The sequence below is a fragment of the Symphalangus syndactylus genome, chromosome 13 (assembly GCF_028878055.3).
Source record: "Symphalangus syndactylus isolate Jambi chromosome 13, NHGRI_mSymSyn1-v2.1_pri, whole genome shotgun sequence".
Classification (NCBI taxonomy): domain Eukaryota; kingdom Metazoa; phylum Chordata; class Mammalia; order Primates; family Hylobatidae; genus Symphalangus; species Symphalangus syndactylus.
In genome coordinates, this window is record NC_072435.2 from 27,383,092 (window position 1) to 27,442,936 (window position 59,845).

A 59,845-nucleotide genomic window follows, 5' to 3' on the forward strand; every position below is an offset into this window, starting at 1 on the left:
TGCGGCAGCATGATCCCGACTCACTGCAACCTGCGCCTCCCGGGTTCAAGCGATTCTCCTCCCTCAGCAACACTCCCCACCCCAGTAGCTGGGATTACAGATGCTCACCACCTGTAATTTTTTTGTATTTTTAGTACAGACGGGGTTACACCATGTTGGCCAGGCTGGTCTCGAACTCCTGACCTCAAGCAATCTGCCCACCTCGGCCTCCCAAAGTGCTGGGATTACAGGTGTGAGCCACCGCGCCCGGCCCTTTGCATATTATTGATCTCACTCTTCCTCCTAATCCCCACAATCCCGCTGCCTGAGCGACCTCGTCCCACCGCTTGGCCTTGCAGCCAACCCCCCAGAGCCCGGGCCTCTCTTCCCCCATGCCTTGGGCTGAGTGCCCCAGGGATGGCATCTATCCTGTAGGAAAAAGGGAAGGGGGGCAATAGACACAGACTGGTTCAATCCTACCTGTTTCCTATTCTGTAAAATGATGCTACTTTAGAAGACTGCCTTGAGCACTAAAGGAGAGAATGCGCACGAAGGCAAAGACAAGAACACAGAGGCCGGCACAGAATAAACATGTGGAAATCGCTGTTTCTGTGATTGTAATGAACGTCATTAGTTACTGTTCTGCAGTTGGCTGCCTGCACAGGTGTGGCGAGGGCTGTTGATCCCACTGAATGAAGCTCTTGCTGCTCAAAGCTGAAGCAACATGCCCTGGGAGCGTATTAAAAACACAATCCCACTCCAGACCAACTGAACCAGAAGCGGCATTTCCATAAGATCCCCCGGTGTTTCGTGCGCACGTTCAAGTGCCCCACCCTGCAAGCCTCCCGGGAGGGAAGAAATTGTAAACCCAAGTTAGCGGAATCCACCATCTGCTCTATCGCGCCACCTGGAGGCCTTTGAAAGAACTGAGCTGGGACATGGGAAAGTTGTGGGAGGGGCATGAAATTCGGAGTCCAGGGCCGGGCGCGGTGGCTCACGCCTGTAATCCCAGCACTTTGGGAGGCCGAGGCCGGTGGATCACTTGAGGTCAGGAGTTCAAGACCAGCCTGGCCAACATGGCGAAACCACGTCTCTATTAAAAATACAAAAAATTAGCCGGGCGTGGTGGCGGGCGCCTGTAATCCCAGTTACCTGTGAGGCTGAGGCAGGAGAATCGCTTGAACCTGGCAGACAGCGGTTGCAGTGAGCCAGGATCGTGCTGCTGCACTCCAGCCTGGGTGACAGAGCGAGACTCCGTCTCAAAAAAAAAAAAAAGAAAAGAAAAAGAAATTTGGAGTCCTACAATCCTGCAAGCCATTCCCAGCCGTCTAGTTTTGGGCAAGGTCCTTGACCTCTCTGAGCCATAGTGTATAGGTCTCACTCTTCACCTGTAACACCAAGATGACGATTCCACCTCATGCACAGTGCCTGCCCCAGAGTTGGCACAGACCAATCTGGTTTCGCTTTTTTTTTTTTTTTTTTCAGACAGAGTTTCGCTTTTGTCACCCAGGTTGGAGTGCAGTGGCACGATCTCGGCGCACTGCGACCTGCACCTCCTGGGTTCAAGCGATTCTTCCGCCTCAGCCTCCCAAGAAACTGGGATTACAGGTGTGTGCTACCATGCCCAGTGAAGTTTTTTTGTATTTTTGGTAGAGACGGGGTTTCACCGTGTTGGCCAGGCTGATCTCAAACTCCTGACCTCAGGTGATCCACCTGCCTCGGCCTCCCAAAATGCTGGGATTACAGGTGTGAGCCACCGTACCCAGCCTGGTTCCACTTTTATGTAACAAAGTTGTGAGTTGTTTTTCAGTTGCCATGGTATTTCAGGTCATATAACCTGAGTACACCCAGATGAACCATGCGTGCAACCACAGGGGGAACCAAAGTGCTTGGATGGAGGAGCAGGGACTGAATTAAGAAGTGGACACTGCATGGCAGGATCCAGGATCCAATAAGATTTGATCCAATCAGATCACACCTCCTTACTCCATGCTTATAAAACCTGCTCCAGCCCCCAGCTCAGGCAGACAGATTCAGGTGTTTCCTCCTGTGTCCTTTTGCTGGTCAACGTGCAACTAAGTTTTTCTTTTCTCAAAAGCCAGTGCCATGGTATTGGCCTCTATGCACATGGTGCTGTGAGCCCACTGGTTGCATGGTAACACTACTACTTTTGGGATGCATCACTGATGCATCTGAGATGTAGCCTCGAGCCTGGCCATTATTTAAAGGGCAGGCTACTGAATCCATAATGTTATAGGTTGAAGCGTTTCCCCTGCAAAAAGATATGTTGAAGTTTTTTCTTTTTTTTTTTTTGAGATGGAGTTTTACTCTTGTCGCCCAGGCTAGAGTGCAATGGTGCAATCTCGGCTCACTGCAAACTCCACCTCCCACGTTCAAGCAATTCTCCTGCCTCAGCCTCCCAAGTAGCTGGGATTACAGGCATCCACCACCACGCCTGGCTAATTTTTGTATTTTTTTTTTTAGTAGAGATGGGGTTTCACCATGTTGGCCAGACTGGTCTTGAACTCCTGACCTCAGGTGATCCACCCGCCTCGGCCTCCCAAAGTGCTGGGATTCCAGATGTGAGCCACCGTGCCCAGCTGATATGTTGAGGTTCTAATCCCCAGGACCTCAGAATGTGATCTTAGTTTGAAATACAGTCATTTCAGGTATAAATAGTTGAAGTCTTACCAGAGTGTGGTGGACTCTTAATCCAGTATGACTGGTGTCCTTATAAAAAGAGGGAAGAAAATATGAAGACAGACACAAAGGGAGAAGGCCATGTGAAGAGACAGGCAGAGATTGGAGTATTGCAGCTGCCAGCCCGGGAAGGTCAGTGGTCGGCAGCCATCAACAGAAGCCAGGAAAGACTCTACGCAGAGCCTGAGGACGTGTAGCCCTGCCGACACCGTGGGGACCTTGATTTCAGACTTATATTCTCCAGAGCTCTGAGAGAATACATTTCTTTTGTTTAAAGCCACCCAGTTTGTGGTACTTTGTTGCAGCAGCCCCACGGAACTGATACACATGAACGGGTCAGCTCTCGGTATACACAGGTCCACTTGACAACAGCAGACATAAAAAGGGCCATGAAGCACACGAAACAATGCTCAACTTCTTTCGTCATGAGAGGAAATCCAATTCAAACCACAATTAGATGCTACCACCCACCCATCAAATCGGTTTTAAAAAGTTAAAATAGGCTTTGCAGACACTGCCGCCAAGAGCCCTGTACTATCAGCCATGGTCAACCCCACCGTATTCTTTGACATCGCCGTTGACGGAGAGCGCTTAGGCCGCATCTCCTTCGAGCTGTTCGCAGACAAGTTTCCAAAGTCAGCAGAAAAGTTTCGTGCTCTGAGAACTGGGGAGAAAGGATTTGGTTATAAGGGTTCCTGCTTTCACAGAATTATTCCAGGGTTTATGTGTCAGGGTGGTGACTTCACATGCCATAAAGGCACCAGTGGCAAGTCCCTCTACGGGGAGAAATTTGATGATGAGAACTTCATCCTAAAGCATACAGGTCCTGGCATCTTGTCCATGGCAAATGCTGGCCCCAACACGAATGGTTCCCAGTGTTTCATCTGCACTGCCAAGACGGAGTGGTTGGATGGGAAGCAGGTGGGGCTCGGTGAAAGAAGGCATGAATATTGTGGAGACCATGGAGTGCTTTGGGTCCAGGAATGGCAAGACCAGCAAGAAGGTCACCATTGCTGACTGTGAACAACTCTAATAAACTTTGACTTGTATTTTATCTTAACAACCAGACCATTCCTTCTGTAGCTCGGGAGAGCACCCTCCACCCCACTTGCTTGCAGTATCCTAGAATCTTAGTGCTCTCGCTGCAGTTCCCTTTGGGTTGCGTGTTTTCCTTGTTCCCTTCCATGCCTAGCTGGATTGCAGAGTTGAGTTAAGTTTATGATTATGAAATAAAAACTAAATAACAAAAAACTACAATAAATTCAATAAATAAATAAATAAGATGAAAACTCCAAGATGTTGCACACTTGGTGGGGCACCTCGAACTCTCATACCTGGTTGAAGGGAGTGTAAAATGGTACACCACTTCGGGAAAAAGTCTAGCAGTTTCTGATGATGTTAAACACGATCTACTCTATGGCCCACTCCCAGGCATTTTTCCAATGGAAAAAAAATGGCATGTCCACACAAACACTTGTTACAAATGTTTACAGCAGCTTTGTTTGCCGCAGCCCCAAACTGGATGCAACCCAGGTGTCCACCAACAGGAAGACAGAGAAACAAATTGCGGTGTAGTCAAATAATAGTATCTGCCTCAGTCATTGCCAGTAATTTTACTGCTGCTAAATGAAAAACATGAGTGAATGTCCAGGTGAAAGAAGCCTTACACCAAGAGAGTACATACTCATCTTTCCATTTATATAGAGCTCCAGAACAAGCAGAACTAACCTACGGTAAACAGAAATCAGAATGCTGCTTGCCTCTTGCAGCAGGGGTGGGGATTGACTGGGAACTGGTATGAAGGTGATGGTCGGTGTTCTGCATGGTAACAGAGGTCTGGGTTACACGGATGTAAGTATTTGTCAAAATTCTTTGAAAAGTGCAACTTAGGCCAGGCGCGGCGGCTCATGCCTATAATCCCAGTACTTTGGGAGGCCGAAGCGGGCAGATCGCCTGAGTTCACGTGTTCGAGATCAGCCTAGCCAACAAAAATTAGCCAGGTGTGGTGGCCGGTGCCTGTAATCCCAGCTACTTGGGAGGCTGAGGCTGGAGAATTGCTTGAACTCAGGAGGCGGAACTTGCAATGAGCCGAGATTGCACCATTGCCCTCCAGCCTGGGTGACAGAGTGAGACTCCGTCAGAAAGAAAGAAAGAGAGAAAGAGAGAAAGAGAAATAAATAAAGGAAAGAGAGAAAGAAAGAAGGAAAGAAAGAAAGAAAGAAAGAAAGAAAGAGAGAGGAAAGAGAGAAAGAGAGAGAGAAAGAGAGAAAGAGAAATAAATAAATAAAGGAAAGAGAAAGAAAGAAAGAAAGAAAGAAAGAAAGGAAGAAAGAAAGAAAGAAAGAAAGAAAGGAGCAATTTAAGTTTGGTGCATTTCATGATATGTGGCTTTTATATCAAAAAATGAAGTTTGAATTATAATACATGATATAAGTTTAAGAGTTTAATGTAATGTGTACATATGTCTGTGACTCACATTAAAATGCATCAAAAATAAAACAGACAGATGGACAAATGGATGGATGACGGATGATGGAAGAGTAACTATGACGAAGCAAGTACAGTGAAATGCTAGGGGTAGAATCCAGGTATATGGGTGTTCACTGTACGTTTCTTTCACTTTGCTGTATATTTGAAAATGTTCACAATCAAATGTTGAAGGAAAAAGTCGGACATGTGTCTGATTGCGTCGCAGTGGCTGAGTTCTGCCTACCTTTATTTCCACCACGTTAGACCAAGTGCGGTGACTCACTCCTGTTATCCCAGCACTTTGGGAGGCTGAGGGAGACGGATGGCTTGAGAGCAGGAGTTTGAGACCAGCGTGGACAACGTGGTGAAGCCCCATCTCTACTAAAAATACAAAAATTAGCCGGGTGAGGTGGTGTGCGCCTGTAATCCCAGCTACGCGGGAGCTTGAGAATCGCTTGAACCCGGAAGGCAGAGGTTACAGTGAGCTGAGATTGCACCACTGCGTTCTGGCCTTGGCAATAGAGCAAGACCGTCTCAATAAATAAATAAATATTTCCACCACCTTAGCCCAAGCCACTATCCTCTCTCCCCTGGACATTCATTTATTCACACCTTCATTTAACAAATACTTATAGGGCACCTACTATGTGCCAGGCACACTAGCTCCCCTGACCACAACACGGAACAAGTCAAGTGAGAAAGAGAAAGTCCTTTTTTCATATAGGGTTTTTTTTTTTTTGTAGTGGAGGAAAAAGACAATAAACACCTATAAATATGTTATCTCTCAACAGTGGTGTTAAATGCCATGAAGGCAAATAAAGCAGGAAACGTGGACAGAGAATGCCTGGAAGGGGTTTTGTTTTACATCCGCTGGTCAGGAGAGGCCAGGTGGGGAGGTCAATCAGATCACAGACTGCAGACATCAAGGGAGAAGGTTAGGCAGGTAATAGAGGGAAGGGCACAGAGGGAACAGCAAACGCAGACAGGCTGGACAGTTGCAAGACCTCTCCCCTTGCCCCTGCACCGGTCTCTATTTCCTCCTGCCTTACTCTGTCCCTCAGCTGTTCCCTACACAGCAAACAGGGGAGGGTGAGTACTGCTCTTGGGGAAGGAGGCGCCTTGTGCTGTGACTGTCAACAGCAGGGGGTGTTTGGCTCAGTAGGGCTTGCAGTGGGGATGGGGTTGGAAAAGGCTGGATCACTCCGCTTAATAATGAGAAGAGCTGCAAATTTCTTGGGGGCTTTCACAGAGGGCAGGGTGGAGGAGGAAAAGAGGGAAGCGGGAGAGGAGAGAAGAGGCGGCACTAGGGCTGAAAGGGAGGACTCTACCTATGGACTGTCTTTCGAGAACCAGAATGCTGAGAGGTCAAATAAAGTCCCGACTTCAAAGTCAACCGTTTTTGGCAAACACCACCCCCTGCCACCTCCGTCCACCTGCATTTGAGACTTCCTGGAGGTGCATTTCGTTTGGAACTCAGAAAGGATGTTCCTTTGGTGACAGCAGGATTTTGAAGGGCTCTAGGTGGCCAGGGGTGGGAGGCTTGGATTTCAATCTCATGTGGATTAGGGGAAGGGTTGAAGGAAGTCCCTTTTCTGCTTCAAAGCTCTTGATGGCTTTCCACTACTTTTAAGATAAAGCCCAAACTGAACACCGCAGTCTTCAGGGGCTGACGTGGTCTGGGCCCTGTTAGCATCTCACTTCTCCAGCTGTCTGAGTCGGCTCAGGTAGCCATGGCAAAATACCACAATCTGGGTGGCTTGTAAACAATAGAAATTTGTTTTTCATGGTTCTGGAATTTGGAAAGTCCGACATCAAGGTGCCAGAAAATTCAGTGTCTGGTGAGGGCCACTTTCTGGTCCACAGATGACACCTTCTCACTGTGTTCCTGTGTTCTCACATGGTAGACAGGAGAGAGCTGTCTGGGGTCTTTTTTTTTTTTTTTGAGATGGAGTCTCCCTCTGTTGCCCAGGTTGGAGTGCAGTGGCGTAATCTCAGCTTACTGCAACCTCCACCTCCTAGGTTCAAGTAATTATCCTGTCTCAGCCTCCTGAGTGGCTGGGATTACAGGCGCACACCACCACGCACAGCTAATTTTTGTATTTTTGGTAGACAGGGTTTCACCATGTTGGCCAGGCTGGTCTTGAACTCCTGGACTTCAGGCGGTCCGCCTGCCTCAGCCTACCAAAGTGCTGGGATAACAGGCATGAGCCACCACACCCAGCCTCTGGGACCTATTTTCTAAGGGCACTAATCCCATCATGGGGGCCCCACCCTCATAACCAGTCACCTCCCAAAGGTCCCATCTTTAACACCATCACCTTGGGGGTTAGGTTTCTACATGTGAATTTTCACGTCTCTGCTACTACATAATATTGCCCAGTTTTCCATTGTAATCTAACAGATGTAAAGTAATATTCTGCTGTATTGAACTCGCATTTCTCTGATTGTTCAGGATTTTGAGGCTCTTTTCACTTTTAAGTAGCTAAAAACTAGCTTAAAAACATAGCTTTTAACTTTCAGAAAATATAATATATTGTAAAACCACCACTTTAAAAACTGTAGAATAAGATACCATGAAAAAGCTCATTGGACAGATGAGTAAACTGAGGCACAAGCAGTTAAGTCCTTATCTAAAGTGAGCATGCTGACAAAGTTTTCATAATCACCATCATTAGTAGTAGTAATAGTATTTTTTGAGACAGAGTCTTGCTCTGTCGCCCAGGCTGGAGTGCAGTGATGCGATCTCAGCTTACCGCAACCTCCACCTCTCAGGTTCAAGCAATTCTGCCTCAGCCTCCCTGACTAGGATTACAAGCACCCACCACCACGCCTGGCTCATTTTTGTATTTTTAGTAGAGATGGGGTTTTGCCATGTTGGCCAGGCTGGTCTTGAACTCCTGGCCTCAAGTGATCTACCCATCTCGGCCTCCCAAAGTGCTAGGATTACAGAGGTGAGCCGTGCCAGGCCCCATCATTATTGATCATTCACATTTCATAGATGATAATAATAAACCTACGCTCACCAGGGAGCTTCAAACAAATAAACGATCCAGGAATTGATTTTGTGATGGCAAGACATTGAATATAAATACATCCAGCTTAACCAAGATCTTCATCCCGTTTGGTGAAATGGTTTTATTGTTGCCGTTGTTTCTCTTTGAATCTTAACAACTGGTTTGAATGTATTTTTCCACCATCTACCTTATCTTTTCAACAAAGGAGGACACCCACGCTCCATATTCCCAAGGCGCTTAGTCAACCTTTTCCCTCCTAAACTTCCTCATTAGTCCCATCCTAGCATGTGGCCTGAGGTTTTCTTTCATTGCAGCTAAGCCTGGATTAAAACAGCAGTTGGATCTTATAGTGTTATATTTCCTTGGGACCAAAATAAAATAGAAAGTTCAGCCCAGGGGTCATCCAGGAACCTCTGGAAATAGTACAGAAGAAAGAGGCAGGTTGATTCTGATCTTGGCCCCGAAAGCTGTGGGTCTTCATGGCGAGTTAGTGTGAATGTGTGTATGTGGATATGAGTGTGAGGTCATGTCTGAGTGTGCTGTGAGAGTATGAGTGTGTGCTTGTAGGCGCGTGTTTTATGTAGGTCTGTGATTTTGTGTGTGAGCGTGAGACGTGCATGAGTGAGCATGAGAGAGTATGTGAGTGTGTGTTTGTGTGTGTGTCTGTGAGCTTGTGTCATGAAGCCCCACACTCGGCACCATGGTCAGAAACTGAATTCTAGCCTGGACAGGGGCCTCCCCTTTACGGGGTAGCTGACCACCCCTCCCGCTTCCCTCTACACGTAAAAGGTGGGTTTAAATTCCATGAAAGCATTTCTGATCATAAAAACCCCAGCCTGGGCCGGGTGCAGTGGCTCATGCCTGTAATGCCAGCACTTTGGGAGGCCAAGGTGGGCGGATCACTTGAGGCCAGGAGTTCGAGACCAGCCTGGCCAACATGGTGAAACCCTGTCTCTACCAAAAATGCAAAAATTAGCCAGGTATGGTGGCGGGAGACTGTAATTCCAGCTACTGGGGAGGCTGAGGCAGAACAATCGCTTGAACCCCGGAGGTGAAGGTTGCAGTGAGCTGAGATCACGTCACTGCACTCCAGCCTGAGCGAAAGAGCAAGACTCCGTCTCAAAAAACAAAAATGAAAAAACACCCCATGATCTCACCAACCAGAGGAAACCAATGTTGACATTTGTGCGTGTGCGTGTGTGTGTGTGTGCTGGACAGAGACAGGATAGCAGAGGAGCTAAGCATACAGTCTTCCAAGCCAAAATGCAAGAATAATAGTACAACCTCACAGAGTTGTTTCAAGGATAATGGATTACTCGGCAAAGCTTTGGATTAGGATTTGGGTTTCAAGAAAAACTGTGGAGAAACCACTCTACCAAAACACCCCTGCAAGGCAGTAGACCAAGATGAGTGAAATTGTTCATCTTCACAATTAGGAGCTTGTCCTGAGTTTTTGTAGCTTTTTAAAACAGTGCACCTTAAGAAATAAGCCAGGGCTGCATCATTTATCTCCACTGATAACAATTAAGGGAGTCATCACTAGTTTTCACACTTAGTCACTGTTGTATAACTTACGCAACTGACTAAATGATGTTTCACAAAGTTTGTAACCAACTCAAAGGTGGTCCTTTGTTTTGTTTTGTTTTGCTTTTGTAGATAAAGTTTTATTGGAACACAGCCGTGCTCATTCATTTATGTATTGAGTATGAGTTGTTCACTGAAGCAGAGTTGACTGGTTGATAACAGAAATCATATAGTCCACAGAACTTAAAATATCTTTAAAATTGTAATTTAAAAATAGTTCCCATATTTTATTTTATTTATTTATTTATTTATTTTTGAGATGGAGTCTTGCTCTGTTGGCCAGGCTGAAGTACAGTGGCATGATCTCAGCTCACTGCAAAATCCACCTCCCAGATTCAAGTGATTCTCCTGCCTCAGCCTCCCCAGTAGCTGGGATTACAGGTGCGTGCCACCACGCCCGGCTAATTTTTGTATTTTTAGTAGAGACAGGGTTTCACCATGTTGGCCAGGCTGGTCTCGAACTCCTGACCTCAGATGATCTGCTCACCTCGGCCTCCCAAAGTGCTGGGATTACAGGCATGAGCTACCACACCTGGCCTTATTCATGTTTAAGTGTATACTTCAGTATTGTCAAGTGTATTCACATTGTTATGCAACCAATCTCCAGGACCTTTTCATCTTGCGAAACTGAAAATCTGTATTCACTCAGCAACTCCCCATTTCCTTCTCCCAGCAGCCCCTGGCAACCACCATTCTACTTTCTGTCTCTATGAACTTGATTATTTTAGGTACCTCATATAATTCTCGTGCTTCAACCTCCCAGGTAGCCGAGATTACAGGTGCGTGCCACCACACCCGGCTATTTTTTGTATTTTTAGTAGAGATGGGATTTCACCATGCTGGCCAGGCTGGTCTTGAACCCCTGACCTCAAGTGATCCACCCACCTCAGCCTCCCAAAGTGCTGGGATTACAGGCATGAGCCACCACGCCCAGACTGAAAATTTCTTTATGGTGATGAAATAGTTCTGTATCCCAACTGTGGTGATGGTTACCTTTATCCATAGAGCTATAAGAACTATATACATGAAAAGAGAGACAGAGAGAAACAGAGACAAACAGACGGTGAGGATGGGGTGGAGAGAGAGACAGAGAGAGAGAGAGATGTAAAAAAAGATGAAATCCAAATAAGGTCTCCATGTGAGTTAACAGCATGGTATCAACGTCGTTTTCCTAGTTTTGACAGTGTGCTATCCTTATAAAAAGTGTTACCATTGGGAGAATCTGGATGAAGGGTACATGGGCATTCTCTGCACTATTTTGCAACTTTTTGTGAGTTTTGAACTATTTCAAAATAAAATGTCATAATAAAAATGTGTCTGGCGGCCGGGCGCGGTGGCTCACGCTTGTAATCCCAGCACTTTGGGAGGCCGAGGCGGGCGGATCACGAGGTCAGGAGATCGAGACCACGGTGAAACCCCGTCTCTACTAAAAATACAAAAAATTAGCCGGGCGTGGTGGCGGGCGCCTGTAGTCCCAGCTACTCGGAGAGGCTGAGGCAGGAGAATGGCATGAACCCGGGAGGCGGAGTTTGCAGTGAGCCGAGATTGTGCCACTGCACTCCAGCCTGGGTGACAGAGCAAGACTCCGCCTCAAAAAAAAAAAAAAAAAAAAAAAAAAAAAAAAAAATGTGTCTGGCATATCGGAAGTGCTCAGTAAAAAAGTTGTCACCCCCCTAGATCTCTCTGACTGCATTTTCCCTTCGATTTTATTTGCTTTATTGCCAGTGTCTATTTTCTGGCCAGCTCTAACCATTGCAGAATGAGCAATGAGATCCCTTTAGAAAAAAAAAAAAGGTTTCTCCCACTGAGTTCTCCCAGGCTGAAAGACTCTCTAGCAGAAAGCTTGACAGCCATATGTGTAATTATGAATCATCTGTAATTTTCACACCAGCTATTGTTTTATAACTTGTGTAATTATCCAAACAGTGTTTCACAAACCTTGACACTAACCAGGCATTACAGGTCTTCAATGCTCATAACAGGAAAGAGAATTCACCAAGTGGTCTAAGCTCCGGGAGACCCTCTCTTGGTGTGGAACCCAGCCTGGTGGCTAAACCAAGAGAAAAAAATAATAAAAACACATCTTTGTATGCATTTGTTCATGTGCCACAAAACCCTGGAAGATGACCCAAAAAAACATATTCTAGTTTTTGTGTTTTGCAGAGGGATGGAGACAGGACAGGGTGGGGAACAAAGTTAGGTGGAGGTTTATCACTGTGTATTTTTTATAAACATATTTTGTTTTTTTGCCATGTAAAAATAGTTTCTTTTTTTTTTTCTCTGAGATGGAGTCTCACTTTGTCACCCAGGCTGGAGTCCAGTGGTGCGATCTCAGCTCACTGCAACCTCCGCCTTGCAGGTTCAAGCGATTCTCCTGCCTCAGTCTCCCAAGTAGGTGGGATTACAGGCACGTGCCACCATGTCTAGCTAACTTTTGCATTTTTAGTAGAGACAGGGTTTCGCCATGTTGGCCAGGCTGGTTTTGAACTCCTGGCCTCAAGTGATCCACCCACCTTGGCCTCCCAAAGTTCTGGGATTACAGGCATGAGCCACCGTGCCTGGCCAAAAATATTTTCTACTCAAAAAACTAAATAGAAATGATGTTACACACACACACACACACACACACACATACACACTTGTGCCAGAGTCCCTGGGTCCAAACCTGGCTGCTCCTTACTGTGTGACCTTAGAAAATGACTTAAAAATTTTTTTTAATAGAGAAGGGGTCTCGCTATATTGCCCAGGCTGGCCTCAAACTCCTGGACTAAAGCAATCCTCCCTCCTCGCCTCCCAGGATTAAAGGTGGGATTAAAGGTGTGAACCACGGCACCTTGACTTAGAAAATGACTTTAATCTCCCTTTGCCTCAGTTTCTCCCTATTTATAGTGGCGATAGAAACAGTAGCAACTTCGTAGGGTGGCTGGGAATATAAACAAGTTAATTCCTGCAAATCCCTTAAAACTGTTTTACAGAGCACACACTTAGCTTGTGTTACCAATTAGTGGCAGTGTTCTCCCCCTTGAGTAAGTGTGGAACCAAAGAAAGATTTGCTTTCTTCTCACCTTTCCCCAATCTAACAAATCTAGCCAGTGAGAATTTTGCTGAGAAAAGCTGATTTCCTTTTCAAATGGGGAAAGAAATCAATTCAGAAATTGATTGTTTGCAGACAACAGAGTGGCAGGTGAGAGCGCTGGGATCTGCACTTTTTTTTTTTTTTTTTTTTTGAGATGGCGTTTCACTCTTGTTGCCCAGGCTGGAGTGCAATGGCGCCATCTTAGCTCGCCGCAACCTCTGCCTCCCGGGTTCAAGCGATTCTTCTGCCTCAGCCTCCCGAGTAGCTGGGATTACAGGCATGCAGCACCACGCCCGGATAATTTTGTATTTTTAGTAGAGACAGGGTTTCTCCATGTTGGTCAGGCTGGTCTCGAACTCCCAACCTCAGGTGATTCCCCAACCTCAGGTGATCCGCCCACCTCGGCCTCCCAAAGTGCTGGGATTACAGGTGTGAGCCACCGCGCCCGGCCCTGCACCTTTTTTTTTTTTTTTTTTAAGACAGGCTTACGATTTTATCCTATGAGATTAAGTACAGTAACTCAAGTTAAAGAATCTGCTGGGTGCGGTGACTCACCTGTAATCCCAGGACTTGGGAGGCCAAGCTGGGAGGACTGTTTGAGGCCTGGAGTTCAAGACCAGCCTGGGCAATGTAGTCAGACCCTGTCTCTATTTTTAAAAAATGACTATAGCCACTCAATATATGTGAGAAGTTAATTATTATTATCTGCATGGTTGTTATTTGAGTATATGGGTGCACAGACGAGCAGGAGATGGCGAAGGACAACCAAGGTCACCACGTGACTTCATTGTATTCACAGCAATAATTGGAGATACCATTTGCTGGGCTCTTGTGTGTCCAACGTGTTGTGTGCACGTCCCCATTGAAACTTCACATAAACCCATGCGACGTCGCTATCCTCAGCTGAGGAAGGCGGACCCTGAGGCCAGACACACTCAGCCCTTGCCTGATGTCACGCTTGCACCCCTCCCTTTAGATCTGAGACACCCAAAGTCAGGACCAGGACTTGGTGTCCCCAGATGGAAAGCTCTGGTGGCGGCCAGTCCTGCTTCCTGCCACCTCTGCTCCCGTTTCTGGAGCCAGAGCCGGATGCTGCGGCTCAGGGTGACTGGCTCAAGAGAACCCTGGGCCCACAACCTTTAGTCCTCTCCCAGTATGTCTCTCCGGCTCCACTAGGTGGCAGTATTGCACAGTGGTAGGCGCACTTGCTCCGAGCTTGGGACGTGCAGACCCCAGCGCTCTCACCTGCCCGCTGCTTTCTGCAAACAACCCGGGAGCTTCTCTGTGACTCTTTGTTTAAATCTATAAAGTGGGGGTGATAATAGTTCCTACCTCATAGGATGTTGAGGAGATTAAATGAGTTCACATTTATAAAGTGCTCAGAATAATGCCTGGCACAAGATAAAGGACGTTACAAGAGTAGCTATGAGGACGATGATGTTGGTGGTCAGGAAGGTTGATGACTCCTTTTGTTGTGTTGTTTCCTTATTTGTGACTTTCTTTCCCTCTGATCTCTTTATATCCATGTCTCTGTGTGTCCATGCTTTTTTCTCCACCGAGGTCACAAACTCAGCCACCTCCTGGGGCCAGGCAGGAAGTATAAATGAGGGAAGTTGACTGTGTGTGGGCCAAGGAAAACCGCAGGGTGCCCCCAGGGTGGCCACTCAGCACCTGCTGATGCTGGATTATGGCCACGTGGGAATGCAGGTGTGATATTGACAGATACCGTGGCCTTTTCAAGAGAAACTTGCAATCTCTTGACCTTTTAATGCTCGTGATCCATTCAAACAAACAAACAAGCAAACAAAAAAGTCCAGACTCTACGAGACAGGCCAGATGTGTCTGCAGCCTGCACGTTGTTCGAGAGCCCTCTATGGGTGGCCGGGTAGAGATCCTAAGAAATTGCAATGAATTTCACTCCATAACCAGAGAAGCCAGGAAGCAGTTCGTGAAAGTTTCCTTTTATGAAACAGAAATGATAAGGCTCTCTCCTCTCCTTTCAGAAAGAAACCACGGCTTTCCTCTTTAAGAAGGAAATCTGCTTTTAATCAGCAATTTGGCAGCTGAATTTGTCGAGCTAAGAGAATGAAATCCAGACTCAGTTTTGAAATGAGTTTATGAAAGAAAAATAAATCTTGGGGCCCCCAAAATTACTAAGCTAAAGGGAAAAGTCCAGCAAGGCACTGCTTAGAGCCCACCAGACCCCCATTCTATTCAAACCCACCCTCTACGCACTGAGATAAATGCATATCTGGCCAGGGCACGGTGGCTCATGCCTGTAATCCCAGCACTTTGGGAGGCTGAGGCAGGTGGATCACGAGGTCAGGAGATTGAAACCATCCTGGCTAACATGGTGAAACCCTGTCTCTATTAAAAATACAAAAAAATTAGCCAGGCTAAGTGGTGGGCACCTGTAATCCCAGCTACTCGGGAGGCTGAGGCAGGAGAATCGCTTGAAACCGGGAGGTGGAGGTTGCAGTGAGCCAAGATCACGCCACTGCCCTCCAGCCTGGGTGACAGAGCAAGCCTCCGTCTCAAATAATAATAAAAATAATAAATAAATGCATATCTGATTGCCTGCTTTGGAGAGGCTAATCAGAAACTCAAAAGAATGCAAGTGTTTGTCTCTTATCTATCTTTGACCTGGAAGCTCCCTCCCTGCTCGAGTTGTCCCACATTTCCAGACCAAACCAATGTTCATTTTACATATGTTGATTGATGTCTCATGTCTTCCTAAAACGTACGAAACCAAACTGTGCTCTGCTGACCTTGGGCACACGTCGTCAGGACCTCCTGAGGCTGTGTCATGGGCGCACATCATCAACCTTGGCAAAATAAACTTTCTAAAAAATCTGAGACCTGTCTCAGATTTTCAGGATTCACAACTTCTACGGACTGTATTCTCTCGCTCCTTGAGTTCATGGTGAGCTCAAGGTGGAGACAATAAGAATCTTCCAAAGTGTTGCTGAGATTTTTAATCTATTTGGAACTACAAACAAATCCCCTATGCTTGGGTTTGCATCATGTTTTGTTAAATATCATTTCAGATATTTGCAGGATAATATTAATAATGACAATGAAAGCTAACGCTTATGAAGCACTTCCTTTGCGCCTGGCAGAGTTCTAACTGCCTTGTATGTACTAATTCATTTAATCCTTCTAACATTCTATGAGACAAGTACTGTAACTATCCCCATTTCACGGATGAGGAATCGAGGCACAGAGACAGTACGATTTGCCTAAGGTTGCCCGGCTAGTGAGTGGCAGAGCAGAGATTTGAACTATGAGAGTGTGCATTCCAGAATCTGTCTCTTAGTGTAAAACGCAATGCCAATTTCAAAACAATTTCTGTTACTGTAAATCACTTGTTCCTAAGAGCATGAATTTTTCTGTCCTTGGAACATTTGTCCTCAGTGAATGGTTTTGTTTGGTTTTGTTTTGTTTTTTGAGACAGTCTCGCTCTGTCGCCCGGGCTGGAATGCAGTGGCACGATCTCGGCTCACTGCAAGCTCTGCCTCCCAGAGGAGCTGGGACTACAGGCGCCCGCCACCACGCCTGGCTAATTTTTTGTATTTTTAATAGAGACGGGGTTTCACTGTGTCAGCCAGGCTGGTCTCGATCTCCTGACCTCGTGATCTGCCCACTTTGGCCTCCCAAAGTGCTGGGATTACAGGCATGAGCACCGCACCCAGCCAGTCCTCAGTGAATGTTTACTGATCAACTACTATGTGCCAGGCATCGTCCTTGGCACTGGGGATACAATGGTGACCCTGACAGGGTCACGTTTTGTTCCTCATGGAGCTTATAGTCTAGCAGAGGCAGGCACAATAAACGAGCAAATCACTGAATATGCCGCGATTTTTGAGTACACAGAATAATGCCCCCCTCCAAAGATGTCCATGTCCCAATCCCCAGAACCTGTGCATATGTGACCTCATGTGGCGGAACAGACTTTGCAGATGTCATTAAGTGGACGATCTGGGGATGGGAAGATGATCCTGGATTACCTGAGGGGGCTCCAGGTGACCACAAAGATCACCTTGATCACCCATAAGAGGGAGACAGAAGAGTCAGTCAGAGAAGGAGGGTGAGTACATGAAGCGGAGGTCAGGATGATGCAGGCGACTGTTGGCTTTGAAGATGGAGGATGCGGCCACCAGCCAAGGTATGCAGGTGACATCTTAAAGCTGGAAACAAGGGGGAAACAGCCTCCTCTGAAGCCTCCAGAAGGAATCAGAATCTACTGACACTTTGACTTTAGCCCACTTTAGACACTTTGGACTTATGACCTCTGGAACTGTAAGAGAATGCATCTCTTTTGTTTTAAGCCACTAAGTGTGTGGTAATTACTACAACAGCAATGGGAAATGAAATGAATACAGTCTTATATACTTGGTAACAATAAAATCAGGGTAAAGAGGTGGAGCCATTCTAGACAGGTGGTCAGGAGGGAACATTTAAGAAGAAACCTGGACCAGGTGGAGTGCCTGATGCCTGTAATCCCAACACTTTGGGAGGCTGAGGCAGGCACATCACTTGAGCCCAGGAGTTCAAGACCAACCTAAGCAACTAGTGAGACCCTGTTTCTACAAAAATAAAAAATATATAATAAATAAAAAAAATTAAAAAGGAAAAAGAAACAGGTAAAATTAATCTTAGTAACATATTAAACTTGATATATCCAAACTTGTCATTTCCACATGTAACCAATGTAAAAAAAATCAGTAAGAGAATTTACATTCATTATTCCACACCAGTTCTTCGAAATCCAGTGTATATATTTACACTCACAGCACATCGCAATTTGGATGCCAAGTTTTTTTCAGAAATATTTGATCTGCATTCAGAGCCCAGAAAGTTTAGAGTTGAAAAAGATGATTCATGCACCCAGGTTGTTCCAAACGTACTTAATTAAGACTCTCCCAATAACTGAATCAAGTGTCGGTGTTTACATTTAAATTAATTAAAACTAAACAAGGCCGGGCGCGGGGGCTCACACCTGTAATCCCAGCACTTTGGGAGGCCAAGGTGGGCAGATCACTTGAGGTCAGGAGTTCGAGACCAGCCTGGGTAAGAGGGCGAAACCCCATCTCTACTAAAAGTACAAAAAAAATTAGCCGGGCATGGTTGCGTGTGCCTGTATTACCAGCTACTCGGGAGGCTGAGGCAGGAGAATCACTTGAACCCAGAAGGTGGAGGTTGCAGTGAGCTGAGATCACACCACCGTACTCCAGCCTGGGTGACAGAGCAAGACTCCATCAAAAAAGAAAAGGAAAAAAAAAAAAAACTAAATAAAATTTAAAAGCCAGTCCCTTGATCACACCTGCCCACTATGGCCTGCACAATTAGATCTTAATTGATTTCAGTCTGCTCCAGGCCCACTGCCCCTGTCCCCATCTGCCTGGCAAGAAATGTCACAGCCACTTTGGGGTCCCACCCATCCTCCATCCTCTGTAGAGTGATGTCTGATGACTCAGCTTGGTTGGTGCTAGAAAAATGGGGGATGCCCAGGCCCTTGGTTAATGAGGCCACCATCATAACTTCTGCTCCTTTGGTATTTTTGGGGTTTGGGGGTGATTTTTTGTGTGTGTGTGTGAGTGTGTGTGTGAGACAGAGTCTCACTCTGTCGCCAGGCTGGAGTGCAGTGGCGCGATCTCGGCTCACTGCAATCTCCACCTCCCGGGTTCAAGTGATTCTCGTGCCTCAGCCTCCCAAGTAGCTGAGATTACAGGCAGGCGCCACCAAGCCCGGCTAATTTTTTGTATTTTTAATAGAGACAAGATTTCGACATGTTGGCCAGGCTGGTCTCGAACTCCTGACCTCAGGTGATCCACCTGCCTCGGCCTCCCAAAGTGCTAGGATTACAGGCGTGAGCCACCATGCCCGGCCTTGTTTGTTTTTGCTGTCACAGGCTGGAGTGCAGTGGTGTGATCTTGGCTCACTGCAGCCTTGAACTCCTGGACCCAAGCGATCCTCCTCCTGCCTTGGCCTCCCGAGTAGCCGGGATGACAGATGTGCACCACTATGCCTGGCTACTTTTTTTAATTTTTAGTAGTGACGGGGTCTTGCTATGTTGCCTAGGCTGGCCTCGAACTCCTGAGCTCAAGTGATCCGTCTGCCTCAACCTCCCAAAGTGCCGGGATTACAGGCATGAGCCACTGTGCCCAGCTCTCCTTTATTATTTACTGGGGTTCTTCTACTTGCTGCGCAGAGGGTCTAGGAGATCCTCCCCGGAGTGGTCCCCCCAGCCCACAGCCATCCTCCCATCTTGCCAGCAAACGGGCCGTGTTCCCTCTGCCTCCCCGCACCTCCCTCATGCTGGAGTGAGCTCCATCTCTCCTTCTCCCGAAGTCCTTCTCTCCATCCTCCCCACTTCTGGAGGAGATCCCAGGATTGCACCACTCAGTCCCAGCCTCTCTCTTCTGAGACAGGAGCAGGAAAAGGAGCCACTCACACCAGGACTTCTGAGTTTTCTTCCTACTGAATACCCCATTGTCCATACTAAGGAAGGAAAAGACTTTTCTTGTGTAATATAATCTGCCCCAAGGTAGCCTTACATTACTGAATAAAAGGCAAGGATGGGCCGGTGTGGTGGCGTGTGCCTGTAATCCCCATTATTCGGGAGGCTGAGGCAGGGGAATTGCTTGAACCTGGGAGGAGTAGGTTGCAGTGAACCGAGATCCCACCACTGCACTCCAGCCTGGGCGACAGAGAGAGAGACTCCATCACAAAAAAAAAAAAAAAAAAAGCAAGAGTGATGCCTTCTTCCACCCTTGAGCTTTGTTCAAATCCAGCCTACGGGAGTTCCCTGAGATTACCGAGGAAAACTCAGGGGTCAGTTCCCTAAGGGCTGTACTGGGCACCGCAGCAGAGACGGCCAGGGCTGCCTTGGGGCCTTAGTGCAGCAACACCACTGCATCCAGAGATCCATGCCTCTTCCGGCTCAGCCAGCCCCCAGGGGGATAGGAGGTAGAAGGGGCTTGTTCTTCCAGTTATACAGTAAGAGCGGGCTCTCTGGGTGGGCGGGTGGCCCCATCTGTGGCCACATTCCCTCCCCTCCCCAGCAATCCTCCCTGGCTTCTCTGGCTGAGGCTGCATCTCATCCGCAGGTGGGTGTGAACTCAGATGACTCAGGTGACGGATAGTGGGCCAGGGTGGGCCCCCATGACCTGTGTATCTTCAGGAAGGCCCACCTGTCCTTTGGCTTCAGCTTCTGTTTCCTGACTTGTAGAGAGAGATGGCATAACAGCTCAAGATATGGGCTCTGGGGTCAGGCAGCCCAGGTGCATGGCTGCTTTGCTGTGTGACCTTCAATAAGTAGCTTGACCTCTCTGTGCCTTCATTTCCTCTTTCATCACATTGGAAACAATGACGAGTACCTCAGGGAGTTAAGAAAATTAAAACTAGTTAACTTGTATAAAACCGTTACCATGACAACTAGAAGAGAGGTGATATATAAATGTTAGATATTTTATCATTATTATTATTATTTGTTTGTTTTCTGAGACAGAGTTTCACTCTTGTTGCCTAGGCTGGAGTGCAATGGCGTGATCTCGGCTCACTGCAAGCTCTGCCTCCCGGGTTCAAGTAATTCTCCTGCCTCAGCCTCCCAAGTAGCTGGGATTACAGTGGCCTGCCACCACACCCAGGTAATTTTTGTATTTTTAGTAGAGACGGGGTTTTGCCATGTTGGCCAGGCTGGTCTCAAACTCCTGACCTCAGGTGACCCACCCACCTCAGCCTCCCAAAGTGCTGGGATTGCAGGCATGAGCCACCACGCCCGGCCCAATATTTTATTATTTTTAAAATGATGATTATTCCTAGTTCCTGAGACATGTCTCTCTTTCAGTGTGTTCCTATCTTTTTGGCCACATCTCTCAGTGTGTTCCCAGCTCTCTCCTACTCTCCATCTACCCACCTCTGTCTGTTCTTCTCTTTTGGCCTCAGTCTTTCTGTGACCTTGGTAAACTACTTACCCGCTCTATGCCTTAGTTTCTTCATCTGTCCAACAAAGTTCATAGCGGCATCTACTTCTTATATTTTTTGAGGAATACATGTGTTATTGCATTTAAAATACTTAAAAGAGGGCCAGACATATAGTAAGTTCTTGACTTCCTTACAATTAATTTAACATATTCTAAAGGTTAATTAATAGTAAGCTACTATTATTGTCTGTTGTTATTTTCTCTCTCTGTCAGCCTTCATCTCTCCCTCTCCTGTCTGTCTCTCTCTATCTTTGTATCTCCCTTTATCCATCCACTCAACACATCTGCAGTGAATAGTTTTTATCAGTGAACATAACAGACACCAGCCCTGTCCCCAAGGGGCTCCCACGCTAATGAAAGAAACAGCTGCTAGAAAAATAAACAACAAGCCGGGCGCGGTGGCTCTTGCCTGTAATCCCAGCACTTTGGGAGGCGGAGGCGGGCGGATCACCTGAAGTCAGGAGTTTGAGACCAGCCTGGCCAACATGGTGAAACCCTGTCTCTACTAAAAATACAAAAATTAGCCAGACTTGGTGGCGGGCACCTATAATCCCAGTTACTCAGGAGGCTGAGGCAGGAGAATCGCTTGAACCCGGGGGGTGGAGGTTGCAGTGAGCAGAGACCGCACCATTGCACTCCAGCCTGGGTAACACAGTGAGACTCCATCTCAAAGAAACAAACAAACAAAAAAGAAAAAGAAACACACAACAATACGTGTATACATTGTACCAAATGCTCTAAAGGAGCACATAGGATGCTATAAGATGAAAAAATAAATAGGGGAGTGAAGACCCAGAATCAGACTGGGGGAGGGCTCAGGGAAGGGCTCTGAAGAAGTAACATTTGAGTTGAGACAGAATGAAGAGAGCGAAGGGAGGAGTGTTGGAAGCGCATGGAAAACAAAGACAGAGCGACATGAGAGAAGACAGGAGGAAAGCGGAGACAGAGAAAGATGGACAGAGACACAGGTGCGGAGCCACAGACAGAGAGACAGAGACAGAGATGGGAGGAGAGAGAGAGACAGAGAAAGATGGACAGAGACACAGGTGCGGAGCCACAGACAGAGAGACAGAGACAGAGATGGGGGGAGAGAGAGACAGAGAAAGATGGAGAGAGACACAGGTGCAGAGCCACAGACAGAGAGACAGAGACAAGATGGGGGGAGAGAGAGACAGAGAAAGATGAACAGAGACACAGGTGCGGAGCCACAGACAGAGAGACAGAGACAAGATGGGGGGAGAGAGAGAGACACAGAGAAAGAGGGATAGAGACACAGGTGTGGAGCCACAGACAGAGAGAGAAGGCAAAGTGAGACAGAGACAGGAGGAAAGAGAGACACACAGGGACAGAGAGAGACGGACAGAGATCAGAGGGTCACAAACAGAGGTCAGAGGGAGAGCGAGAGAGACGGGGTCAGAGAGAGGGAAAGGGACAGGGATGGGGAAAAGAGAGACAGAGACCTGCCAGGGCTTCCTGTTCTGTGGTCCCAGCCTATGTCCCGTCCTGTCCAGAGTTATCTGGGGGCGCACGGGCCCAGGACAGAGTTGGGGGAGGGTCTCACTTGGGAGGCTTCCAGTCTGGCAGGTGAGAGAAACAGAGATAAGGGGGAGAGAGAGAGACAGAGACGGGACCAGAGAGGCAGAGGAACAGAGAGCCAGAGAGAAAGCGAGACAGACACAAGGGGTGGGGTGTGGGGGCAAGAAGTAAGGAAGGAGAAAGAAAGAATGTTAGAGACCCAGGAGAGACAGAGAGACACAGAGACATTCCTGCCTCGTCGCGGTCATCTGCAGGCACCGCCCCCCACCCGTGCCGGCTCCGCGGTCTACACCCACCCACTCCTTGGGTGATCTCACCCGGCCTCGTGGCTGTAAACACCACCTCTCCCCTGATGAGTCCCCACTGTTTCTCGGCAGTCCTGACCTCGGCCTGCCCCTCCGTGCACCCTCCGCGGTCTACCGCACCCTCCCATCCCACACCCCGCTTCCCGCACCAATGCGTCTCCACAAGATCCGCAGAGCGCAAGCCAACGGACCAAGCCTCCACGTCATCCTTGGCCCCTCTGCTCCTGGCACCCCACTTTCCATCCATCGGGCAGTAACTTGGCTCCACATGCAGAGGGGACCCCCTGTCCATTCACCTCTCGCCTCCCTTGACCCGGTCACCTCCCACCTGGGCTGTTGCCACCGCCCACCGCCCCGCCCCCACCATCACTCTCCACACTGGAAGTTTTTAAAAAGTAAATAAGATTATGTCACTCCATCCTCGTGCTTAAAATCCATTGCACTTAAGTAAAACCCAAGCTCCTTAATCCTGGTACGTAAACTCCTGCAGGCCTGCCCGGTTCCGGGTCTGCCCTCCTGCCCGCCCTGCCCTCCTCTGGCTGGATCCAAGTTCTCCCCTGCACCCTGCAACCTCCCCTGCTGCGGGGACCCTCCTCCTCCTCTTCCCTGGGCTCTCAGCTTAAATATTCCCCTTCTCTGAGTCTCCCCAACCACCACCTTATATGCTGGTCCCTCCAGTTTTCCTTTATGGTCTGTGCCCCCCGGTAGGACGCGATCCCCAGTGACGAGGACTTTGCTAGTTCCTCCTGTGGCCCCAGCACCTGCCGCAGAGCTCGGAGTGTGGTAGGCGCTCAGCTGCTTTTCACTGAGAGAAGACTTTTTAGTTCTCCCGCTCACCAGGAGCCTATGATGTGCCTGGCACCGTGTGCCTTTCCCTAAATTACCTCTTTGAATCCACTTGGGAAATGGGGCATAATGGTCACTCCAATTTTACAGTTGGAAAAACAGGCTCACAGTGGTGCAGTCACTTGCCCAAGGTTCCAAAAATAGTGCATGATGTAGGCTGGATTAGAACCCGGGGAAATTTGCTGGAGAAGCACAGAAAGAGAAGGATGAAGGGGGGGGGGGGGGAGAGAGAGAGAGATTTAATTTAAAAAGAGAAAGAACAGGAGAGAGAACAGGAGAGAATGAGAGGAAATGAAAGAAAATATGAGAGAAAGAATGAGAGAAAGAAAGAAGAGAAAGAAAATGAGAGATACAGGCACAAGAGAGGTATCTCATGAGAGAGAATAAGAACATGAAAAGAGATAGAATGAGACAGAGAGAAAGAAAAGGGAGAATGGAGTCTAGGATCTGGGCAGGGGTCTCCCCCCTGGGTCCCTGGACCCTGCTGCCGGCCCCATCTGGGCCCCCAACCACTGCCTGGTCAGAGTTGAGGCAGCCTGAGAGAGTTGAGCTGGAAGCTTGCAGCACCTGACCCCTGGAACGCATCCCCTGGGGGCAGGCCAGCCCAGGCTGAGGACGCTTATAAGCCCCAAGGAGGCCCCTGCGGGAGGCAGCAGGCTGGAGCTCAGCCCAGCAGCGGAATCCAGGAGCCCAGAGGTGGCCGGGTAAGAGGCCTGGTAGTCCCCCACTAAAAGCCTGCAGTCTTCATGATCCGACTCTCCCTACAGCTCCATGTCGCTGGATTCTCAGCCTCTGTGCCTTCTATCTCCACATCTCTCTAGACAGATATCTCACTGTCTCTAGTTAGGAGTCTCTCTCTCTCTCTGTCTCCGTCTCCCTTAGCCTCTCTGTCTCTCTGTATCTATATCTCCATGTCTAACTCTCAGACTGTCTCTGAGGGTATCTCTCAAACACTCTGTCTCTCTGGCTCTGATTCTCTGTGTGTCTTCCCTCCGTGCTTGTTCATGGGTGGCTAGACACCATCTCTCCCCACTCATAGATGGCTGGATGCTTTCTCTAAACTTTCCTTTCTACCTAGTTTTCTCTCTTTTCCCATCTCTCTCTCTCTCTTTCTCTCTCAGTCTCTAAATCTGTCTCTCTAGGTTCTGGGTCCATGGATGGGAGTGGGGGTAGATGGTCTAGACTCTTTTCTACCTAATAACACCCCAGAGGGAAGAAAGGGACAAAGAGAGGGATGGAGAGACTTGGACTGAAGATCCCCAGACACAGCTAAGTCTCAGTCCTCATCCCCAGGTGCTGACGTGATGGCCACAGCAGGAAACCCCTGGGGCTGGTTCCTGGGGTACCTCATCCTTGGTGTCACAGGTATCTGAGTATGCGTGTGTGTGTCTGTCTGTGCTTGGGGGCACAGTGTTTGTTGATGTTCAGGCATGACTCAGTGTCCTCTTGCTTGTGACTGCAAAGCTGCCTGTGAGACGGTACCATGTTATCTGTCCCCCATGGCTGTCCCCCTGCAACTCCTCGTATCCCGGTAATTTGTGTGTAGCAGTGTGCCTGGGTGTGTGGTTGTACCTGTGAGACTCTGACAATTTGTGCCTCTGAATATCTGGTGGAGTGACAACAGTGTAATGATGATGTGGGGACAGGGGAAGCCGAGGGTGCAGGAGATTGTGCTTCCTGGGGAGTGATCCATTGCTGGGAATCTGTGCCTGCTTCCTGGGTCAGTCCTGAGATCCCCCTCTCCCATCCCCAAGGAACTCACCTCACAGGACTATAAAATGGTGTTTTGGTGTGAACGGGCTTGTGGCTGGGTGTGACTGTGGGCAAGGATGGGAGAAGATAGGAGTGACTTGGCACAGGACCGACTCTTTGAGCATCAGTCCGTGCAGACAAGTGACCCGAACCATGCGCCCAGCAACAACTCCACCCCCTGAGCTTTAATTCACCCCAGAGGACCCGATCCTACCGCTATGAGCTTAGACTCCTCTGTTGAACCCCTCCTGACCGTGGCTTTGCACTGCGATGGCACCAGTCTCACCTCCAGAGCCCTGACTCCGCCCCAGGAGCCCTGGTCCCACCTTCTGAGACTGCCCCTAGCCATAACCCAGCTCTTGAAGCCTTGATGGAGCCCCTGCGCTGTAACCCCAACCCTAGGAGCACTGATCCCGCCTTCTCAGCCCACCCCCATGCCCTGACTCTCCTCCCAGGAGCCCCGACTACCCTGAATCCCTGACCAGGCTCCTGCACCGTGATCACCACCCCGGGACCCCTAGGCCTGTATCCTGGACCAGCCCCTGAAGCTCTGATCATGCCCCCTGCACCATAACCCCACCCCCAGGAGCCCTGGGTCCGCCCCCTGGGCCAGCCCCCAGCCCTGACTCGGCACCCAAGAGTGCTGCCTGCTCCTGAAGCCCTGACCACGCCCCTTCTCGGTAACCCCTCCCGCAAGAGCCCTGGGCCCGCCTCCTGAGCCCGTTCCCAGCCCTGACTCCGCCCCGAGGAGCCCTGACTGCTCCTGAACCTCTGACCACGCCCCTGCTCGGTAAGCCCACCCCCAGGAACCCTGGGCCTGCCTCCTGGTCCGGATCCCAGCCCTGACTCCGCCCTCAGGATCGCTAGTCTCTGGTAGCGGCAGCCAAATCATAAACGGTGAGGACTGCAGCCCGCACTCGCAGCCCTGGCAGGTGGCACTGGTCATGGAAGACGAATTGTTCTGCTCGGGCGTCCTGGTGCATCCGCAGTGGGTGCTGTCAGCCGCACACTGTTTCCAGAAGTGAGTGCAGAGGTAGGGGAGTGGGCAGGGCCTGGGTCCGGGGGCGGGGCCTGGATGTTACCGTGGCTGAAGGCAGGGACCTAATATCAGGCTCATCCTGGGGTGCTCAGGGGGAAACAGCGGTGAAGGCTCTGGGAGGAGGACGGAATGAGCCTGGATCCGGGGAGCCCAGAGGGAAGGGCTGGGAGGGGAGAACCTTGCTTCGGAAAGAGTGAGAGCCCTGAGTTGAAAACTCAGGCCAGTGCTGAGTCTCTAGTGAACTAAGGCAAGTTCCTGTCCCTGAATTTTTGTGAATGAGGATTTGAAACCATGGTTAAGTAGCTCTTAGGGTGTTTAGCGAAGAAGGCGGGGTTGGGGTTAGGAGAAGGAGATGGGGATGGGAATGGGGTTGAAGATGAGAATGCAGATAAGGATGTAGTTGCCACAAAACCGACCTGCCCTCCGTGACCCTCAGCTCCTACACCATCGGGCTGGGCCTGCACAGTCTTGAGGCCGACCAAGAGCCAGGGAGCCGGATGGTGGAGGCCAGCCACTCCGTACAGCACCCAGAGTACAACAGACCCTTGCTCGCCAACGACCTCATGCTCATCAAGTTGGACGAATCCGTGTCCGAGTCTGACACCATCCGGAACATCAGCATTGCTTCGCAGTGCCCTACCGCGGGGAACTCTTGCCTGGTTTCTGGCTGGGGTCTGCTGGCAAACGGTGAGCTCACGGGTGTGTGTCTGCCCTCTTCAAGGGGGTCCTCTGCTCAGTCGCGGGGGCTGACCCAGAGCTCTGCGTCCCAGGCAGAATGCCCACCGTGCTGCAGTGCGTGAACGTGTCGGTGGTGTCTGAGGAGGTCTGCAGTGAGCTCTATGACCCGCTGTACCACCCCAGCATGTTCTGCGCCGGCGGAGGGCAAGACCAGAAGGACTCCTGCAACGTGAGAAACGGGAAGGGGAGGGCAGGCGACTCAGGGAAGGGTGGAGAAGGGGGAGACAGAGACACACAAGGCCGCATGGCGAGATGCAGAGATGGCGAGACACACAGGGAGACAGTGACAACTAGAGAGAGAAATTGAGAGACACAGAGAAATAAACATAGGAATGAAGAGAAGCAAAGGAAGAGAGAAACAGAAATAGAGACGTGGGGAGGCAGAAACACACCCACAGAGAAATGTGCTTGACCTTCCAAGGGCACGGGGCCTGGGGGCGGTGACCTCCACCCAACAGAAAATCCTCATATGATTTTTGACTCCTCAAAAACTAGAAATAGGCTACGGTTGATGGAGAGCCTTACCAATAACATAAATAGTCGATTTATGCATATGTTTTATGCATTCATGATATACCTTTGTTGGAATTTTTTGATATTTCTATGCTACAAAGAAGGAGAGACAGACAAACAGAAACAGACAGACAATAAGCCCAAGAGAAGCAGCCAGCATTCAGGACATAGGACATCGGGAAGCAGGATTAGATGAGGTCAGGGATATGGAATGGGACTTCCAACAGACATGCTGCTGGGCTATGTTGTTATTGATGATGGTTCTGTCTTTGTTTCTCAGTCTCATTTAGTTCCTTTCTGATCCCACATCCATTTCCACCTCTCTGTGTTTCGGATTCTGACTCTCCCTCTCTTCACGACAGGGTGACTCTGGGGGGCCACTGATCTGCAACGGGTACTTGCAGGGCCTTGTGTCTTTCGGAAAAGCCCCGTGTGGCCAAGTTGGCGTGCCAGGTGTCTACACCAACCTCTGCAAATTCACTGAGTGGATAGAGAAAACTGTCCAGGCCAGTTAACTATGGGGACTGGGAACCCATGAAATTGACCCCCAAATACATCCTGCGGAAGGAATTCAGGAATCTCTGTGCCCAGCCCCTCCTCCGTCAGGCTCAGAAGTCCAGGCCCCCAGCCCCTCCTCCCTCAGACCCAGGGTCCAGGCCCCCAGCCCCTCCTCCCTCAGACCCAGGAATCCAGGCCCCCAACCCCTCCTCCCTCAGACCCAGGAATCCAGGCCCCCAGCCCCTCCTTCCTCAGACCCAGGGTCCAGGCCCCCAGCCCTTCCTCCCTCAGACCCAGGAGTCCAGGCCCCCAGCCCCTCCTCCCTCAGACCCAGGAGTCCAGGCCCCCAGCCCCTCCTCCCTCAGACCCAGGAGTCCAGGCCCCCAGCCCCTCCTTCCTCAGACCCAGGGTCCAGGCCCCCAGCCCTTCCTCCCTCAGACCCAGGAGTCCAGGCCCCCAGCCCCTCCTCCCTCAGACCCAGGAGTCCAGGCCCCCAGCCCCTCCTCCCTCAGACCCAGGAGTCCAGGTCGCCATCGCCTCCTCCCTCAGACCCAGTGGTCCAATGCCACCTAGACTCTCCCTGTGCACAGCGCCCCCTTGTAGCACGTTGACCCAACCTTACCAGTGTTAAAGTTGGTTTTTCATTTTTTGTCCCTTTCCCCCAGATCCAGAAATAAAGTCTAAGAGAAGCGCAGTTTCTGTTTGTAGTGTCCTCCTTGCTTCCCCTTCCATTCAAGAGATTCCAGCAAATGGCTTTCCCTTCATGGGTCTCAGTTTCCCTATCTGGGAAATGGGAGCTTTGACCCGGAGGGCCACAGGGTTTCAGAGGGAGGGGCCATTCCCTGGGTAGTTAAGAGAAACCAGTGCCATGGATGTTGTCCAGTTTCTGAAAAGTCAAGTCAGCAAACGGTAACTGTAGAGATTTTCTCGCTTAGTTTAACTATTCAGCTTTAGTTGATCTATATTCATTTTTGTCTTCTTAACTGCATTTCAAGAATTTTTAATTTGCATCTGTCTCAGGACTTGGCTGCTGCAGCTGGCGTCTGGCGGAGAGAATTGTGGAGAGGGCTACTATGAGTGACAGCTACAGAGACCAAGGAGTAGAAAGAGAGAAGTTTGAGGGGCAGAATGGGGCAACTGAGGGGCAAGGAGATGGGAGATTGAATAAGTGTATAGATAATTTGAACAATACGATTAACATACTCTATTTAATGGTCATATATGGAATGTTGCACCCAGTACCTGAAAAATATAGAATCATTTCAAAAGACATACAGCTACCAGAATGGCTAAAACTGAAAAGAATAACAGCATCAAGTCTCGGTTATATCTACAGCGGCTGTAATTCTCCTACATTGCTGGGGGTAGGGGGTAAAATGGTACAACCATTTTGGAAAACAGCTTGGCAGATTCTTAGAAAGACAGGCATACATCCACATGATGGCTAGCAATTCCACTCATAGGTGTTTATGTAACAGCCATAGAAAAGACTTCCCTAAGAATGTTTATAGTAGCTTTATGCATAATAATGAAATTGGAAATGAAGCAAATGTCTATCAGTAAGTGAGTGGATAAGCAAACTGTGATATATCCATACAATGGATTGCTACTCTGCACCAGAAAGAAATAAACTATTGATATAAGCAACAACATACATGCATCTCAAAATCATTATGCTGAGTGAAAGAAGCCAGACACAAAATATGATACACTATATGATCACATTTACATGAAATTCTAGAACAGGCAAAATTATTCAATGTTGCCTGGTTGCTGGGATGGGAGAGGGGAATAGGTATAGAAACAGATTGGGGTCAGGTGCGGTGGCTCACCTGTAATCCCAGCACTTTGGGAGGACAAGGTGGGCAGATCGCTTGAGGTCAGGAGTTCAAGACCAGCCTGGCCAACATGGTGAAACCCTGTCTCTACTAAAAATACAAAAATTAGCCAGGCATGGTCACAGGTGCCTGTAATCCCAGCTACTCAGGAGGCTGAGGCAGGAGAATCACTTGAACCCAGGAGGTGGAGGTTGCAGTGAGCCAAGATCGCGCCACTGCACTCCAGCCAGGGCGGCAGAGCAAGACTCTATCTCAAAAAAAAAAAAAAAAAAAAATTAGATGGGTGTGTTGGTGGGCACCTGTAATTCCAGCTACTCTGGAGGCTGAGGTAGGAGACTTGCTTGAACCCAGGAGGCAGAGGTTGCAGTGAGCCGAGATCACACCACTGCACAGCAGTCTGAGCGAAAGAGTGAGACTCCATCTCAAAAACAAAAGTAAAAAAAAAAACAGATTGGGGAGAAGCATAAAAGAACATTCTCAGGTGATGGGAATTTTCCATAACTTTATAGGAGTGAGGATTACATGAGTGTGTGCATTTGCCAAAACTCATTGAACTGTAATGCCACACTGTGCATACCTCAATAAAACCTTTACCTCAATTTAAAAACCACACATAGCATTTACAAAAGTGAACCTGTTACTGAGGTACGAAGCAAGTCTCAACAAATTTCCAAGTTGGAATATATAGAGTATGTTGTCTGACCACAATGTAATTAAGCTAGAAATCATGATAACCAGAAAATCCTCATGTGTTTTCAAAATGGTCTTAGGGAGTGCAAGTGCAGTTTTATTTATTTATTTATCTATTTTGAGGCGGAGTCTCACTCTGTCGCCCAGGCTGGAGTGCAGTGGCGCGATCTCGGCTCACTGCAGGCTCTGCCTCCCGGGTTCACGCCATTCTCCTGCCTCAGCCTCCCAAGTAGCTGGGACTACAGGCTCCTGCCACCTCGCCCGGCTAATTTTTTGTATTTTTAGTAGAGACGGGGTTTCACCATGTTAGCCAGGATAGTCTCGATCTCCTGACCTCGTGATCCACCTGCCTCTGCCTCCCAAAGTGCTGGGATTACAGGCGTGAGCCACCGCGCCCGGCCCGCAAGTGCAGGTTTCTTACAGGGATATGTTGTGTGGTGGTGAACTCTGGGCTTTTTACTGTACCCATCACCCAAGTAGTGTGCACTGTGCCCAACAGGTCATTTTTCCTCCTTCGCCTCACCCCCCTCTCATGCTTCCACCTTTTGGAGTCTCCAGTGTCTATTATTTCACTCTATGCCTGTCTGTACCCACTATTTAGCTCCCATTTATAAGACAGAACATGTGGTATTTGACTGGCTATTTCAGAATTATCTCATCTAGGACTGTGTGTTTCGATTTTAAAGGAACATCCCCCTAAAGAACGCACAGTTCAAACAAGAAATATAATGGAAATTAGAAAATATTTGGAATTAAATGCTAAGGAAAATACAAGATGTATACACATGTATTGTATGTGCCTACTGCAGTGCCCAGAGAGAAACATGTAGCCATAAACACATAATTATAAAAGAAAAAGAGCTGGCCGGGCGCAGTGGCTCACACCTGTAATCCCAGCCGTTTGGGAGGCCGAGGTGGGCAGATCATGAGATCAGGAGTTTGAGACCAGCTTGACCAACATGGTGAAACCCCATTTCTACTAAAAATACAAAAATTAGCTGGGCGTGGTGGTGCATGCCTGTAATCCCAGCTACTCTAGAGGCTGAGGCAGGAGAATCACATGAACCTGGGAGGCGGAGGTTGCAGTGAGCCAAGATCACACCATTGCACTCCAGCCTGGGCAACAGAGCAAGACTGTCTCAAAAAAATATATATATATATATTTTAGTTGACATGATTGTGAATGCAGAAAGCCCCAAATAATCAATAAATAATTATAGAAATAATCATATAATTTAGCAAGATTGTTGGAAGCAAATCAATAAAAAATCAACTGCATTTCTATGTAACTGCCATGAAATTTTAAAAAATCAAAAAATGTAAAATCCATGAAGACCCTAAAAATAAGGCTTCAAAGATATCCAATACCATAGAGAGATATTAAAGAAGACCAAAGGCCGGGTGCGGCCTCACGCCTGTTATCCCAGCTACTCGGGAGGCTGAGAAAGGAGAATCCCTTGAACCCGGGAGGCGACAGTTGTAGTGAGCTGAGATGGCACCACTGCACTCCAGCCTGGGCAACAGAGCAAGACTCCAGCTCGAAAGAAGAGAAGGGAAGGGGAGGGGAGGGGAGGGGAGGGGAGGGGAGGGGAGGGGAGGGGAGGGGAGGGGAGGGGAAGAGTGGGGAGGGGAGGGGAGAAAGAAGAGAAAGACCAAAATAAATGGAGAGATATGTTGTTCCATGTGCATGCAGGAGAAAATGTTGTGAAGAGGATAATTATCTCCAAATTTATTTTAAAATTCAATGTATTCCAAACCAAAATCTCAGCAGGATTTTTCTTGAGCCTGACAGACTGTTTCTAAAATTTATGAAAAAGAACAAAGAGCAAGGACAAAGGTCCGCCAGCACACTTCCAAAGAAAAGCAAGGCGGGTAGCCTTTTCTACCTGTAACTTATTATAAGAAGTGTGATATTAGCACAGGCATAGACAAACGTACCAATAGAATAGAACCCAGAGCCAGAAGCAGACCTATGCATTTATAGGCACTTTATATGAAACAGAAATGACACTGCAAAGCAGTGGAGAAAATGTCTTTTCAGTAAGTATTGCTGGGAAAATCGGGTATCCGTATGGAAAAAAATGGCATTGAACTCCTGCCTTACACCACACACGGAAATCATTTCCATGCAGATTAGACCTGATTAAGGCAAAACAATGTAACTTTTAGGACATAATTTAGGAGGATATTTCCATGACCTCAAGTAGAAACGGTAAAGATGCATATCTTTTTTTTTTTTTTTTGAGATGGAATTTTGCTCTTGTTGCCCAGGCTGGAGTGCAGTTGCACCGTCTCGGCTCACTGCAGCCTCTGCCTCCCCGGTTCAAGTGATTCTCGTGCCTCAGCCTCCTGAGTAGCTGGGATTACAGGCATCTGCCACCACGCCCGGCTAATTTTTTGTATTTTTAATAGAGACAGGGTTTCACCATGTTGGCCAGACTGGCCTTGAACTCCTGATCTCAGGTGATTTGCTCGCCTCGGCCTCCCAAAGTGCTAGGATTATAGGCATGAGCCACCGCACCTGGCCAAGATGTGCATATCTAATGCCCAGAAATTTCACTCCCAAGTATATGCACTAAAGAAACTTATGCATATCTGCAATATATATAATATATATATATATAATGATTTAGACTCTATATATGTGCGCCTATATATATGTTCATGGAAATTTTTTTTTATAACAGCATGTAACTGGAAACAATTAATCCAACAGGTAAAACTAGTAAATTGGATAAGTAATTTGTGGCATAGTCATACAATGAATATTCAGTCACAAAAAGGAATGAAATACTAAACATGGATGAACTTTGAAAACATGATGCTAAGTGAAATAATTCAGCCACAAAAGGCTGAATTATTCCATTCAATCTTTTGTGGCTGAATTATGCTTCCATGTATATGAAATATAGAATAGGCAAATCCATAGAGACAGAAAGCAGATTAGTAATTGCCAGGAGCTGGGGGCTGGGGGGAGTGGGCAGTGATTGCTAATGTGTACAAGGCTTCCTTTTGGGGTAATAAAAATGTTCTGGATTAATACTGGTAGTGGTTGTACATCGTGAATGTACTAAATGACACTAATTGTAAATTTTATATTTTGTGTACTTTACCACAATAAAAAAGAATGAGGATATAAATTTTCATAACACTATTAACCTATTTGTACAATTTCTACATATAGAAATCTAAACCTAGCCCATTTTGGGACGTCGAGGTGGGCAGATCACCTGAGGTCAGGAGTTCGAGACCAGTCTGGCCAACACGGCAAAATCCTCTCTCTATTAAAAAAAAAAAAAAATTAGCCAGGCCTGGTGGCATGTGCCTGTAATCCCAGCTACTAGAGAGGCTGAGGCAGGAGAATACTTGAACCCAGGAAGTGGAGGTTGCAGTGAGCCAAGATGGCGCCACTGCACTCCAGCCTGGGCAACAGAGTAAGACTTCGTCTCAAAAAAAAAAAAAAAAAAAAAAATTCACGGGCACCAGGTATTGCAGCACTTTGGAGGCTGAGGCAAGAGGATTGCTTGAAGCCAGGAGTTTGAGACCAGCCTGGGCAATATAGCAAGGCTTCATCTGTACAATTTTTTTTTTTTAATTAGCTGGGTGTGGTGGTGTGCACCTATAGCCTCAGCTACTCAGCTACCACAGTCTCAGCTACCATTCAACGAAGACTGCTGTCTCACACCACCAGCACCCTTGAATCCTCTCCTGGGTGAAGCCAAGAACCCTCCTGGGCTAAACCCCAATTTCAGGGCTAAACTGTCCTGCAATGAAGTGACAGTCTCTTGTGATCTACATACAAAAATCTTAACTCCAAAATGAAGACCTCAGTCACCAAATTCAGATTCTAGACTTTGAGCTTCATCTTCCTGGAGACCAGACTGGTGGTCCAAGCTCTAGATATCAGACCAGTCTTTGGACTCTAGAACCAAGACTTCCATTTCTGGATTCCATTTTCCAGGTTCCAGTTTAATCAGAAGTAAACAAATTATGCCTGCAGGCCAAATCCAGCTGCTGTGTGTTTTTGTAAATAACATTTTGTTGGAACATACATTAATTCCTTCATGTGTTGTCTATGACTGCTCTTATGCTGGGACAGCAGAAATGAGCAATTACAGCACAGACTGTCTGGCCCACAAAGCCTAACATAATTACTTCCTGGACTTTTACAGAAATAGTTTGCTGATGTCTCATCTAGATTCCAGATGCTTCACTCCAAACCCCAAAATCCCAGAATTCAGATTCCAAGCTCTAGATTCCACAGCACAAACTGGAGATTTTGAAGGTTCACTCCAGACTTCAGACCCAGGCTCCAAACTCCATTCCTCTGCTCTAGATTCCCAACCCCAGACCCCTGACAAGACCTCAACCACCCTCCAGAGACTCAGAGATCTCTCCAGTGAGAGATCTACTGAAAGAGACAGGAAAGAGTGATGGAGAGAGTGTCAGCCACAGAGAGACAGATATAAACAAAGAGAGAGAATGTGTGTGTGTTAGTTGTCTGTCTCAAAGACAGACAGAAACAGCCAGACAGGCAGTACCCTGACCGAGAAGTTCAACTGAGAAATATAGTGATAGAAAGAGTTTGTGGCCATCCATTCATTCTCATTTATTCAGTAAGTACTTATCAGGTACCTACTATGTACTAGGCACTGTTTTAGGGGCTTTGGATAGACCAGTGAACAAAACTGGCAAAGATTCTTGTCCTTGTTGTAGCTGAGAGATACAAACAATAGAAAATAAATCCAGTAAAATAAATAATGAATTAGATATATATTTATATGTGTCAGTATAATATTTTAAATTCATACAAATCATACACAATAAGTTAAATAATAAGGAAGATTGAGGAGAGGGAAGTTTGCAGTGTTCAAGCAGTGACAGATGTTCCATAAACTGGTGAGTGGACAAATAAACTGTGGTGCATCCATACAATGGAATCCTATTCAGCAGTAAAAATGGACTAAACCGCCAATGGCTGTGTGACCTTCAGCAAGTTACTGAACCTCTCTGTTTCTTAACTCTGTGAAATGGGGCTAATAATCCAATCTTCCAGGTAAGGTTCCTATGAAAGTGAATTACTGCATGTCAAGTGCTTAGAACAACGCCTGGGCACAGAGGCTGTACGCTGTGTCTGCTGTCAACACCTGTATTTCCGTCTCCGTACCTTTCGGACTCACTTACCCTGAGAACTCTTTGTGCCTGTGTTTCCATCTTCCCCATCCTAGCTTTCTGACTGTCTCCCCCAGCCTCCATCTTGGTGTCTCTGTATCAGTGTCTCTGTGTCTCTATACCTATCTAACTTTCTCTGTCTCTGTCACTGACTTTCTTTGCCTTTCTCGCACTCTGAGTTCCCATCTCTCCAGCTCCCCATCACTCCCTCTCATTCCAGATGTTGCTAACACTGACTTCTCCCAGAGACCACAGGACAGTGGGACATTTTTGGTTGCTATGACTTGGCAAGGAGGGTGCTACTGGCATCTAGTGGGCAGAGGGCAGGGATGCTGCGTAATATCCTACAGCACACAGGGCAGTGCCCACAACAAAGAATGATTCAATCCGAAGTGTCAGTAGCGGCCAGGTTGAGAAACTCTGCCCTAGGTTATGGTTTCAGGGTCTCACCGCCTTAGGTGGAGAGGATCCCTTATGGCTGCTGCTGCCCAGAGATTCCGTGGGAGGGTGGGGAAGGGAGACGGCTAAAGAATCCCAGAATCCCCTCCCCACCAGGTGCCAACCCGATGATCACAGCAGAAACGCCTGCACCAGGCTCCTGGGATACGTCGTGCGCAATGTCACAGGTGTGTGTTGTGTGTGTGTGTGGTGGGAGAGGCGTGTAAGTGTGTGTGTCTTAGTCTGCCCTGGCTCCCATAACAACGTATCACAGACAGGTGGCTTCCACAATGGAAATTTATTTCTCACCATTCTGGAGGCTGGGAAGTCCAAGTCTGAGGTTTAGCAGGTATCAATTCTCTCTCCCTCTTTTCCTCTTCACATTAGGGCACTTAATTTCACCATGAAGGCCCCGCCCTCACAGCCTCAGCTAACCCTCCTCACCTCCCAAGGGTCCCAGCTCCAAATGCCACTATCTTGGGGCTTAGCACTTTAACATAAAAGTCTGGAGAGGGAGGGACACAATTTGGTCCATGGCTCTGCGTGTGTGATGTGTATGTCCCAAAGTGTCACCGTCTTCAAGCAGACAGGGTTGCTTCTAAGTTTGCATGCCCGTATGACGTGTGTATGGGGGTGCTTGTGTGGCTGTACTTGTGTGATTTTTGTGTATTAGGGTGAACAGGCATTTCCATTCATCCAAGGCTGTTTCTGGATTATGATATCACTATAATTTACCATGTGACGGAATCTTTGTGGTTGTACCTATCTGGTTCAGTGTCATGTGCTGTGTGTGTCATGGTGTGACCACATTGTATGAGTCACCCTGCAGCTTTGCAAGAGTGTGTGTAGCTGAGTGTGATGTCACATGGGAGGTTGTGCCCTGTGCCTGTCACCTGGTCCTGTGTCCCTGAGCCTGACTCCAGTGTAGCTGCATGTTTAGTCTTGCCCTGCCCACTGGGGCCTTGAGAGGCCCTATGGGACAGTGGTTAAGGAAATAGGCTGTGGAGCTGCCCTGCCTGGGTTCAAAGCCCTGCCCTGTCATTTATTAGCTGGGAGACCCTGTAATCCCAGCACTTTGGGAGGCCAAGGTGGGTAGATCGTGAGGTCAGGAGAGCAAGACGATCCTGGCTAACACAGTGAAACTCTGTCTCTACTAAAAATACAAAAAATTAGCTGGGCATGGTGGCACACACCTGTAGTCCCAGCTACTCAGGAGGCTGAGGCAGGAGAATCGCTTGAACCCAGGAGGGAAGTGCAGTGAGCCAGGATTGCACCACTGCACTCCAGCCTGGGTGACAGAGCGAGACTCCATTTCAAAAAAAAAAAAAAAAAAAAAAACAAGAAAAGAAAGAAAAGAAATTGTGTGTCTGAGGATGGTGTAGGAGGAGGTGTCGGAGGGACAGACCAGGGGCCTGGGGTTTAGAACTGACATGTCCTGGCTGGGCACGGTGGCTCAAGCCTATAATCCTAGCACTTTGGGAGGCTGAGGTGGGTGGATCACGAGGTCAGGAGATCGAGACCATCCTGGCTAACATGGTGAAACCCCGTCTCTACTAAAGATACAAAAAAAAAAATTAGCTGGGCGTGGTGGCGGGCGCCTGTAGTCCCAGCTATTCGGGAGGCTGAGGCAGGAGAATGGTGTGAACCCGGGAGGCAGAGCTTGCAGTGAGCCGAGATCGTGCCACTGCACTCCAGGCTGGGTGACAGAGTGAGACTCCATCTCAAAATAAAATAAAATAAAATAAAGTAATGTGTCCCTTAATGCAGATTTGTTTAGTGCTCGGTACAGTAAATATAGTATGTTCCTCCAAAGCAGGTCTGTTTGTGATCAGGATAACAAAGAATGTGTCTCCCTCTCGGACAAATATTAATAGTCCCCTCATAAGATTCAGGATTTCTAAGCTCAGGTTTCTCAGCTGTAGGTCAAAGCACCACGTGCACAGGATCCTCCTAAACTTCTCTGATCATTCCTGTGGGACTTAGGGTCAAGGTGAACTGATGTGAACACAAAGCTCCTGCTGCCTTCTGTGCTGTGAGTAATAAAGTCCTTTGCCTTTGATCCAGAATCCAGTGTGTTCTGCCAGTATCCATAAAACTGTGGCAGCCTAACTTATTTGTTTGCCAGATGGCAAAATATCAGCCCCTTCAGAATTTTTGACAAACAATTGGGGCACTAAGGCTGCACCTGTCCAGCTGGAGATGGAAGGGTGGGAGGTAGGAGGGGCCTCAACTGGGCACAGCCGCATGACAGAAGAGGGACCAAGGCTAGGTTGAACTTTTCTGAGGGCAGTGTAAGCCAAGCTGAAGCTGAATCTTCTTGGCCCTTGGAGTTAGGAGGGGGCCCCAGCTGGGCACAGCCAAATGACAGAAGAGGGAACAAGGCTGAGTTGAACTTTTCTGGGGGCAGTGTAAGCCAAGCTGAAGCTGAACCTTCTTGGCTCTACCTGGATCCTTCCAGACACAAATTCATCCCACCTTTGGCATAATAAATTTCCTTTCGCCATTTGTCTCTCCTCCTCCCCAACATGCTCTTCCTCTTGGGGTCTCCCTCTTGGGAGAGTTCACTGCTTCCTCAGGCACCAGGATAGATGCCAAGTGCCCCACATCCTGCCAGACACTGGCCACATTCTATCTGCCCCCTGGATCTTCATTTTTAAGCCTCAGGCCACATCCTCTAACTAGACCCTTTCCCCAGCCTCCTGACCATAATCAGTCTTCCCGTATGTCTTCATTCCAACTTTTGGGATCCCTACCCTTTCAATTATGCCTTCACTTTAATGGCAGACAGCATGTATGCTGAGGATTTAATTAGCACTGTAATTTAGCCACTCACACAATAAGATTCTAGGTTTAATTTTCAGAAATCTCAGCTCTGTGGCTACAGGAGATAAAGGTTTCTTTCAACATAGTCATAGACATAGCAACTTTAGATTATTTCTTCAGTCTGAGATCTGGAAATTTAAAGTCCTGTGCTCATTCTTTTCTTTTTCCACTTTTGCCAACACAACTAGAAGCAATCATCCCATTTCATTATGCTTGTTACTTTAAAAAATATTCTGAAGTATCATATACATGATCACCCTGGCCATTGCTCCTTTATTTGATTAGGAATATCCAGTGGTGATATTTTGCATATCTCTATTGCCACATCACACCATGGACTTTTATTTCTCTTTGTATTACTGAAAATAGAGTTATTGGTGCCTTTAAATCTATTCGCTTTACAGAACCAATTCCAAAAACTAGAAATGCCAGAACTAATTCAGAAAGCTCATCCTTAAGACTTCCTTCCTCTAGAAGAACTAGTAAAGTTTGTCTAAGACAGGATTTTTTTTAGAGAAACAGAAAAAAAATAAGATGCACACACACAAATATACGCATGCAAAGAGACAGATGGAGATGGAGACAGAAAGACGAGGACAAGAAGATGGAATCTGAGCTAATGGCAGAGACATGGAACCAGCAGAGAAGAGACCCACTGTCTTCAAAGAGTGCTGACCAAGAAGGGGAGAAGCCTCAGGGACTGGATCAGGTATCTGTCCCTAGGTTCCCATTCCTGACTCCTCTCCTGCCACCCTTATCTGGGTATAGCATCAGATTAGGTAGTTTGGCTGAAAAAACTGCTAACTTGGGAAAATGTCCCCTGTCCATAGGGGCAGGACATCCCAGACTCAAGAAGCTCATAAACCCACAAGCGCTCTATCCTTTACCTCCCCACCACAGCCTCCTAGACAATAACCCAAGTCACCCCACATACTTTGCTCCCAACCCAATGCCTGCTCCAGACAATGTCTCATGTCTCCTACCCTAATCCCTGGGGTTTGCCCTGCTCTCAGAGCAAAGTCTCCCCACCAGGAACAGCCAAACAGCCACCAACCCATGACCCCAAGGAATGGTCCAGAATCTCAGGCCCTTCTGTGTCCCTGGATCCCCAGCCCCAGTCCTCTGCCTCCATGTCCCTTCAAACCCACAGCCCAGCTCCCTCTCTTAGCCCAGTCCCTGGCCTCTCCTGCCAAGCCTGCCCTCCCTGACCCAGCACTCCCTCTGCAGATGCTGTGATTGCCATCCAGTCCCAGAATGTGGGAGGCCGGGGGTGTGAGAAGCATTCCCAACCCTAGCAGGGTTGTACCATTTCAGCAACTTCCAATGCAGGGACGTCCTGGTGCACCCTCACTGGGTGCTCACTACTGCTCACTGCATCACTGGGTGAGTGGGGACCTGGGGTCTGGGGAGGGGTGCCTGTGCCCCACAGGAATAACAGTTGGGCATTTCCCCTCAGATGAGGCTGGGGACAGAGGGAGACAGGGAAGGTTCTGGTTTAGGTTGCATGAACAGGCAGTGGGGACCATCTTCCTCGGGGCTGCCTCGGTCTCTCGCCATATCTCTGTCCATCTGGTCTCTCTGTGTCTCTTGGTATATGGCTCTGCTGTATCTCTGTGTGGCTCTGTTTTGGTCTTGATCTCCCGCTGTCTCCTCTGTTGCCTTGTCTCTGTGTCTCCTTGTCTCTGTGTCTCCCTGTCTCTGTTTTTCTCTGCATCTCCCTTGGCCGTATCTGTCACTGTGTGTCTCAGTCCCCATCTCTCTGCCTCTCTCTCTCTCTCTCTGTGTGTGTGTGTGTGTCTTTTGAGTCTCTGTCTCACCCCTCCCCACACCTCCCCATGGCCATCCTGAGCATCTGTGGGAGGAAATAGAGGATCCCTGAGAACAGAGACTTTTTCCTATATGGCCACCCTTCCCAGTGCCCTACAGTACCTACATATGTGAAAACCATTCACATATGCTTTCCCCACAATTTCTCCAGAAGTCTCTGGCTTTTTGGGGGTTATTTTTCTTTGCTTTTTTGTTTTGTTTTGTTTTGTTTTTGAGATGGAGTCTTGCTCTGTCACCCAGGCTGGAGTGCAGTGGCGCGATCTTGGCTCACTACAACCTCTGCCTCCCAGGTTCAAGCGATCCTCCTGCCTCAGCCTCCCGAGTAGCTGGGACTACAGGTGCATGCCACCACACCCAGCTAATGTTTTGTATTTTTTTTTTTTTTTTTAGTACAGACCGGGTTTCACCATGTTAGCCAGGATGGTCTCGATCTCCTGACCTCGTGATCTGCCTGCCTCGGCCTCCCAAAATCGCGGGATTACAGGAGTGAGCCATTGTGCCCAGCCTCTCTTATTTTTAAAGCACTCTCTTCTCTTTAGGTTTTACAGCTGCAGCCTGTTTTTCCAGAACTTCTCCCTTCATCTCCTACCCCACATGCAATAGTTTCCCGAGAGACAGAGAGAGACAGACAGAAGGGAAATGAAGGACCAGAGGGCAAAATCCCCTCTGTGATTGGAGATGGAGACAGGTTCACTGGATACAGGCTTAGACAGATGGTTGCTTTGATATGTCCGAGACCTCAAAGAGACGTGTCCATTCAATTTGTATGGTAGAATTCTTGGCCTCAGAATCTGGAGATCTAAGCCAAACTCAGCATGCCAGGGAAGGACACATATGTGACCACACAAGGTCATGGACATACATACAGACACAAGATGGTTTCCAGGCTTGGATACATAGGTAGACAGTGTGCTTTAAGCAGAAATTCATATGCATGTACATGTGGCTTATGTAATACCAGCCCAAGTGATCACATGTGCATATAAATATGGACAGGCATGGGTGTAAGCACACACACACACACACACACACACATTCATAGACACAGATTTGGACATAAGAACTCAAACCTAAATTCATAACCTCCAGTGTGGCTCTGGGTGTGCAAGGTCACATGGGTACACACTTGCACACAGGGTCTGGACGTACAAGTTTGGGTCCTTAATAAGATTACAAAGGGAGGAGACAGGGATATGCACTCAGAGTCCCAGACACTGATTCACAAGCATGAGTATGGTGATTATATCTAGAGTCTGACCACCTGCATTAAAAATATCAGCTTTGAGACTTTGAGAAAATTCTTTGATCTCACTGTGCCTCCATTTCATCTGTAAATTGGAGGTTGCTGTAAAGGTTAGATGGGTGGGAGATACGTAGCATCTGTGGATATTCAGATTTGAGAACCAAATATGGCCAAAGTAATTCAGACATAATCACACGACCGGATATGAGAGTCAAGGTCAACACTGCGATTCATACAGAAGCCAGTGAGCGGTGATTCAAAGTTGCAGGCACAGACCCAGAGGCCAAGCATTCGGATATGGACCCACTAGAGCAGATGCCAGGGCAGCACCCAGACACAGGGTTGGCCGTTCAAACTCAAAGGCGTAGCTAGAGACACAGGTAGCCAGGACAAGAAATAATCTACCTCTGGATCAGTGCCCACGTCAGAGATACTTGGTGTTGAAGGTGACTCATCGGGTTTTGCATTTGGGGACAAATGCACACATATGGGCAGGTAATGGACAGGGAGAGTCTCACACTCCCGCCACCCATGTACACGCACACACGAAGCTGCACTATGCACAGATACCAAACAGACATTTCAAAGTCAAAGGACCTTCAAAGTCAAAGTCACACACACATATGCACCGAAGAGTAGGGCAGGGTTCGCTCATCCAGATTGAATTACTGTTGTTATATCTACCATGAGCATAAACGGGGCCCAGAACACTGGGAGAACTGGGGGAACATGCAGTGAATGAGAGGTGGAAGGGAAGAAAGCGGGGGGCTCTCCAGCAGAGAAGGGTGGAGGCCAGGAGCTGAGTAGTGAGTGACAAATTTCCACAAGTTTCTTACATTTCTATATGTCTTTTGAGCAAAGGTACTAATACCATTTTACTCGATAATATCTATCAAGGGTGTCTGGCTAACGAGCAGTCTTTCAAGATGGTATCTCCATCAGAGCAGGTTTGTTGACTGTCCAGGATAATAAAAATAATGTCTTCCCAGAATGGACTAGTTTACTGCCCAGGACAATAAATATAATATGCCCCTGTGCAGCAATTCTGTTTGTGGTTCAGGGTAATAAAGATAATATCTCCACTAAAGACAAAGATTCAAGGCTGAGGCAGGAGGATCGCTGGAAGTCAGGAGTTCAAGACCAGCCTAGGCATCAATGCAAGACTCCCTCTCTACAAAATAAGTACGTACATGCATACATACATACGTTAGCCAGGTGTGATGGTGCAAGCCTGTAGTCCCAGCTACTCGTAAGGCTGAGGTGGGAGAACTGCTTGAGTCTAGGAGTTTGAGGCTGCAGTGGACTATGATCCCACCACTCCGTTCCAACCTGGGCAAGAGAGTGAGACATTGTCTCTTCAAAAAGCAAAAGGCAAATGCTGGGCAGGTTTGCTAGTGCCTCCTTATAAGACTGAGAATTCTGAAACTCAGGATCCCCTGCAGTGGCATAAACCACTTTGAGTGCAAAATCCACCTGGACTGCTCTGGTCACCCTATAGGACTCGGGCAAGGTGAACCCATATGAACAGGAACCTCACGCTGCCTGCTCTGCCAAGTAATCAAGTCCTTTGTCTCTGACCAGGTTCTGGTGTGTTCTGCCAATACCCATGAAGGTGTGGCAGGCCAACTTTTTTGTTTCTAAGTTGATAAAATGTCAGCCCCTTAGAGTTCTTGACAAACACATGGGCACTGAGGTTGCACCTGGACAGCTGGAGACGGAGTTAGGACGGGATTCAGCTGGGTGCAGCCACATGATAAAGGAAGGACCGGGGCTTGGTGTAACCCCGATCCCTCCTTTGTGGGGAGTGTAAAACAGGACGAAGCTGAACCTTCCTGGCCCCACCTGAATCTCTCCAGACACAAATTCATCCCAACAGCTATGTAAAAATCTTCCTTTTACCACCCTTGTGTTTTCTCCTGCCCAACATATTCTTCCTCTTTGTTTTCATATCTCACATCTCCAGATGATCTATTGTTCCCTCAGACACCAGGTCAGACCCCTGGGTGCCCCACAGCCCATCAGACGCTAGCCACATCCCCTAGCCCCTAGATCTTCTCCAGCCCCAAAGAACTCGCCTCCAGCCACACCCTCTATCTGGACCCACTCCCGGCCTCCCACTCTGAATCCCAGCTTCCAGTCCAACCTCCCATGGACTCAGAGAGCAATTTAAGCCTAAAGCAAACCTAAGAAAATAAATAATAAAAATTATGGCAGAAATTGGTGAAATTAAAAGCAAGTAACCTATAGAGAAAATCAACTAAAACAATTGTTTATTTTAAAAGAGCAATAAAATTGATAATTCTCTAGCCAGGATAACAAAGACCAAAAAACCAGAAGATACATGTTAGTAAGATCAGAAACGATAGTGGATGCATCGTCACTGAGGAACTAAGAGGATATTGATTGATAATAAAGCCTTGCCAGTTGAAAACGAACTGCTGCTGGTTGCCTTTATTAACAGATATTGAGGTGGAAACAAAACACTAACCAGGTCAATAGCTGCATATGAGGTACCAGGAGATGTGTTATTTACTCAAACGATGAAGCCACATGAAGAGCTGTAATGAAATTCACTGCCTGGTTATACTTAGGATAACCCACTATCATCCCTGAAGATCTGTCTGTTTTCAGCATGGGCCAATAGGTGAACTGGATGTGGATGTAGTGGGAACCACCACCGCTGCGTCCTTCAGTCATTGACAATGTCACCAACCTCCATAATCCCTGCAGGAATGCAGTCTTGCTTTTAGTTTATGATTTCCCTAGGTGGGGCTAAGTCCTAGTGACTTCCACCTGGACTTGTCTGGTGTAACATCCCTCATCCACAGGTCTGGAAGCCCATGTGGAAATTCTGTCACTTTCTCAGTATGCCTGTCCCAGTTATGCACTATTCTGCAATTGGTGAAATACCCAAAGGGTGGGTTCAGAGACCCACGGGACCCACTGTGAGACGGGCCTCGGCCACAACTCCTGACCTCCACCAGGCACTACACTGATTGTTGGACTACAGTGGTGTTTTGGGGTCTCTTGTCATTAGTGTCGGTTAAGAACCAGTGTCCAATAATCTCCAAAACATCTGATAACTGGCTCAAGTTTATGAATTGAACGATGGGCCAGGATTCTTTGCTTTTATGATTCAAATTATACTTCTGTTCACTGGACCCAAGAATTCTTCTGATTACATAGAAATAATTTAGTCTTTTCCAATCTGTTTCTCTTCCAGGAACACTGTGATCAACTAGCCAGCACCATAGGTCTATGAAGTCAGACTATCATGATTGCTGGGTTGAGTATGCTGTCTATTGTACTAACCATGCCCACGTTTTGGTGAAATTAGCATCACTTGGCCCCAACCATCTTGGTATCCAATTATCCTCACCGAATTGAGATTTCCTACTTCAGTGTCAGCCATTTCCACATAACTTCTGACCTACAGAGAAGAGGGATCACAGAGCTCTTCAAGGTTGCTGGTACTCCCCTCACAAATTCATTTCTCCTGTTGTAGTGAAAGGTGCGCCCTCTGGAGCCTCCCAGGGTGGGTGTGCAGGTCATAATGATGAATGTATGATCGTGTTCCCATTACCCAAAGCCTTTAAATCCCTCGTGCTCAGTACACAAGGGCAGGTCTAGCATTTCTTCATCTAGTGTATGCTGTCCACTCATGCAACCACCTGAGGACTCCTGGGTTCTCTGCCTGGTTAAGCTCCTGCATGCTGCCTCCTTGGGGAGGTGAGGGAGAGAGCCCATGGTTCAATGGGATCTGTGCAGTTGTAACACATTAGGTGCTTAATAAACAGAAGCTGTGATGTTAACCATGAGGGGATGCTGTCTTCCTGTTTGTCTGTGTCTCTCTGTGTGTCTCCGGCTACCTTTTTGTTCTCTTCCCAATTTTGTCACTGTCTATCTCAGATTCTATTTCCCCTGCTGTCTCTCCGTCTCTGGTTTTCTCTTTATGTTCCTGTGGCAGTCTCTTTAAAGCCCCATCTCTGTCTTGGATGAAACATAATCCTTGTTCATTACATACACTATTCATTGGTATGAATATGCCATTTATTTCTCCATTCTCCTATAGATAAACATTTTGGGTGGTTTCTGATTTGAGGATGCTATGAACTTTCTGGTATGAGGATTTTTATGAAAATATGAAGTATTTCTAGGGTTTCTAGGGGGTATATTTCTAAGATTGATACTGATAGGTCATGTATATGTTCAGCTGCAACACATACTGCTAAATCATTTTCTAAAATGAGGATACCAATTTATACTCCCTTAAGCAATGTATGAGAATGTTGCATTGTCTAAAAAAGGCTATTGATACACACTGCCAAACTTTTGGAATGAATTTATATTCTAGTTCTACATTCTTTTCCTTCAATATTTCTGCCATCCTTTCTCTCCAGGGCTTTGTCAATGACATTTTTTGTCAATGACAATTCTAGTTTTCTTTTTTGTTTCATAGCCTTTCCTTCTTTCGACTCAATCACACTCTATGGATTCTATTGATCTGAGGTTGTTCAGATATTTTAAATTCCATAAAACTTACCTTCAGGCTGGGCGCGGTGGCTCATGCCTGTAATCAATCCCAGCACTTTGGGAGGCCAAGGCAGGCAGATCACCTGAGGTTGGGAGTTCGTGACTAGCCTGACCAACATGGAGAAGCCCCGTCTCTACTAAAAATGCAAAATTAGCCGGGTGTGGTGGTGCGCACCTGTAATCCCAGCTACTGGGGAGGCTGAAGCAGGAGAATCACTTGAACCGGGAGGCAGGGGTTGCAGTGAGCCGAGATTGAGCCATTGCACTCCAGCCTGGGCAATAAGAGTGAAACTCCGTGGGAAAAACAAAACAAAACAAAAAAACCTGCCTTCAGTGTTTAGTCATGTGTTTCTTCCTCTCCTATTTTTCTCTCTTCCTGAGTCTTTAGTGTCAGTATCTGCATGTCCAGCACTCACATAATTATTTCTTTGACATTTTTCTTCAATGTGGTCTAAAATGTTACTATTGCGTTCTTCACCTCTATTCAATTCTATTAATCCATTTTTTTTTACTTTTTTCAATTATCATATTTTTCCTACCTAATATTTCCTACCTACTTTTTCTCGTATTTTATGTATGTTAGTCTTGCTCAATATTCCTAATATCTTCTCGTATCTTTCAGCATGCTTATTAAGTTAACTTCTAATTCAATATAAAATCAATCAGGTTTCTTTCAAACAATTCATCATTGCAGAGATAACTCCATGGGCTACTCAATCACAAAATCAAACCAGTCCCACAGGTGCATTCACTATCTCCCGTCTTTCCCCGACCCCTTATACGTTACTAAATATCCACTTACAATTACACAGTAGAAGGTCAGAAAACAAGATTCAATTTTATTTGCTGCCCCAGTATCTGTAACCAGGAGTGCCACAAGATCTTGCCAGATATGTCCCACACCCACTGGGAAAGGCTCCCACCTGGCTACTTCCTCTATCAGCTGGGCCAGCTGCATTCCACAAGGTTCTCAGCCTAATGAGTTTCACTACCTGCCAGTCTCAAAACTTAGTAAAGCAAGACCATGACATTCCCCCATGGAAATCAGAGTTCACCCCACCGTCTTGTTACTATAAAGCCTGCCTCTAACAGCCCTTGCTTCTTCACGCCAATCCTGAGCGCATCCCCCACGTCATCCTGCATGGTGTGCAGTGTCCTCCTGGTCTGGGCTGTGAATCTCTGTGGCGAAGAAACTGTTGGTCTCATATCTCCAGTGCTATGTGTGGGGTGTTCAACCATCTTCATAACCCCAGGTTGGGAATCCCTCCCTCACCAATCCCTCCTTCACCATTGTGAAAAGAAGGCAAATAAAACAATGATTGAATGCTCTTTGAGCTCAGTGTCATTCCTCAATTTGCCCCTATTTCTGGATTCTTCTTTGTAAGGATAGCTCCATAGACCACCTGATCACAAGCCCAAACCAAATCCCCAGGGGGGTTTCCTCAACCTCTCCCTTTCCCTCAGCCCCTGTACAGTAAAAGGTTGACTCAGCAGCCCTGCACTTCTCAAAGCCTGTATATTCCAAGTAAAGGGCTCACCCTTGAATAACTCCTGGGAGATGACGTTTGATTCCTTGGAATGTTCTGCCCAAGTGCCTTGATATACTTGGGGCCTTGGGCCATGCCGCACGCTTCATGCTAAAGATGTGATCTGTGATGGTTCCCTGGTTTTGTACATCTGGGACTCTGGGCCATGCTGTATCTGTTTGAACTCTAGGGAACCTCAGGTCTGAGGACTTAAAGTCAATTATTCAAGTACTCCACACTCATCCTACAGACCCCCAATAAAAACCCTGGACACTAAGGATCAGGTGAGGTTCCTCAGCTGGAATTACTTCGTACATATTACCATACATCCTTGCAGGGAGAATTATGTGCTGTCCATAAGTCTCTACCTGGAGAGAATAACTGTCAGATATGCCCCCCATCCAAAGGGAAAGGCCCCCACCTGGCTAGTTCCTCTATCAGCTGGATCAGCTACACTCCACAAGGTCCTCAGCCTAATAGGTTTGAATTCCTGCCAATCTGAAAACTTAGTAAAGCCAAGTTGCTAGTCTTCATAACTGCAAGTTTTCCTCTGTTTTCTCCACACTCGAATCTATATGTCTGTTTTGTTTGCTGATTTCCGTATGTATCCTATCAATGTAACAAACCATAATAAACCACAGCATGATGGCTCTTTATTTCTGTAAGTCCTGCTAGGAAATCATCAAATCTGACGGTGGTTTGGGGGACCTGAACACACCTCCTGTAATTAATCAGCTTTCAGTTTCTCACCCTAGTCCCTCCTTCAAGAACATAGGAGGACACTCCCCTTCTTTCTGCTCACGGCCTTATCTAGGCTTCCCAGTGCCCCCAGGACAGCGTGGGTTATGTTTTCAGCGTCATCCTTGCTGTACGTGTGCCTCGTGCACTGTGCCTCCAGCTTATGCTCAGTGATCTTAGGGAGCGTCCACCTTGTGTCACTGTCCACTCTTCCAGGGTGGGCCCCACCCCTCCCATCTCTGCACCCCACAAACAACATGGTCACCCAAGTTCTTGTGTGTGTCCTTACTGAAACTGAGTGAGAAGTCTCCAGAGACAGCCAGTGTTCCGAAGGAGAGGACGAAATTATACCCATTTCAGAAACACTGGCATACACCTGTGTCTGCCCATTCCTTTTCCTAGCAGCCCTGGACTCCACACCAGAGAGCACAGGTCAGTAGGACTCAGGAGGTTCGAGCTTTGGCCAGGTGAGTTCCATGCTTCAGGTGTCCAGCATCCAGAAAGGCCAAGTGATACCAGAACGTGAGGTGGACTTAAATTTACTAGAGGTAGGGGTGGGACAGGGGCACTCAGGGGTTGGCCGCGATGGTGTCCTTGATCCACTTCCGGTAATGCACCACCTTGGTGTATACAGCAGGCTTTTCAGGCAGGGCACATGGCTCAGGGCCCCATGACGTGATACCTTGAAGCACACCATTACAGACAAGTGGACCCCCAGAATCACCCTAAGGGTAAAGGGGGAGAGACCCAGTGAGAAAGATTGGCCCCAATATCTGCCTAGGCAACTGCATCTCTCAGAACCACGCAGGCAGATGACCGAGAGCAATTCCCAGCTCTCAGGAACAGAAAGAAATGTCTCCAGAACCCACTCCCACAAGAATATGGGCAGGGAGTCCAACAGAGGGAACAAGGCTCCAGTCCTGGCCTATGCGGAAGGGACTTCAGGGTCCAGCTCCTGCACGGGGGACAAGGTCCAGGAGGACAGTCCCTGCAGACAGGTCAGTGGGAGGAGGGGCAGGACCATCTGCAGGATGCTGCCCCCACAGGCGCATCGCAGAGGCCACCTCTCCAGGACTACTCTCTGACTAGATGTCCCCTCTCCAGGGCATCGGGGAGCCATGGAGGGCCGTGGGCAGGGCTGGCATGGTCAGTTTGGTGATCAGAATGACCCACTGAGGCCAGGTGGAGAATGGAGTGGAGGGAAGACACTAAGGGACAGGAGACTGTGCGGGAGGCTGGGTGAGGGCCCAGGTGGGGACAAGGCCTGGAGCCACCCCCAGGTCAACCCCATCATCACGCCCCCCACACCCCTGCCGCCCTCCCTCCCTGCAATCTGATCCCATAGGGAGGCCAGTGGCAGCTTCTGGACACCTGAGCCAGGCCCTGTCCCACTTCTGTCCAGCACCATCCACAGCTCCTGACTCCTCAGAGGAAAAGCAACGTCCTCCTGTGGCCCAGGTGAGGCCCTGCAGGAGGGGTCCTTTATTCCCTGTGCGAGGCCATCTCACACCCTGCCCCGATCCCTCACTCCAGCCAGGCAGCCCCCTCACTGCTCCTCACGCCCTCCAGGCCCCTCCTCCCAGGCCTGGGCAGGTGCTGCTCCCCCTGCTCCCCCAGGTGCCGCAGGGCTCTCCTCTCCCCTGCAGCAGGTGTTTGCTCACTCCCACCTTCTGCAGGACGTCCCCTCCCAGTCACACTCCCCACCCCTCCTCCCTTCCCCAGAGCCTGATCACCTCCTGACACCCTCCAGCATTTCTGTGTTGTGTTCCCTGTTCCTGCCTGTGCCCCTCACTGGCATGGGGGCTGCAGAAGGGAGGGGCTGCCCTTTGTCTGTTCACTGCTGTGTTCTAGGCTCTAGGGCAGTGCTGGGCGCATAGCAGGTGCCTAGTAACCGTGTGTTGAATGCAGGAACAGATGGACCGTGCTGTAAGAATCACCTATTGCCTTGAGGGAGTCAAAGAAGAGGGAAGGAGGGAAGAAGATGAGCACAGGGAGGGGGCGTGGCTACAGCTGGGGAGCAGGGAAGGCAGATGCCTGGTTGGCTTCTAGACCCCAGCCCAGAATTAAGGTCCTCACTCACCTTTCCCCTCAAGATCTTGAGAGTAGGGATGACTCACCGAGCAGGTGCTTTTGCCGCCTGTCCAGCGTCCAGCACACAGCATGAACTTGGTCACCTTCTGAGAGTGAACTTGAGCACACACATCATTGGAAATAATATGGAGGTCCACACACTGAAGTTTCTTTGGGGTCAAGACTACGGGCCAGGAAAACACATTGTTGTGGGCTGGACCCCACCTGGTTCCTTGGCCCCTCCTCCCTCAGACCCAGGAGTCCCGTCCCCTCCTCCCTCAGACCCAGGAGTCCCGTCCCCTCCTCCCTCAGACCCAGGAGTCCCGTCCCCTCCTCCCTCAGACCCAGGAGTCCTGTCCCCTCCTCCCTCAGACCCAGGCATCTGGGCTCCCAGCTGCACCGTCTGGCCCAGGCGTACACTCCTGTGGTTCGATGCTGCCCCAGCCTGAGGCGTAGCAGGTGCTCCCCAGTGCTGGCTCCTGGGTGGGCAGGTCCATGACCTTCACAGCATCCGTGATCTCAGCAGGCTCTGACAGGTGGAGCAGCATGAGGTCGTGGCTGGAGTCATCACCTGGCCTGAGGAATTGATTCTTCAGGAGGCTCATATTGTAGAGCGGGTGTGGGAAACTGTGGCTGACCTGAAATACCTGGCCTGTGTCTTCAGGATGAAACAGGCTGTGCCGACCCAGCAAGATCACGCTTTTCCTGGGGAGGAAGATGCAGGAATGAGGAGCGAGGATGATAAGCAAAGACAGAAGGGACAGAGGAGCAAGGAGGAGGCTCCAAAAGAGAGAAGGAAACAGCGAGAAAAACACAGGGTTGGGGAAGACACAGTTAGGGCCAAAAATACAGGCAATGAGTTGGGAAACAGCAGTATGATACAGTGAAAGGCAGGTACAGAAACTGAGAGAAACCAAGGGAAAAAGAAAGAGTGTAAAAGGACAGAGAGAATGAAAGGGCAGAGGGGAGAACAATGAAAAACAAGGTGAGCCAAAAATACACAGGATGAGAAAGAAAAGACAGAAACAGAGAGAAACAGACACGGTCCAGAGAAAGAGAGAGAAGAACAAAACCAGGCAGAAAGTGAGAAACAGATGAATGAGAAAGGGAAGAAGGAAGTCAAAGGAAGAACGAGAGCCAAGTAGAGAGGAATCCAGGGGGTGATGGAGTGTGGGAGAGAAAAGGGAGAGAGGCTTTGGAGCTGAGTAGGGACCGCCAGGGAGGGGAGGCCTCAGAGTGGCTCGGCTGTAGATGTGGCTTTGGCGTGAGTTTCCCAGTGGGTAGGTAGCCTGGCCTGCAGGCCCAAGGTTGTATCCGCCACTTCCCTCCCCAGGGTCCTTTCCCCCATACCCTGTTTTCCGTCCCCCTTCTCCTTCCTCCTCCCTCAATTGCCCCTCCCAGCTCCAGCTGGAACCAGCCCTTCTCTGTGGCTCCCAAGAGTGGAGGGATGTCCTGGAGAAGGAATGGAGTGAGAGGGGCCCCCTCATACCCTCATACCCACACACATAAGGGATAAAACCCTTCCTTTTCTTTTCTTTCTTTTTTTTTTTTTTGAGATGGAGTCTCACTCTGTCACCCAGGCTGGAGTGCAGTGGCGCGGTCTCGGCTCACTGCAACCCCCCAGGTTCAAGCAATTCTCCTCCCTCAGCCTCCTGAGTAGCTGGGACTACAGGCACGTGCTACCACGCCTGGCTACTTTTTTTGTATTTTTAGTAGAGATGGGGTTTCACCAGTTGGCCAGGCTGGTCTCGAACTCCTGACCTCAGGCGATCTACCCACCTCGGCCTCCCAAAGTGCTGGGATTACAGGTGTGAGCCACTGCACCCAGCCAAAGCCCTCCTTTTCTCAGGGTCCCCCCAGGCCCATCCTGTGTGTGTGTTCAGAGGGAGAAGGCATAGGTGAGACAGAGACCCAGAGAGAGAGCCTGGCAGAGAGATAGAGGGTGAGACACACTGGCTAGAGAGGGACCAGAGAAGGACAGAGAGAAGGGGAGATATGGAGACTGAAGACAGAGAAGAGAGGGAGAGAGAGAACAAAATAGTCACACGGAGAGACACAACCCAAGCCAGATACCAAGAGATGTAATGAAAGCAACACAGAGAGACATAGAGGGACACAGACAGAGATCCAGGCAGCCATGGGGAGGGTGGTCCAGCCCCAACCCTGCCTCCCCATGTGACCTGAACCAGAACCTTCCCTCTCTCCCCCAGTCCCAAGGCTCGCCTTAGAGGTTATCCTGGGGAAAATGCCCAGCTGTTATTCCTCTAGGACACAGACACCCCCTCCCCAGACCCCAGGCCCCTACTCACTTCCTGATGCAGTGGGCAGCTGTGAGGACCCATTGGGGGTGCACCAGAACACCCCCGCAGACTGCCCTGCCATGAGAGGCCACAAGCACCTGCCAGGGTTGGGAATGCTTCTCGCACTCCCAGCCTCCCACAATCCGAGACAGGATGAGGGGTGCAGCGCCTGCAGAGGGGGTGCTAGATCAGGGGAATCAGGGTTGACAGGAGGAACTGGGGGACTCGGATAGGAGACGGATTTAGGATGTGGGTTTCAAAAGACATGGGGGCAGAGAACCAGGGCTGGGAGTCCTGGGACATGGGCAGGGGGAGCTGGGAAAGGCTGGGAATTCTGTTACTCTTCCCTGGGTTTGCAGGTTGGTGGCTGGTGCTGGTGGAGAGGCTTCATGCTCTGGGAGCAGAGTTGACCCCAGGTATCAGGGTAGGAGACACAAGACAGCGCCCAGACCATATCTTGAGTCTGGGGATCGGGTCCTTTGTGGTGATTTGGGGTCTTGGACTGGGAGAAGGGAAACTTGGTAGAAGGTGTGGATTCTGAGGGGATAAGGGTTGCTAGGAACCAGGGAGAAGTGCCTTATGGTGAGGTTCAGTTGCTGGAAGAGGAAGGTTTTGGAAAGTTTAGGAGGTCCCAGGTTGAGAAAACAGTTCTGGCCTGAGTTGGTTTTGTTTTTTTTGCTTTTGTTTTTGTTTTTAGGTTTTAAAAAGGATGCAGATTTAGGGAATCAGAGAGCGGGCAGTTGTGGCTGGGGCTGCTCATGTTTTTCCTAAGGAAAAGGTGGGCCACTAAATGAAGAATCTGGGGCTAAGAGGCAGGGAATGAGGAGTTCTCAGAGTCCCATTGCCAGACTGAGGGACCCATTTGTTGTCTCAGGCCAGATAGCCTGGCTAGGAAGAAGGAGGTGTCTGGTTGGCATCTGGGTATCCTAGGGCAAGATTGGGAGGCCAAGCATCAAGGTCTCTGGGATAGGGTTGGACACTCACAGCTGAATGGGAAAATTCAGTAGACTGTGATAGGATTGAGGGGCTCAGGAGACGGACCAGCGATAGGGTCCAAGGAACCAATGGCATTGAGAGAGGTCCTTGGAGGTTTTGAGCCCCACAAAGAGAAACGCAGAGATGCCCAGGAACTTCCTCTTTAGTAAAGCAGCTGGGAGCAGGGAGTTGGCTGGGCAATGGGGAGAAAGTTCTGGGGTAAGTGGGAGGGAGCGGGGACCTGGTGTGGGAGTGAGGACTGTTGCAATATGGAGGGGTTGGGGGTATGGGTTTGGAGTGGGGCTGGGAGAGACAGAAAAGAGCCCGGCACCCTGTCTGGGCTGGGGTGCTGGGTGGGAGGGAAAGAGCCTCAGCTTGAGAGTCAGGGCTGGCTCCTCCTCCTGCATCCCCCCAACCCTGGCCCCTCTCACCAATCCGCGTCCCAGACAGGGTGAAGAAGACAACCAGGACCCACATGGTGACACCGCTCTCTGGGTGCAGGTGGTGAGCTTGGGGCTGGGGAGCCTCCCCAAGGAGCCCTATAAAACCTTCATTCCCCAGGACTCCGCCCCTGCCCTGCTGGCACCCAGAGGCTGACCAAGGCCCTCCCCATGCTGCTGGAGGCTGGACAACCCCCTCCTACACCCAGGGCTGTGGAAGGGGAGGGAGAGCCAGCACTTGCTCTTCTGCAATTACTAGATCACCCTGGATGCACCAGGCCCTCTAGCTCATGGAGACTTGATCTACAGGACAAAGGCAGAGGAGACAGGCCCAGGATGAAACAGAAACGGGGTGGGTACAATCCCTGATTCTTCATACAAAGCCTCACGTGCCTAGATCCTTTGCACTCCAAGACCCAGTGTGCCCTAAAACACCAGCACCCAGGGGATTGTGAGACTCCCTGATCCCTGTACCACTCTGAGCCCAGAAACTAGAACTTTTATTTCTCATGCTCCTGAAATAGATGTCTCGGCATTCAGTACTCTTTTCCTTGCACTCCCAACCCAGAATCCAGTTCCACAGATACATTGCTACTGTCATCATAAAAAGATCTTGTGGTCCACAGATCCTCTAGCCCAGAAATATGAGTCTCCCAAAGTCCCCCAGCATTTCAAAATCCAATGTCCATCAAACAATGTGGAATTCCAGCAACTTTCCACTCCTTGTTCTCCAGACCTGTGCATTCTATCTGTGCAACAGAGATGCCTGCTGACCTGCCCTCCCAGGTCAGAATCATCCTCATGCAAAATCCAGTGCCCCTTCTCCAGCAAAATATTTAGCCATTAGGAGCCAGGTTTATGTACCTCAAGATTAAACGACAGGTCAGGCATGGTGGCTCACGCCTGTAATCCCAACACTTTCCAAGGCCAAGGTAGGAGGATCACTTGAAGCCAGGAGTTCAAGACCAACCAGAGGAACAAAGCAAGATCCATCCCTACAAAAAAAAAAAAAAATTTTTTTTTTTTTTATTGAGACAGAGTCTCACTCTGTCACCTAGGCTGGAGTGCAGTGGCGCAATCTTGGCTCACTGCAACCTCTGCCTCCTGGGTTCAAGTGATTCTCCTGCCTCAGCCTCCTGAGTAGCTGGGATTACAGGTGCTGTGCACCGCCACACCCAGCTAATTTTTGTAGTTCTTTTTTAGTAGAGACAGAGTTTCACCTTGTTGGTCAGGCTGGTCTCGAACTCCTGACCTCATGATCCACCCAACTCGGCCTCCCATGGTGTTGGGATTACAGGCGTGAGCCACTGCACCCGGCCCCCCCCAAAATTTAAAAATTACCTAGATATGGTGGTGGACCACTATAGTCTTAGCTACTGGGAGACTGAAGCAGGAGAATCTCTTAAGGCCAGGAGTTCAAGGCTACAGTGAGCTGTGATCACGCCATTGAACTCCAGCCTGGGAAACAGAATGAGACCGAAACCTTGATTTAAAAAAAAAAAAAAAAGGATTAAGGTGGCATGCAACATCACAATTTGTAGTCTCAGAAGAGAATCGGGAACTCTTAAGAGCCCTGGTACCTCCACTGTTAACTCCATAAGATTTCATCAATTTCCAAAAAGTTGGTTATTTCAGCTGTTCAATAAAACCAGAGTAGATCACTTGATCCAGCCCGAGCTGTGTCTCAATAATTTGACAAAAGTGGCTGGGCACAGTGGCTGATGCCTGTAATCCCAGCACTTTGGGAGGCCGAGGCGGGTGGATCATGAGGTCAGGAGTTTGAGACCAGCCTGGCAAACATTGGTGAAACCCCATCTCTACTAAAAATACAAAAATTAGCCAGGCGTGGTGGTGCACGCCTGTAATCCCAGCTACTCGGGAGGCTGAGGCAGGAGACTCGCTTGAACCCAGGAGGCGGAGGTTGCAGTGAGCCAAGATCAGCCACCATTGCACTCCAGCCTGGGCAATCAATGGAGTGAGACTCTGTCTCAAAAAAAAAAAAAAAAAAAAAAAAAAAGAATTTGATAAAGTCTTCCCCTGTTTCTAGTTGAGTGATCAGATAAACTCCAAGCACAGTGAAGGAGACAGAAGTGGATACAGATAATCACAAGTTAAGACCATCTTAGAGCTGGAGTGGAAGGATATACTTAGCCAGTGGCCTGACCTCCCCCACACGTGAATTAAGGCTTCTCCGGATTCATCCTGGAAAGGAAGTTTGTCTCCACTCCAGTGAGAACCTCATGGATCCAGTGTCCCCAAGCATATCCTCAATTCATCCTCAACCAAAACCTGACCCAACCCAATTTAATACAAACCAATCCAACTGCATTATTCACAGCCCCGACCCCATCAACCCAACGCAACTTAACCTAACAAGCCAACCCTTATGATGTCTTCCCTCATTGTTTGATTCCCCATCAAACAAAACTCATGGCCACTGTCAAATCTGATAGCTACTTCCACGTCTTCTATTTCCAAAGTGAAACCCAGCCTCATCCCCAGTTCAATCCCCACGGATTTCTGAGCCAACATCAGAACAAATCTATTTCCATCCCAAAGCCATGCCATCCCAAACCACCTCCACAGTGTCAATCCCAAACTCATCCGAAGCACAATTTTACCCCATCTCTAACCCAACTCCAAACTGACCCTCCATTCTAACTGGTCTTCATACTCCACTCTCAATCCTATATCCAGCACTTTATCTAACCAAAGAAAACCAAATACAACCACATCCTAGTTCTCAAGCCTGTCCATAGCCTCCTCCTCACCCATAATAATGCTCCCTGGCTGTGACCTCACACGAATCCGTGCCTCCACCCCCTACTCCTGCACACACCATGGTGTTCATCAGGGCCCTGGGTAGTCCCTTTTACAAGATGTGATGGAGATGAGGCTGATGCTGGCACAGTGCTTCGTATCTGGGAGACTCACTTGGGAGAGCAGTGGACTTGTGGAAAACCCATAAGTTCAGGTCCCTGTGCCCTCCGCCCAGAAGCCCTTGAGATTTCACGGATGGCGACATACGGCCATTCTCTAGCACTTTTGAGTCCTGGATCCCTATGATTCCAGGCTCCCTGTCTGACACTAGGTCCCAGCTTGGCACCATGCAGGCCACTCCCACCACAGGAGGATGTCGGCAGCTCTACGGTTGGCAGGTGGCTGGAGAGGAGCAGCTCTACAGTTGGCAGGTGCAGGGATAGTCGCAGCAACATGACGTCATGGCGCTGGCCACACCCTCACAGTGTGGACGCTGGATGATGAGTGGATGACACCCAAGGGCTCTGGAACATGGTTCATGCTCAGATTGTGCTCGCCCAGGGGCACCTTCATGGAGCTAGAAGGGCTGGTGATACCCTCAAGTGGAGTAAGGATTAGGTGGCAAGATGGAAGAATGAGCAACCCACGATCCTCGGACTCCTGGGGAATCAAGAGATCACATTACTATCACCCCAAACCCTGGACCCAGTGGTTCCAGCCTCTGCCCTTCAGGGGCCAAAGAGAGGCTCAAGCCACAAATATACCCAGAACTCTACCCCTCAGGATTCCAGCACCTTCTTCCTGAGGATATGAGATTCTTAGGCCATTCCCACATCAGTACCTCGGGAGCTGGGACCTTACCAGTCTCCTCCCTCATTGACCTAAGAGTTCAGAACTGACACTTTCCCTCCCTCAGCACCTTCACATCCAGCCTCTTCCTCCTTTGAAATTCAAGAGGCTGGACCCACTCCTCACTCAAACCCAGAAGTTCTGATCCCCAGCCATGCCCCTTCAGGATGCTGAGCACTGCCTTATTCTGGGTTTGGCAGTGGAGTGCTGCCAGACAGTCAGGATCGGGACCTAGAACCTTGGTTAGTCATAAAGAAGTGGGATGTGATAGAAAAAGTATTTAATGGTGGAACGTTGAGATTGTCCTGCGGACAAAATTGGAAGGCTGTGGCTGAACAGTGTTGGAAGGCAATTCGCCATGGTTCTGTCACATATCTGTGTGTCTTCTGAGCAAAGACAGCAACACCTTTTTTTTTCCTGGATTGTCGTTTCAAGGATGTTTGTAAAGCAGGCATCCTTGCAAGATGATATCTCTCTCAGATCCAGGATTGCTTACTGTCCTAGATAATAAAGATGATGTCTCTTACGACAGATTTGTTTACCGTCAAGGACAATAAATACAATATGTCCCTCCAGAGCAGGTCTGTTTTCAATCCAAGATCATAAAGATAATATCTTCATCAGGGACAAAGGCTGAGCAGGTTTGCAAGTTGTCCAGTTTAAGATTGAGGATTCCTAATCTCAGGTTTCTCACCTGTGTGCACAGCATCCACCTGGACTGCTCTGGTCACCCTACAAGATTTGGGGCGGGGGGGCAAGGTGTACTAACGTGAACATGAACCTCATGCTGTCTGCTGAGCTGTGAGCAGTAAAACCCTTTGCCTCTCACTCAGGAGTCTCATGGACTCTGCCAGCATTCACAAAACTCTGGCAAGTTAGCTTGTTTGCAGGTCAGTAAAATGTCAGCCCCTTCAGAGTTACTGACAAACAGTTGGGCACTGAGACTGCACTGGCCAGCTGGGAATGGAGATAGGAGGGGACCCAGCTGGATGCAGTGGGCAGTGGGAATCATAGATGCAAGAAGGTACAGAATACAGTGGGGTCCTAGGATCATGGTGGTCAGAAAGAGCCCTAAAAGAGAGGGTCGAGGTAGGAGGTTAGTGAAGGTCCACCTCCACCCTCTCCAGGACAGGGACATCAGGTCACAATTAATTTCTCTGCAGTTGGTGAGTGGTCATGGTCTCTGGAGTCCCCAGCATCCAGAGTGTCCCTGGTCTAGTGGTCCCCACTTTCTGAGCCACAGCCACTTTCTCTGTCAAATGAGGCCAGTAATACCCACCCCATAGTGATGCTGTGAGGATTAGATGAGCATCTGTAAGTGCTGAAGATAATCCCTGACACATCCCAGCCATTCAGCAGTGCAAGCATACACTTACATGGCACTCCCCAGAGCCAGGCATGTGCTGGTGCCTCATACGTGCCACCACATTTGATCCTCACAATGACCCTGTGAGGGAGACTGTGCAACAGAGGACTGACCTTGCCCAAAGACCTCAGGCCTTTGCCCTCAGGGCCTGAGAGGTCATCTCTTTTTTTTTTCTTTCTTTCTTTCTTTTTCTTTTTCATTTCTTTTTCTTTGCAAGAGGTCA

At 48.6% G+C, this 59,845-nt stretch overlaps 3 protein-coding genes across 12 annotated transcripts; 2 read left to right on the forward strand and 1 right to left on the reverse strand.

The window, feature by feature from the left end:
- The first annotated feature begins 3,201 nt into the window (after window positions 1-3,201).
- LOC129460037 (peptidyl-prolyl cis-trans isomerase A) lies at window positions 3,202-3,712 on the forward strand. Its single transcript, XM_055237578.1, is given in 2 exon segments — window positions 3,202-3,602; window positions 3,604-3,712. Coding segments are annotated over 2 exon segments (489 nt in total). The 5' UTR covers window positions 3,202-3,222.
- Window positions 3,713-24,167: 20,455 nt separating this feature from the next.
- On the forward strand, window positions 24,168-28,728 carry KLK4 (kallikrein related peptidase 4). Its single transcript, XM_055236758.2, has 6 exons — window positions 24,168-24,198; window positions 24,788-24,859; window positions 26,105-26,267; window positions 26,722-26,972; window positions 27,056-27,192; window positions 27,899-28,728. The coding sequence occupies exons 2-6, from the start codon at window positions 24,799-24,801 to the stop codon at window positions 28,049-28,051; spliced, it is 765 nt and encodes a 254-aa protein (XP_055092733.1). The 5' UTR covers window positions 24,168-24,198; window positions 24,788-24,798; the 3' UTR covers window positions 28,052-28,728.
- Window positions 28,729-47,413: 18,685 nt separating this feature from the next.
- Window positions 47,414-57,786, reverse strand: LOC129460307 (prostate-specific antigen). Of its 10 annotated transcripts, XM_063614935.1 has the most exons (6): window positions 57,582-57,786; window positions 53,242-53,401; window positions 51,580-51,637; window positions 51,351-51,522; window positions 50,980-51,116; window positions 49,409-49,587 (listed from the first exon to the last, which is right to left on the reverse strand). In XM_063614935.1, exons 1-6 carry the CDS (start codon window positions 57,754-57,756, stop codon window positions 49,432-49,434), a joined length of 858 nt encoding a protein of 285 aa, XP_063471005.1. In that variant the 5' UTR covers window positions 57,757-57,786; the 3' UTR covers window positions 49,409-49,431. The 10 variants fall into 10 exon arrangements, with proteins under 10 accessions (XP_063471004.1, XP_063471005.1, XP_063471009.1 ...); XM_063614934.1 differs by having other exon boundaries at window positions 47,414-49,587; window positions 51,351-51,637; XM_063614939.1 differs by lacking the exon at window positions 53,242-53,401 and adding an exon at window positions 55,512-55,642 and having other exon boundaries at window positions 51,351-51,637; window positions 57,582-57,784.
- Window positions 57,787-59,845: the final 2,059 nt, after the last annotated feature.

What these genes read in the sequence shown, in the direction of transcription:
- KLK4 (XM_055236758.2), top strand. Translation starts at nt 24,799, where the DNA reads ATGGCCACAGCAGGAAACCCCTGGGGCTGGTTCCTGGGGTACCTCATC. An exon ending in GCCGCACACTGTTTCCAGAA is followed by an intron (nt 26,268 to 26,721) that starts GTGAGTGCAGAG and finishes CGTGACCCTCAG; the next exon opens with CTCCTACACCATCGGGCTGG. An exon ending in CTGGGGTCTGCTGGCAAACG is followed by an intron (nt 26,973 to 27,055) that starts GTGAGCTCACGG and finishes TCTGCGTCCCAG; the next exon opens with GCAGAATGCCCACCGTGCTG.
- LOC129460307 (XM_063614934.1), bottom strand. Translation starts at nt 57,756, where the DNA reads ATGGTGCCAAGCTGGGACCTAGTGTCAGACAGGGAGCCTGGAATCATA. An exon ending in GCTGCCCACTGCATCAGGAA is followed by an intron (nt 51,638 to 53,241) that starts GTGAGTAGGGGC and finishes CTTCCTCCCCAG; the next exon opens with GAAAAGCGTGATCTTGCTGG. An exon ending in GCGGCAAAAGCACCTGCTCG is followed by an intron (nt 49,588 to 50,979) that starts GTGAGTCATCCC and finishes CTTTACCCTTAG; the next exon opens with GGTGATTCTGGGGGTCCACT.